This window comes from Cuculus canorus, chromosome 7 (genome assembly GCF_017976375.1).
Source record: "Cuculus canorus isolate bCucCan1 chromosome 7, bCucCan1.pri, whole genome shotgun sequence".
Classification (NCBI taxonomy): Eukaryota; Metazoa; Chordata; class Aves; order Cuculiformes; family Cuculidae; genus Cuculus; species Cuculus canorus.
The window spans coordinates 8,924,680-8,982,666 of record NC_071407.1 but is presented as its reverse complement, the minus strand read 5'-3'; the positions used below and the strand labels follow the sequence as shown (position 1 = coordinate 8,982,666).

The following is a 57,987-nucleotide window of genomic DNA, read 5'->3' as shown; positions in this document are numbered from 1 at the left end:
GCAATACTTGAACTGAAGATTCGAAGCACCAAAATCAGCAGGATTGAAAGAATTAGGGATGGTATGAATTGATTCACCCTCTGAAGACAATGGCCTAACCCTCTTCTCCTAGCTGAAGAGGCCAGAGGAATCGTCCTCTTGGAGTTCAGAAGCAACGCTCAGAGCCAGGTGCACGTTGGCAACAACAAAATAGAGCTGACACATTTAGGCTGGAGAAGTCCAGAAAAAAAAAAAAAGGCAAAACACCTCTAGGCTGAGCCCCAAGGAAAGAGGCTTTTTTTGGGGGGAAATCTACAGCAGGGAAAAGTCCCCCCCTTGCCATCTTTCATAGCCTCAGTGCAGCTTTGGCAGTGAATATGGTGACTGATCAACTTGGTTATGAGTATTTACAGCACAGGAAAAACATCCAGCCATCCCAACAGAGCAAAACCACTGACACTACATATGACCTGCTGGATTGATCCTCTTCCTACCTAAATTGCACACCAAACCCATCTTAATTACCTGAGCTCCCCTGAAAGGGGCAGCTTGGTCCTGCTGCAAAGGAGTGGGAACGGGAAGATAGAGGAAACAAGGCTGTTTTCTATCCTTTCAAGAAACAAGAAAAGCAATTTCCCTTATTTTGAAATCACAGCATCTTCCATCTTCTGCCATAATTGGAAAAATATTTATTGTGCTCTTGATATCTTGATATCTTCTATAGCTACATATCCTGCTTTAGCTGGGCATTTAATCACCTGAAAAGGCTGTCATGCATATCGCATATTAACAACATACTCTAAATTGTACAGATTGCTAAAAAGAGTACTTTTTCTCCTAAATATTTTCCATCCCACTTCCTTGAAAGTATATGCATTGGCCACTTGCAAAATTAGGGTCTACTGGAAGCTATTTCTAACTTTCAAGTTGAAGTGCAGGATGGGCTGTATTGGCAGTAATTGCACCTTCTGCGTACAGATAAATACTATGTTTAAAAATGGTTATTTCCACTCTGCAGGAAGGAAAATTGAGAGAGGAAAGCAAAACAACTTGTCACTCATAACCCTTAAACAGAATAAATGTTGAATTAGCTCTTCCTAAAGTCCTGTGCTTATACTTCTCTATTTTACCTTTCCTTGGGACAGAGCAAATATCAAGTTCCTCTGAATTCATGATTTCTCTGAAATTTTAGAAGTCACACAGGGTTCCGCATTAGAAAATAAAGAATCTATACTTAACAGCAACTTGCATCGTTTGGTTTAGAAGTTTCCCGACTCGAACATTCATAGCCAAGAGAAAAGCAGTTTTTCCTTAAGCATCAGTCATTTCTACTACAAAGTTAACTTTTGGTTTCCAACTGTCTTACTTTATCTTCTACATAAAGTCCAAGACTTTTCTTAATGCATCCTACCAAAAACACCTTCCTTGAAAACATAACTATTTGAGGGGTGAGGCAGTCCTTGAGCACTGAATGAGATCAGGGGGGAAAATATGGTTACTTGAAGACAGCTGCTTATTGGAAGTAAAAAGGCTGTATTAATCACCTGGGGGCGCAAAGATGCGTGACAGCAAGAGTTCAAGTTGGTAGATGGAAAGGTTCATGGCATTGAGAGCTGCAGTTCATGGGATTACCTCCCCAGCTCTACCACAAACATCCTTTATGGTGATTTGCTATACTATTACCTACACCACTGTCTACAGACAGGACAACTCCATCCAGGGCTGCTAACTGACAGCTCCTGATCTTTTCCTGTGTTTAGGCTTTCTCACTTGTAAAAAGGCTGCAAATTTACTGCTGTTTACACTGCAGATGAATGCAGCACCCCACCGTGCTCAGGTATTGCCTTCAGGACTTCCTCCATACCATCCTGGCTGTTGCCACAGCATACAAAGAAGGAAGATTTAAGTTTATTGCATTTGTGAATTTCTCTAGCCATATCTCTCATAGTTCACAGGGTGCCATCAATATTGACAACGGTAAGGAACACTACTAGGCCTCCATATGATGTTTCACAGTCAATTTGTAACCTAGAACAGATGAACATTCGCAGCATATTCCAATTCCAATATTTTTTCTATTCTAATTAATGAAGCATCACCAAAAGATGCCTAATTAAATTGTGACCTTCAATACATCTACTTTCTCACAACCTTGCTGACATCTTAAGATATTAGCCCATCCATGTTCTTCCCTTCCTTCTTGCCACCCTCAAATACTCACCATTGTCTCATTCAAACCAGCAAAACAGACCTCATAAGCATCATACACCTGCTTTAAATACAGAGTCAGCTCAGCCCAGTGAAGCTGTAGGGACAGGTTCTCTTGAATCCTGAGACTTCTGCCCTGCAGCTGCTGAGCTGTAGCCACCCCAACCTCTGCCTTGGGGCTGGCCACCTCCCTCCAGGTGGGGATGGCACCACTTCCTGCAGCATTTAGCTGCAACCGGAGGGCAGAGCATCATTAGACCAGCTGCAGACCTTGGTAAAAAATAGGCTTCTCACTCCTGATGAGTTTACCCCCTAGAGAGGTAAAAAGCAGAGTGTGGAGATAACGAGGCTCTCAGTCTTCATACCTACAGGCTTAATTCCTCAGGTGAAACATCAAGGCCCTGCTTTGGCCTTATCAGAGAATGTCCCCATCTAAAACAAGCTCTTTGAATTTACTTGGGGGATAATCTCAGCTTCTTCAAGCTAGACATGGTAGAGATCATTTCCTCAGCTAATGGTCAGTCAATGCAGTGCAAGCATTGAGGGTAAGGATGATGCACAGGCAGCTTTAGAATGAAATAACTTGGATGTTGGTATCACTTATGCTGACAGAACTGAAATGGGTGATGGTTTTGGTAAGCTTAGCATACTGCTACGTGATACACACCATAAAAATGTGATGGGATGCTTTGGCATCTGGGAAAGCTCTAAAGCTTTTAGGTGAGAGTAGGTAAGTTTAGCTATCATTAAACTATGCAGGGAAAGTTAAAAAAAAAAAAAAAAAAAAAGACCTAGAAAGAAAAGCTCACAGATAATCATTTATGATGTTCTTTAGGTTGCTTTTCTTTTTGTAAGGTTCCGAAATATCCTTTCTCCCCAACTTCTGTTTTACTTTCACTCTCCTACTGCTCTGTTATCCAAATTCCTTTGTATTTTCTTAATTTAACTGTAGTATTTTCCTTGTATCTGCATATCATTAAGCAGAATTGTTTGTTCGGTATCAGCCTTGTCTAGAACAGTAACTATGCCAAGATGTAAGTACCCTTTAAACTTTTTTGATTGTTCTCCTGTGTGATGCTAGTTATCCTGCAAACCTGGGTTAAACCAAACACACAAGTTTCTTTCTTGTATTCCAGCTGCCTGTCTTGATGAGTTTCTGCGTCAGGAAAGGCTGACAAATTAGTATTAATTGTCCTGCTCTTCAGTAATAGTTATTATTTAACAATATTTATCTCTTTGCTAACTAAAAATACTCTTAACATTTCATAGTTGAGCACAGCATGTAAACAAATGATGTTAACAATTCCATGCTGATCAAGTAACAGGACTTTCTTATTTTTCCTGCCACTGTTATCCCAATTAAAACTATCCCAAGTTTCTACTGAGCCAGTAACAACTTTGATTAATTTACTGTCCAAACCAGGGAGTTTTCTCTCTCCCTGAGGCAAGTCCTAAACACAGGTAAAGGTCTAAAACTTAAAGCGCATACTCTGTAGTTGAAGCATTGACTGACAGATAGCAGGACTGAATTGGGGAAAGCTTTCTTGGAAAGAAGGATTGGTGGAGAATAATGTCCCCAGTGGTTGCAGGTATCTGCATTGCTGCTGTTACTCCTAGAGTAACTGGCACTCGATCACACTTCTTTCTGTGATTATTTTCATGATGCATATGACTTCTGGATCTGAAATTTCTATGAATTCTAAGAAATCATTCTCTTTAAACTTCCTTCTGTACAGGGACTTATCTGGTCCTGTCCCATACCATCTTATAGGACAATATGCAGGAATCCTAAGGAAAAATCTGCTTTAGATTGTGCAGATTTCTAACATTCAAAAAATGCTCTTAATGCTAAATTTTCTTCAGCATGCACTGCGAGGTGTGTGCAGGTGGCTGCATGGAGGTCATGGACCCAAATACAGAGTGCACAGGTCTTCAGAAGACCTACCTCCTTTCTGAGAATGATCTGAAGGTGGGCTTGCTCTCACTATCAGGTCTTAAATCCAAGAGCTTAATGGGTGCCAGAGGGAGGACTGTGCTACCCTTTCTATATTTAGATAGATAGCGGTCATGCTTGAAGAGTAGTACTTGTTAGCTCTAATATTAGAAGTAGATGAAGGGAGGGAAAAGGAAGAATAGTAAGTGAAGGTATCTTTGTGTCTCGGTCCTCCTTTTTTGCCTCCTTATCATCTTTTTCCTTTTAATTAAAATGCTGTCTCCAGGACACTTTGCTCTGGCATTACTGAGTTGCAGCAGTAACTATATAGGAATACTCGTTATTCAAACAGACCTAAGGAAAGATGACTCCAAACCATAAAACATCAAGCTACAATTGTAACTGCAATGAGAGAATACAGTGTGCAGAAACTTACCAAGCACAAGCTTCTCTGTATCTAAAAGCGCTAGCTGTAACCTGGACTGTAGAAGAGGCCAGCGAGTAACTGCTGCTGGTGTTGTAATCCCAGTGATACTATTTACCTGAAGCAGACTTTAGGTGACCATGCAGAGCTCTACTTGAGGTGATTCAGAAAGGTCAAGGTCCAAGATGGGTGGTGAGCCAGCCTGTGTAGCTGTGCTGGTTTCCTGTACTAGAGGGTGACATTCCCTTTGCAGGAAGAGGCCTCAAATGCTGTTATTAAACTCATAATTTGAGACTCTCATATGCCTGGATGTTTTGCAAATCCATTGTCTTTCTCATCAGAAGCTAGCGACAACAGAAAGTAAAAAGGAAGTTAAAGGAAATAGTTTATTATAATAAACACTGCCTCAGAGCCTTGTGGTGACTCCATTTTTCTTAAATCTTGGTCTGCCTTGAACCCTCCAACTAAGTTATGTCCCATCAATTTAAAACTTGTTTTTCATGTTGGCTTGGAGAATTTTTTAAACAGAAATGAAGCTGAAAACATGTGTTTTGTGTTAATTGCTGATCCAGTTGAACACTGAAGTCCTTAGTACAAGAGATTTAGTGGTGGGTATAAGTTATGCAACTCATCCACAGGGAAATAAAGTGAGGAGAGGTATTAATATCTTCCCTCCAGCATTTTCATTAGCTCCAAGACTTGTTCTATGCCAAGGCTGATGGAACTTGGGTACTTGACTTGTATCTGAGAACCAAGTGATTCAAACATACAAGCTTTGTAGCCATTCAGAACATAAAGGTGACTTCATGTTTCTTAATTCAGCTGATCAACACACTTAAACGTTGAACATCCATCACTTGAAGTCAGTAGTCCTGAGTACCTCAGAGAAGCTGCTGAGGTTCTTCAGTTTTGGATTGCATTTTGGTTTTGTGTGTTAATTCATATATCTTGGTGACTTGCCTTTTAAACTTGGGAGAGAGGATGAAAAATGAGCATGTTGAAGAACTGTCCCCATACAAGAATATGACAGGAAGGGGGGTTATTACAAACCAGCTCCCAACTTCCATCTGGTCCAACAGTGACTTTGTGGGTTTTTTTAATGGCTAACGGTTTTTTTCTAGCAACTTTTGGGATACAAGGGGCACGCAAAACAGGGTAAAACTCTGTGGGAAGAAGTTTTGATTTGTCTAGACGGAGCTTCCTTGACATAATGTACACAATTGTTCCCTAGTCTCCTGCAGACTTCCAGCTCAGAGCAGCTAAAGCAACGTGTATTTATACCTGATAAACCAGAAGTTCTGCCTATTGTTTTTCCTGCCTGCATCACTTTCCACAGCTATGGTCCAGCTATGTTATACCAGGACATTGGACTTTGAGCACACAGAATGTCTAGACAGGCTGAAAGACTGTCTCTGCTCCTTTTTTGTTTTTTTCAGAGTCAACTTTCCTAAGAACTACGAGGCTACTCTGAAAGAGAAGGTGGCAGAGTTCCTAGTATGGGTCACATCTTCAGGCCACCTTCGGAAGCAAGTACAGAGTAACACAGCCAGGTAGGGATTTCCAGCAGTGCACAGAATTCCTGTGCAATCTTCCCCTGATTCTTAGAGAGATTTCAAGCCTTTGACAATTATTGCTATTGTCTTAAACAGCTTGCACTTGTATTCTAAGGGTACAAGTCTACATAGAAATGTACGCCATTTGCTGGCAATATCCTGTTAAAATAACAGAGAAAAGGACTAAAGGGCAACTTCCTTGCCACAGAGGATGGTAAAGATCTTTCTGAGGCCAATGGCTTCCATTTAAAGCATTGGACTGTGGATCAACAGATATACTTTGCTGTGCAGATCTGCTAGTTTTAGTAATGCTAAACAAGCAAGCAAATAAAGCCAAACTTTTTTTTTTATAATTTCCCATATAATCTTTCTTTCAGGGCTGACCTCGATCACTCTCTGTATAGGAAGAAGCAAGTACTTGTTTCCTGCAAGGTGGAAATGAATGTTGTCTCTAGAAGCTTTGTAAATGGTGCGAGTGGATGTTATACAAGGGCTGATGATCCTGTTGCTGTCAATCTACTGGCACACAGTGTATGATTGTGCTATATATCATAGAAACCTGAAGCTTTGATTTCAGGCAATGGGATAAGCCTGAGAGGCTTTATCAGTGGTGGGGATAAAGAGAGGTCAGTCAGTCCATCCAGTCGGGGCTGCTGAATGCTTGTCTTTTGCAGGAGTGAGGATGCAAGGGTGCTCCCATCCAGCGATGCCTTTGGGGTCTATTCCAGCTCCCTCTTTCCTGGTTGACTGAAGATTGCCTGGGGACCCTTATGCTAACTCTCTTAACTCCCAGTGAGGGGGAACAACATCCTTGTGTAAGTGCTTAATAACCTGGGCTCCTCAAAGCAAAGTAGACTTTGCTATATTAAACAAGTACATCAACAGAGCCTTCAGACTGGTAGCCAGGGGATTGAGAAGCAGCGCACAAAGACGCTGCTCAAAGAGGACAAACAACTGGTTGTGTGCACCCAACATGACAGAGTAGCTGAACGTATAATACTTTGTTACCTCTGTTAATGGCAATAAAAGATAGGTGGCAAATTTATTATCTTACACCACTGAAAGTCATATAGAGTTAACAGTGATCCAGTTACAATGTCAGCATATGAAAGTGCTGGGATAAAACTGGGGATAGAGCTAGGAATCTACCATGAGGTATTTAGGGACTAGAAAAAGTCATTTAAAGAAGCTTGCAGTTCAATTTGTCAAGAGGTTGAAAGGTGACTTAAGCATGCATAAATCCTCGTGGAGAGATAATGAGTGCGAAAGAGCTCTTTAATCTATCACTTAGAGCATAGCAAGAACCAGTGACTGGAAACTAAAGGCAAATTCCAAGTTTAAAAGCATGTGCCTAGTTTCATGCAGAGAAAAACAATTTGCTGATGAAAATTAAAAAGAAAAATCAATGTTCTGATGCCTTCAAATCAATAATCTTTGTTGGCAGTACCTCTTCCAGAAAACAAAGGTTATCTGACATAATGAATGAGTGATTTCTGTCTTGGGTTTAAGTAGATGAAATTACTTGATATTCCCTTCCAGTTTTAAAATCTATAGAAAGAGATCTCCAGTTCAGGGAAGAATGCAGATAGAAGGACAATTCTTGAGAGAAAAGAACAGAAAGCACTGCTCCAGGGAAAATAAATAGATCAGGATGTTATATAATAAAAAGCTTTCTTAAATGTATTTGGTGGTTAGCAGTTTTGACTATCCCTGTTTCAAGATGAACAGGGAAGGCATAATGAAGTCAACTGGTTGAAGACTAACTCTTAGTGGTATGTAGGAATTGCCCTTCTGGCTCACAGCAGTGGTTCAGCTGAGTTGCTCTTCCAGCTAATCGTGCTGTGCTGTCTGGGAAGGGTGGGAGAGAAGGAAAGGGAAACCTGATAGCTTGGTGTCCTTTGCTGGCAGCCTTTTGACTTGCTGGATAATGTATGATGCAGCCCTTCAGTTCTCAGTACTGATTAGGCCCCTCTGGAGCTGAGTGTGTGGGTTTAGGCTCTGCATTTCAATGAAGAGTTGGATGTGAGAACGGGAATCTAAAGGTCTAGAAAACGTGCTGTAAAATGGTCGAATAATTGAGATTCCTTCTTCAAGGGAAGATATAATAGTTTAAGTACTGGTTTCCTATTTTAAAGTTCCTGCAAAAGGAAATGAACAAATTTCCTATTGTGCTTGGGGGACAAAGGATAAAAAGTCCTGAATATCCCTTGCCTCATCTTAATTTTTATACTAGGAAAAGCTTCTGAGCAGGATAATGGAGGACTAGTAAATAAATAACCTAGAGAAGACGTGATCTATGTTGCTGAACGGTTTCAGGGACAGGTAGGACAAAATATCTGCCCAAGCATCGTGGGCTGAGCCTGGTTTTGTTATGCAGCAGATAAACTTGTGGTCCTTCCCCGGTTCTAAAATCTGTTTTTTTCCTGCCTTTCTTGGGCTGATGGCCATGGGCTGGCCTGTTTAGCTGGAGGCTATGACTTTCAGCAAATGGGTATTATGCTGAACAAGGTTCTAAGTATTGCCAAAGAATGTATATCTCCTTCACTTTAAGCAAAATCTATCAGCCAGTTCAAAAGGCAAACACTGTTCCCTGATAAAATGCAGCTGGTGTGCATATGAGCTTAGTCAGCCGACTATAAAATAGCATAAGCTTTCCATAGTGATCAGAAACATCAAAAGCAGAAAGTGAATTTAAAAAGAAAGAAAACACTCCAACAGATTGCTATAATTATTAAATGTGATGCATCATAAGTGGTGATGGAGTATAGTGAGATGGTATTACCCAGACAGGGAGGAATATTACGGCTTTGGTCTGTATCTCTGTACACAGACATCAAAACCCATAGAGAGGGTGGATCATCAGATACCAGAGTATGTGTAGCCCATCATTTAAAAGGAGTTTGCTCTCATGAGAGGTATAAATTCACTGCAACAGTCAGCTACAGCTTTTGAGCAAGTTAACAGCTTTAATGCCACTCTATTTTGGAACGGGGGGAAAATAATCTCTACAGATCCATGCAGTGGACTACCCTACTGTGATGCACAGCTATATAACCCTGCTGAGTGGTTACACTTATCTACAGAGTAATGTCTGCAGGTCTGTGTGCGATACATGTCAAAAACATTTCTGTCTATAGCTTCTCAATATAGAAATAGGGTAGCAATAGGTACAGCACTGCTGCTTTGAGAGTCTCTCGGGCACTCTTGATGATCAGGAAATCGGCTCCTCTTTTGCTGTTGCTGGCCTGTATGGGGCTGCGTCTCATGCCTTCAACTCCAAATGGAAGCAATAAGATAGGATGGACACAGGACTGCTGCCAGGAGACCAAATCTCAGATGGAGATGTTCTGAACTTTCCCCTTCCTCTTTAGATCACATTTCCTTCAAGGGAAAAATCCTAAGGGGTGCTCTTATGTTTCTGCTAAGAACCAAGGAACGAGAGCCATTTAACCTACTGCATCCAGTCTTTAAACACTGATAAAAAAATCAACAGTTGTGTGATAAGCCTTTCTGAGAACAGTGAATTTTGTTAAGGAAAGTAAGCAGAGTACATTTTTAGTATTCATGCCATTTACCAGATTATTTGGGTTCCACCCAAATTGCCTGGTTATATTCTACTACGCTGCACTCAAAACAAGCTGGGGTAATGAAAAGTCTTTGGCTTTATATTGGCAAGGGCTGTTCTGGATTTCTTTCAGTGTGCTCTTAGCCTTATCTGCTTTCCCTAACCTATAACTCACTGAATTAAGAGTGCTAGACATCACTGTTACATTCTTGGGGGGGAACTCTGCTTGCAAAGATTTCCTTCTAGTGTGCAGTTGGGTTATCCTTCACCTCCAGTTAGGTGCCTTTTTTAACTCTAAGTTTTGTATTGCTTAAAATTAATAACAGTTGAAGTTGTTAGGGCCCCAAAAGTTAGGAAACTGGCTTGAAGAACCCCCCAAACAATTAACACCATGTTGCTGTTTGAACTTTCGGGCTTTGCCTTTGTAGATATCTCTGCTAATGAAGGGGGAAGAAATAGGTCAAAACCTGAAAATCTTGAAGCAAGAGCTTAAAAGGAACATCGGACTGCGTAATAAAACTGAGAGCAACAGCAGTTAAACCTACCAGATTAAAGAAAGTGCAGAAATGCTGATTTTAAACTTTTTTTTTAAAATTAATTTGGATGTGTTGCACTCCTAATTTGAAGTGTTAGTAAATTTTGCATAAACATTTCTGAAAAAACTAAACTTATGGCCTCTTGGGATGTACTGACTGTCTCTATTGTAAAAATCACTTATGATGCAGCTGTACTAGACACCAACTGGCTTTGCCTTGCTCCCCAGAGAGAGGCTGTACCGAGAGGCTGAAGAACACACAGGGCGAGAAGTGGCATGAACAGACTTCTGTGTAAAATCTTCAGCTGCTTTGATTTCATTAAAAAGTTCTCGGTGTTGCCCAACAGTCATTCTTGGATGAAATCCCACTAGGGCAGCAGAACCACTGGCCTGTTCTGGTGATTGGAGTCTGCCCGTACTGTCACTTCAGGCATTGGAAAGATACATAAGAGTTCAATACCTGAAGGCAGCACAAACCATGAATTTCAACCATGTTAATTAACAGTCAGTTGTGAGAATGGCACCACAAAGTATTCTATGAAACAGTAGTTTTCACTCATTCTATGTTCTGGTCTTTCAACAAATATACTGGTATCTGTTCCATAGCCTGACTCCAAAATTGTGAACTCGTCAGATATGATTCAGTAACTGAAAACTGATTTTTCTTTAAAATGACTCTATATTTGAGGCTAACTTAGACTATATTCACATAAACCAGCAAAGTTAAGAAAAAAATCTAGCACTGTGAGTAACATACATGCATTTTTTTTTGGGAGCTGCATGCATGTGGTGCTGTCTTTTGGGAGCTCCTGCTCCTAGTCCTGGGGACCAAGTCCCCAAGTCAGCACCAAAAGCTCTGTGAGGAACTGGCATTTTCCTAACTGTTGCTTAATTGCTGACCTTTAAAGGAGGTTAAACACTAATGTTTGTATGCATACATTGTGTTATACCAAAGAAGCTCAAAGAAAATTGAGGGTGGGTGGCTTTTACAAGTAATTTTCCAAACACAGTTAAAACTATTTAAAGCAACTTTTAGCTACACTAAGTGTTTTTTGTAGGGGGCTTAGAAATAACCTATAATGAGATATCTCTAAGTCCCTTCCTTACATAAAAATAGACAGACATATGAGTAAGACACCCCATGTTTGAATAAGTACAAGGCATGGATTTAATTGCTATGTTTCTCCCTGTGTTTCTGCCGTGCAGGAGTGTGGATTATTGTTCTGTGTGAGCTGGAATATGGGGAAGTACATTTGGCAACCTTGTGTCTGTCTGCTGGGGGCCAGCAAACACCACCCTGTTTCTTGCACTGAATTGTCTCAAAACATGCTGTGAAAGAAACCATAATCATCTTAGCAAAATAAATTACTCTTAGGAGCCATCTGCCTTTACTTTTTAAAAAATGCATCTTTAAATGGAAATTTAGCTTTCTACCGGAGACAGTATTGCCATGGCAACAAACACAAGAAAAATAAATGTCTTTGTAAGTAGAGTGCTTTTTCTCTTATATTCCATACAAAATAAAATATGCAGCTATGGAATTAATGTACATGCTATCTTGGACAATAAAAAAGAGTGTCAGCCTTTTCCTGGAATGATTCTCTGATGGTATCAAATACACAATTGCTTGCAGTAAAGAAATCTATTGTATACTTATTAAATATGCTGTGACACAGAGCTCCCATCCTGCAGTTGGCTCTAGATGGACTGGAATGCTATGAACTTCGGTGGAGTTATGCAGGCAGCGGGATCTGCCTCTGCACAGGAGTGTACAGAGCTGGAGCCTAAAATGTAATCTCTCCCCAGTAATTTATATTGCAAATGCTTTGCTGTGCAAGTTTGCTTTGTACAGTCTACTACTGCAGAGGTTAGTTATTCAAGAGGCATATGGGTAGTGGCTCAGATTTCCCCTCTCATTGAATGCAACGAAGAATGCATTCAGGTTAAGCCTGTTTCAAAGATAAGATTGATGGGTGGTGTAGTACTTTAAATTGGCCACAAACAAATCCGTCTCTGCCTCTTCCATCAGTTACCCTCTATAGGGGTGAAGGCAAGGGGAGACCCAAGATGGCCAATACCATTATTTTCAGGACCCAAGTCCCTGCACGGTAGAAATAAAGCTAATTTTTTATGTTATTGTACATTTACCCATTTCAAGCTTCAAATGTCACAGTATTCAGCAACAGTGACAGTTTTCAAACGCTGTTATTGTTGAAACGTTCCGTGTTTATCTACCCTCTTCTTTCTTTCCTGAGTTGCTTTTAGCCTTTTGACTCCATGTGTTGTGTGTGAAGCCTGCAGAGTGAAGCCTGGGTTTTGCCGGTTCAAGTAGGTGAGGAATTCTAGCACTTACCCACAGAACAGAAACAATCCTGCATTCACCTCACACCTCTCATCTGAACAAGACAATGGCTTACAAAGTTTAAGCCGTTTCTCCTCACTGCAAGGCAGGCAGGAAAACTATGTGTTCTCCTCACTCAAAAACATGTTGAAGAACTTTTCTGCTACAGATTGTGATGCTGACCTTGGCAAGTCATTCACCATGAGAGTCAGCAGGAACGGTGCTGAAAACAGTGACCTTTTCTTTCTCTACCTTAACTGCTGAGTGGGTCATTCAGTAGCATCAGCATTTACCGCTTCAGGTATCGCTCCATTGCATTTGTTGATCCCACAAGAGCGTAGTCGAATGTTTCCAGCAAAGACATGTGCAGAACTTCCTACAGCCTCCTCTTCTGAGAAAAGATGAAGCAGGCTCTTTCAGCAAAATATTGTTCTTCTACGTGCACAAAGAGTTCTCCGTGAAGTGTAAAGCTGGTGTGCAGGGATGGATTGCAATGGACCAGCTAAGGCATCAGGAAGCAGTCAGCTGCTCCTGCATGCCTTGACATGCCAGACCACGAGCTTGTCCAGAGGATCTGAACTGGGTCACATCGTGGACTGCCTGGCCCAGCGTCCTGCTTTGGGCAGTGGCCGATAACAAGGTGCCTGGGGAAAGAACAAAGCCAACAGGACACACATACTAACCCTTCCCACACGTGTCCTCCTGCCTTCCCAGTCACCTTAAGTTTTGGATCAGCTGCATGCAGCAGTCTGTGTGGCCTGCGTGAGGCTGTGTCCTCAGACAGTCTTTGGCACAGAGTGCCTGTAAACAAGGACAGAGGAGATGCGGTGGTTCAGACAGGTGCTGGAGCTCCTGGAAGCCATCTGGCTCCGAAGGGAGGCGTGTGAGCTGAGTGCAGTGCGGGCCCTTATCAGCCCCCTCCAGCAGCACAAGTAGCTTGGCGCATGCTCTGTCCCACAGCAAGTAAGCGGTCTCCAGGCCAGCAAGGCCCATGTCAGTGACTTGAATGTGTGAAACCGATGTTTCGAGAGATCCTACAGCAAATAGGGTGTCAGCATATAGGGAACACAAGGAAAAGGTGAAGGCAAGGGGTGAGTCCCGATCTGCCTCCCGCTAGACCTGGTCACTGTGTTTTGAAGGGAAGAGATGGCAAAGGGAGCCTCGTTGTGTTCTAAATAAGTTGCATCCCTTCCTGTCTCCATCTCCCACTGGCTCGAGGGTGGTACTGAAAATCATAGAATCATAGAATAGTTTGGCTTGGAAAGGACCTTAAAGATCATCTAGTTCCAACCCCCCTGCCATGGGCAGAGATATCCCACTAAACCAGGCTGCCCAAGGCCCATCCAACCTGGCCTTGAACACCTCCAGGGATGGGGCAGCCACAGCTTCCCGGCAAACAAACTCTCTAAGGCTTGGAGTTTTAGAAAACGAGCATCCTTTATCAGGCCTGGGCAACAAGGAACGATCCCCACCAACGTGTGCAGCGAGGCAGGAGCTGGGGCAGGGCGCATCTCCCACGTCCGTGTGTGAAGTCTCCCAGAATTCTTCCATTCCTTTCCAAGGACTCATTTTGATGTTATTATGAACTTCACAAGGGTCAAATCTCTTGCTAATGTGGAGCTTTGGCTCCAGCTCTGTCTGACCTCGCATATGAGACAGGAGATATTGCAAACAGAGGGGATTGCAGAAGAGACACCCCAGCAGAACCCACCCCGCACAGCAGCCGTTCTCCCCTCCAAGGGCCCAGCGCCTGCCCCAGGCCCCCCCCGCCCCCCCCCGCCGTGGCCGCTCCGCGCGTGCGCTGGGCGAGGCGGGCGCTGGCGGCTGCGGCGCCGCGATGGTGTCGGGGATGATCTCGCGCGCCGTGGTGTGAGTGCGGGCGGGGGGGGCGCGAGCGAGGGGCTGCCCGCGGACTCCCTCTGCCTCCCTTTGCCCTTACGCCCCCCTCTTCCCCGCTTCCCTTCTAGTCTTTCCCCCCCCTTCCCCCGTCTTTCCCCCCCTTCCCCCGTCTTTCCCCCCTCTTTCCTCCCTCTTTCCCGTTCTCTCCTTCCTCCCTTTTCTCCCCACCCTTCCCCGGTCCTTTCCCCCCAACTTTTCCCCTACCTTCTCTCCCCTCTTCCCTCCCACCTTTCCCCCCTTTTCCTGCCTTTTCACTCCCTTCCCCCCCTTTCCCTCTCTCGCCCTTTGCCCCCCTCCCCCTCCCCCTTCTCCCCTTTTCCCTCCTTCCCCTCTTCCCCCCTTTTTCCCCCTTTTCCCCCTTTCCCCTTCCTCATTTTCCCCCCTTTCCCCCTTCCCTCTCTCGCCCTTTGCCCCCCCTTTCCCTTCTCCCTCTTCCCCCCCTCTTTCCCCCCTCTTCCCCGCCTTTCCCCCCCCTTTCCCCCTCTTTTTCCCCGTTTCCCCCCCCCCCCCTTCCCTTCCCTCCCTTTTCCTCTCTTGTCCCCCTTTTTCTCGCTTGCCCCCGACCTTCCCCCCCGTTGCCCCCCACCTTCCCCTCCCCCTTGCCTCCCACCTTTCCCCCTCTCCCCGGAGCGGGGAGTCCTGCCTATAGGAACTCAACCCTTTCTCGGCTCCCCCCGTTCCCGATAAGGATGAGGTAGCAGGAGCCGCGGCTCTGGGCTCGGGGGTGGCCCTGCCCTGGCAGAAACAGAGCTCTGGGGTCTCTTGGTGGCTGTGCTCCTGCCGGGCACAGGTTGCACATCTCGGTCGCACCGCCGTCCCCCTCTCTCAGTGTGTGTCTCCCAGGGCTGTCAAGCCAAGAAACTCTGGACAGTGGTGCCTGTCACACGCACCTTGTGAGCTTGCTCGTGCACTGATCCAGAGTAACCCATAAAGTCTATTTGGTGACTCTTTTCCTTTTTAAGTTGTGGAAGGGCTAGGAGAGCGCCTGAGAGAGTGGTCTGTGGTGAGTACAAGTCATCAGCTGATGGATAGACCGGCGTGTTGTTGTGTCCTGCTTTTTGTGAAGTTGAGTTTTTGGCAACCAAAGGGGCAAACTTACTTAGGTGAAAAGTATCCTCTTAGGTGTTGTCCAAGTTCTGTTTGAGAGAAGTAAACTCCAGTGCAACCTCTGGTCTTTTTCTCAGGCATTGTACTGTCCCTCCCTGAAACTGATGGGTTATTTTGCTCATTTGAATAGTATTCTGTAGTAAATGTTGAGTAATATTTGAGCATCTCAGTCTTCCTCCTGCTCCCTGCTGAGCAGCTCTGTCACTGTGGAGGTGCTTATTGTGTCACTCGGGCTGAGATTTGCTGCAGGTGACATTTGCCAGACAAATTAAGTGAATCTACTCACAAAGCAGTCCCTCAAACATCTGAATTAGTGTAAAGTATGTAGCAGGACTGTATGACCCAAAATAGAGTGTAATGGGATTTCCCTGTTTTGTTGGTGACAGGCTTTCCCTTCAAGCTGTCTGGTGTAATTTAATCTGAAAACTTTTATTTGTTGTCAGGAAACCTTCTCATACAGGCAGGTATATTTTCCTGCTGGGATCTGGTCACCGAGACCTCCTTCCTTCCTTCCTTCTTCCTCTCCCTGACACTTGTCAGATAATTGAAACTTGTGAAGTAAGCATTGTGTTCCAGGATTGGCAAAGGACAACGTTGGTTTGGAAGAGACAGTGTGGGAAGAGTTACTGTTGGTTGGCTCTGTCAATGCGGTCTTCCCATGGACAATACACAGCAGAGGGAAGAGGCATATGCTTACTTTTGGTACCTCAAATGTAGCTGCTGAACCTGTTTCTGCTTTGTCACATAAAAGCACCAACCAGAGAATTTTTATTTTGACAACAACTGAGACTGCGTTGGTTGTAAGGGTGGTATCAGTGGTGCTGAGCACCTCAATTTCTGATGACCAGATTCTTCTTAAGTCAGTTGTTTTTTCCATGAAATGAACTGCTAAGGGTTGAATTTGCATGTAGAGGATTAAGTCCTCTGTGGGCCTAACCAATAGCACAGGGAATGAAGAGAGTAGCTACTGCTATCCACAGATTTATTGCAAGAGGCAATAAAGGACAGTGTATTTTGCAGCTCTGTGTAGTTGGGTTTTCTGGTTGCTGTTTTGTGTGCCCTAATTACTTTTAAAAGACGGAGTCCTTAATATTATTTATAAATCCTCTTCACCTTCTTGTGTCCTTGTCTTCCAGCCATGGGACTTAACTAGTTCTCCAGGGTTCAGCTTTCCAGGAAGGAGGAAGTGCTCAGTGAGAGCTTGGACAGTTTCAAGACTATTGTTTAACTTTGCTCAATAGAGCAAAATTCACGTGGAAAAGGAAGGTTGGAAGTAACACAGAAGTCGATGTGATGTGTCATAAGAGGTCTTAATTTCAATGGTCTTGAGACTGTCCTCCTTATCCTCTTTTCTCAGTGTCCATTATGCTGTCTTTTTCTATTTGATCTGTTTTCTTTCCTGGTCTTTTTCCAGACATACCTGTTCCAGACATACCTGTTCGTGTGTTATGAATTTGGAAGGCGTATGCTACCTATTCTTGAAATCCCATAAGAAAGATGGAAATATTTTTAACCACCATGTAGCTGCTAAGACTTGAGGTTCTCTCTTACTTATGCAGTGCTTTAATTTTGGTGTGGTGACTGTCTGTTGTGTATGAAAGCTATGGATATCCTATGCTGTCTGAAGCAAGTCTGGGAAGCTCTTGTGTCGTGTTTGGACAGCCATAAGGAATACCTGTTGTCTTGGCTGGTGATTGGAAGGGGCAGCAGCTGTTTTAGCTGCAGCAGAATTCTCCTCTTCTCACTGACCTATTTTTCTGGGCCAAAAGAGCAGCAAAATATTAATTTGTAGGTGTGTCACAGTGCCCTCTGCTGACTTCTGACGTGTTCCGACATGCGTGTCCCAGGCAGACTGACTTCTAATTCAGTTTGAGACTTTTCAATTTGGAGTTAATCAGCTCCACAAAAATAGTTTGGTTAGAGCTTTAAGGAAATAGCAAATGGAGCTAGTAGAGAATTAGAATTTTTAATTGTGCATGAATTGTCTCAAAGAGTGATGCACAGGAAACGGGGAGTGGTTCCAATTCACTGCTCCCCATAATAATCTTTGGCAAAACTTAGCTTTAATGAAATCTTTTTGCTTTGGTCTATAAATGCTATTATGCTGAGGCATCCAAATGTGTGAAATACTTTGTACTAATTGCATGTCTGCTCCTTTCTGTCAAGAAGCAGAAGACTTGAAACACATAATTAAAACTTCTTTTAATTTTAGACTTTTGTGTCTATGGGGTGCTGCTGTAGTAAGTATAGGTAGTTACTGATTCTAAAATACACTGGCTGTTGCAACAGATTTCTGAATGATTACTGCAGAGTTGGGTTTTTTTCACTTCCAAAACCAAGAAGAAGATAGTTTTCTGAGACTCTAAAAGAAATAACTTCTCCAAATGGTACACTTAGTCAAGTTCTTGGTCATTAAGTGTGGGAGCAGCTTTTTAAATTTGTGGGTGCCCCTCTTGTTAGCTTCTAATACAGCCCGTGCCTGACTTTTAGTCTGCTTTGATTGCTCATTCTTCTAATTTGTGAGGTCTGAGCAAGTGTGTACACATCAGTTGCTGAGGCAGTGTATTTACTATTAAACATGCTGAGTACTTGTCAGTCACAGCCTGGTATGGATGAGATCAGACTATCCCCTTGTGCCAAGCAGAGATGTGAAGCATCCGAAATACAAAGTAGATGGCCATTTTGTTCTTGCAATCTGTTGAAGCAGACTGTCTGCTGTAATCTGTTAACTTTTTTCCCCCTCCTTGCTTAAAAATGAAAGTTCCCCATCTGTGTTGCTTTCCAACACTCTCTCCACCCTCATGTTTAAGGACATGGTTTGTTTTCAGTAAAGTTGGTCCGCAGTCATGATTGTTGGAAGGAAGAGCTGTAGTGGCCCACAGGAGGATGTGTTTGTCTTGGGTACTAGTAGTTACTTCTCTGTCTGTTTGTACTTATAATGCCTGCCTTCTCCACTCCCATGTTAGAGCCTTGCAAGGATAAAATATTTACAAGTAAAAGATTCAAGCGCTCCTTGGTTCTGATATTGAATTACAACCGTAACTACGTTAAACTGGACAAAGCCTGTTTGGGCACACAGTTGGTGACCTGAAGGTATGTAGTAGTGGTAGTCTCTTTCAGCTTTTGCTACTTTACAGATTAGAACTGTTTCTTTTGTGCTAGTTTCTAAGGCATTCTCTTACTCCACTTTTAATATTGTTGTTGTTCCACATTTCCAGACATCCACCTGCTCCTAGAATAACTGGACAGCTGAGATTGGGTGGCTGAAGCCATTTATTGGGCTGTGGTCAGGAATATCTGCCTTAGTGTGGTGTCAATACTTTGTGTAACTGTGTATGTTTCGTTCGTAAACTTGGATTTTGTCTTGCTTTTGGAACACAAATATTTTTATTAAAAGCAGTAGGTACAAAAATATTTACCCTCTTGTGTGCTAATCAAGATGCTGTCAAACGTGTTTTCTTGAAACAACCATGATTCATCAGATGGAATTAAGTAATGATACCACCACGTGCTGTGTGGCAGGAATAGCTATATACAACCTAATCACCAAGTCAGAAAGGCCATTTGTGGGAGAATTTCTTCCAATGTTTGCAGCCTGCTCTTCTCCTGGCAGCTGAAGTATGGAGGATGTTGAGTTCTATTGGATGCCGAATGCCTTCCGGTATCCTTCCAGTTTAAAGGCCTATAAATTGCTGCTGCACCTGTGGGGAAAAGGAGTTGCTGTCATAGAGTGAGCAACTCAAATGAAGACGTGCTGAAATGTCAGTCTCACCCTATGCAAAGATTGAGTCACCATATATCAGTTATCCTTCACACATCATGCTATGCCTAAAGAGATCTCGCTGACCTGTTGCTGAGAGGGACCATCCTGCCCTTCATCCTCTCCTCGTTCTCTGCTTTCCACAGGGTCCAAAACTTGTGTGGCCACAGGGTGACTCAGGTTGCTTTGTCAACCCATATGGAAACCAACATGCTTGAAAGAGGGTAATCTTATGTTAGTTGCAGCAAATGGCACCAGCTCACGCTGCTGTCATGTAGCTGCTAGGTAAGTGCTGTGTTGAGAGTGAAAAGCTGCAGGACAGAACCAGCGTTGTTTTTGGCATCAGCGTATTACCAGACTGGTTAAAGCGTACTCTGAAACTACATTCTTCACTGGCATGCAGCTGCTTATTCTTTCTTGTAGTCAAACTAGTTCCAGTAATAACGGCGCAGCTGCTCTAATCAAACAAGGTGCCAGAATTTTTTAAAGGGTCTTGAATTTTATAGGTTGAAATCTCTAAGCATATGTAAGTCTAGGGATTAAGTGTATTGTCTATGTGAAAGTTCAAAATCATTTACATAATTGAGCACTGAAATCATCAGAGCACTTCTCTCCTATAGTTCAGCTTCTCAGGCAATCCTGATATGTACAGCAAAAAGCGTCTGCTCACTGAACTCAACTTATAATACCTATGCTGTAAGTTAGCGTGATGCAAAATCACTAGCTCTGACAATTGGTTAGAAATAAGTGTCCCCACTGCCTGCCTGGCACGCCTTTCCTTAAATCAATGTTTGCTATGCAGTCTAGCTGCTATTTTCGCTCCCGTGTTTATGGCGTTGTGTAGATGCAGAGCATGCGTGCACAGTGTTCACAGCCTATAGCAAGCGAGTGGAATAAAGCTTGCTCCAAACAGATGGAGCACAACCAGAGGCGAACTGTGGAGTCTGATGTTCTTACTTAATGATCTTGGCATGTGCTCTGTTACAAAACGTGCCGAAATCAGCATCTGTGTCCTATACATTCCAGATAAAGAAATACCATGAACTGCGTGGTCTGGCACAAAAAGATGTTTCTAATTAAAACAAACAACCTCCACTCTTGCATGTTCCACAAAACAATGTCTGCTTTGACTGAGCTTATTTTAGGCTCTCGAGCATTTCTGCAACCTAGATGGATTGTCTTTCCTGGTTGTTTTGTATGTAGAGCCAATTCCTGATACACTCATATAAGGCTGAAGAAGATTCTAGGCCAAATTCTTGTACCTTAACAAAAAGTTGCTCTGGCTCAATAATTTTAACCCTTGATAGGCAATTATTGGAAAAATATATGTAAAAATGTCTGTTGAACAACCCTGTCCTGGTGCTTCATGTGTAAAGCAGCTTTCTCTAAGCTTTTTGATCGTTTTTATTCTGCTTTTGAAATGTTGGAATTTCAAGACCTGTACTATTATGTGAAAGTATTAGGTTTTTAGAGTGGAAAATATAGCTGAAAACAATACAACCTCTCTATTGTGAATCTTTCAGGTTTTAAAGACTTGTCTAACTAGACTGTATCAATTTACTACTGGACAAATGAAGTGATGTGTGTAGGAGTCTGTGTAGGAAAGGTTATTGCAGTCGTTTTGCTGACCTGTCTGACTTCAAACATGACTGGTCTTGGTGGCACTGAATGAGCCTGAGAGATACTTCTGGATATAGGGGGAAGTAAAACACCCCATAGTGGCTAACTGTATTGCGCCTTTTGTCAGCCATCGCTGTTACTTTCCACTTTGGTTTATCACTGGCAAAATGATAGGGCGTTACTTCTGTTTCTGTTGTTTTATAGCTAGCTTGCAAGCACTGACGTGGAAGCGGGTTTAACTGGATTAATATTTTCCTTGTGTTTATCTTGAAATGTTGTTCACGTATCCTGAAGACAGTTGGAACTTGCATTTGATGGTGTAAACTGAAGTGCAGTTTCTTTGTAAAGCACTTTAAATTGAAGGATTCCCAAAGCAGATTTTTTTCCCCTGCAGTGAGAACTCTGACATAATGCTTTGCTTTCTTCTACTAATAAAGCTGTTGGAACTTGCAGTACTTGAAGGGGAAAATCAGAAAACAGTTTGTGCTTGGGCCTTCCTACCACTCTCTGGTTTTGTTATTTCCTCCCCACACCCTGTTTTGTGATCAAATTTCTTCATTGATCAAAACGGTGGAAAGGAGAGTAAGGAAAATAGTCACTAGCTTGGAGATACGTTAATGATTTTTGACAATATAGTAACACTACCTTAAACAGTAACGTTAAAAAAAAACTTAATTCTTTGGCTTTGTGCTTTTGTTATTCACTTTTGTCTACTAATCTTTTTTCCAAAACTGAGGCTTTGTTCTAGAACACATGGTTTCCCTTATGTCTAAAAGCATATCTAGCATTACTCAAGTGAGTGTATTTACTATTAGACTGTTTTAGAAGCCAGAGAAGCGGCTGACCTATTCACATACGGGTCCAGAGGAGGGCTGCAAAGATGATCAGAGGGCTGGAGCACCTCCCTTACAAGGACAGGCTGAGAGAGTTGGGTTTGTTCAGACTGGAGAAGAGGAGACCTTAGAGCGACCTTTTAGTACCTGAAGGGGCTACAGGAAAGCTGGAGAGGGACTTTTTACAAGGACATGTAGTGATAGAACTAGTGGCAATGGGTTTACGTTGGAGGGGGGAAGATTTAGATTAGACATTAGGACGAAATTCTTCACCATGAGGGTGGTGAGGCAACTGGCACAGGTTGACCAGGGAAGTTGTGGATGTCCCCTCCCTGGAAGTGTTCAAGACCAGGCTGGATGGGGCCTTGAGCAGCCTGGTCTGGTGGGAGGTGTTGGAAGGGGTTTGGAACTAGATGGTCGTTAAGGTCCCTTCCAATGCAAACCATTCTATCATTCTATAAATTTTCAGCAGCAAACAGCTTCAAGTTTACTTGGAAGGAAACCCATCCACTGAAACATGAAGTACATGTTTTAAATGACTGCTTTGGCAGTGGCTAGTTTGCGGTAGATGCAATGTAAGCAGTGTTGGTTTTACTGTTCTACATATAGACCTTTGAGTAATAGTTTTTCTTAAACAAAATTTAACCTTGAATGCTTGAGATAACACAAATGCAAATTCCATTTTAAGAGGATAATGTTAATTGGGCAAATTACCTTTCATTTGCATTTGGCAACCGACTTTTCTGAAAAGGCACACTTGGATTCCCTCTGTATCCTCTGGTCTCTTACCCTGTTTATGCATTACCAATCAAGCATATTTCTGTTAACAGAATTCTTCTCTCAAAACCAAACTTTTGGTTAATTAGCATTGTGTGCCTTATCTGTTATTGAGAACAAATCCTACCCCTCAAACTACTTTGTGTCTCCAAACAAAAATCAAGAAATGGTTTGGGTTCAGAATGGAGGAAGTGGAAGTGTCTTTTAGCACGGTATTTTCAGTATTAAGTTACTAATACAACTACACAGATAGGTTTGGTAGAGATTCTGCATGTTATCAGTTTCTGACTTGGTGTCTTAACAGCATATTCATGGAGTTCTCTTAAATGCCTATTAGAATTCAGGAAATATATATACTTTGGAAGGACAAGACTACATGTTATCTTAACAGTCTCTGCCAAATACAAATTTTATAGAAGAAGTCTTTTCCTGTGTACAAGGGGGAGTTTTCATTTTTAAATGCCTCAGAAATACTTTTCGGGGTTATAGATTAAGAGAGTTGTTTGGAAATCCTGGACCTTAAGGCAAAAATTGAGATGTAAATAACTTCTGATGATCAACAGCAAAAAACCCAGCTGTATGGGGAAGAGGTAAGAGACTAATTTTTTGCTTCAAGAGTGGGTGTTGTGTGGTTGTGCTTTTTTCTTTGCTCAAATTCTTGTCTTTTTGTGGAGTTTTCTTGGGAGGGGCAGGACCTTGAGACTGGTGTGTGACAACACCCTTGGGTTCTAAGATGTCTAATGATTAAGTAAGAGCTTTCTATGGCTTTGGGTTATGAACTTCACTTTTATCTCTAAAACCAGCCAGTGAGATTCATATTCCACAGTGTAGCATATGGCAGTGTTGGACATACTTTTTTCATTTAAAAAAAATGCAACCCATATGATGAATGTATGGTTACATGCAGTGTGGTTTGTTGTTCACTTAAAAATGGCCCAAAAATAAAATGTAATTTTCTTTGGAAACAAGCAGAAGCAATTTTTGGTTGGGACCTCTCCCATTTTAAATTTTAGTTTTCTATAGTCAGTTATTATGTTGTTGGTAGTGCTCCAAAATGTTGAGAGAAGTTACTTTTGGAGCAGCCAGCAGCGGCGCGATTGTGGGTTTTAACTTGTGAGGTTCTTGAGACTCTCTAGCAGACCAATGTGAGGTGAAAAAGCAAAGCTGACAAGGTTAAGAATCCAAGTGGAAATAGACTTTTTTTTTTTTGTTAACTATATGGAATTCTGAGGTATTGGATGGAATAACTTGTTGGGGAGACACTTGCGAAACAGCAAATCGGCCATTCAAAATGAAGATTCATTCCAACCAAACTTAGTGCCCTGGCAAAGTAGACCACAAGTTCAGATGAAAGTCAGGAATGTTACGACACAACTGTTGTAAGAATTCCTAAGTTTCATGAACAGTCCTTTAGAAGGATGACCCAAAATGTGCACAATCACTGAAGAAAGGAAATCTCTCTCTCAGGAGTACCCAGAAGATAGAATCACTCACCCAAAGGGACGAGGGCTCACTCAAGGATATATCCAGATGAAATAATTCCTCACTGAAAGGAAAGTGAGGTCACTTAATCCCAGGAAGTTTCCTTGGGTGGTATCCCAGTCCTAAAGGGAGAGTCCTCACTGCCCACCCACAGCTCTGAGAGGAAACTGTCTCAAATCAGCTGTCCGATGGGAGGGACTCTGTTTGAGATCATAGTGGAATCTGATCTGTGGTCAGTTCTGATTGTCCGAGGGCCCACGTCTTCTGGGGCTGTGAGCCTGGTGACAGTTCTCTACTCCTCCCCACCAAGAACATGATGACCTCACTCCTTCTTGAAACCTGAAAAAAAGTAATGAGATTTCAACAGCCAGAAAGCCCTATGTCTTCGTATCTTTGGCCAGCCTGGTATTTCTCAGGTCCTTGTCATGGTGGTTGCTGCTCTTCAGCTCTGCTGGCTTACTGCTTCTGTCCGATTTTGTACTGGATAAAAGATTAGAATCTTATCGAAATCTGGTTCTTACCTGGTCACTTCACCAGGACTGGGATCTTTGAGATCTCAAAGAGCTGAAGTTTTACAGTTGTTAAATGTGTTTAAAAATGTGCAGGAGTCGGCAGTACTGAGATGATAGTATTTGCTTCATTCTTTTATGCTAGCATGGGCTCTCCAGACAACCGTCTGGTTTTGCTGGTTTCAAAACTTACTGTGGCACGGAGCAGAGAAACCTCTTACAATAAGCGGCCACTGACTTTACCTGAGTTGGTTGAAATTATTGTAAGGAACAATTTTTCAGTGTACCAGTTAGGTTAAAATAGAAGGTGTTTGCAAGGTCTCTCCTGGATTCATGTAAAGTATCCTTGATATGAAGGACTCCATATTCTTATACAGAAATTAAGACCTAATTAAATAACTGTAGGAGTTCCCAAAATTATCTTGAAGACACTAGACACGAAGCTAAGATTCGTAAGTAGGTAAATAAGAGAGCTGGCGATTTTTTGCTTCAGTTTATCAAAGCCAAGAGACTAATGATCAAATGCATATGTTACTTTAAACCTCGTGACAAAATGACACACTTAATTCTTGAATTTGTAATGCTTATGTTAATCTTCTTCAGCACTACATCTGCATTAAATTAGTTATGTCTTTTAGGAGCTCATCAGAAGTATCCTAAATTAAGAGGATAACGTCACTTGTGAAAACTGTTTGTGTAGGCTGCAGAACCTCTGAGAGTAGCAAATGTAAAAAAACGTTTTCAAGCATAAGGAAGCTATGTCAATCACCTTTATTGGAAGCTTGGAGAAGACTTTGAGGAAACCTTATTGTAGCCTTTCAATACTTAAAGCAGGGCTTATAAGAAAGATGGGGGAAAAACTGTTTAGAAGGGCATGTAGTAATAGGACAAGAGGTATTGGTTTTAAACTAAAAGAGGGGAAGTTTAGACGAGATATTAGGAAGATTTTTTTCGCTGAGGATGGTGCAACACTGGCACAGGTTGCCCAGAGAGATGGTAGGTTGGATGGGGCTCTGAGCAACCTGATCCAGTTGAAGATGTCCCTGCTCAGTGCAGGGGGGTTGGACTAGATGACCTTCATGATCCCTTCCAACCCAAACCATTCTATGCTTCTATGGTTATGTAAACTGTTGTAAAGCATAATCAGCTAAAATAGAGTTTATGCTGTGTGGCAGTTTCTTTGACCAGCCATGCAGGTACCAGATTTCATCTTTAAACTTAAAAATAATTGTGGTCTTAATTGTGTTCTTGCTCACCTATTCCATGGAGTGAGCTTATTCATGAAGGTGCTAAATAAAATTGGAAAATATCTGCTGATAAGTAGAGTTGGTTTGACCTTTGTTTAAAAAATGAAAAATAACTGAAAAAATAACAGAATAGTCAGTAGGTCTCTTCTTGCTGACATCTTTAATCCAGCTATCGGTTCTTGCTGATCTTAAAAGAAAAGCACATTTCCGTACAAGGACACATCTTTTTCATTGAACAAGGCCAAGCCAGGCTCTCTTAAGAGCTATGTGAGAAGTAGGTGCAGTCATTTCTAATCCTTGTCTGGTTCTAACTGTTGGGTTGTGCTCCTGCCTGATGCTGCACGGTGGCTGCCGTGAGTCCGCAACTACTTTGCTTCCAGTGGTAAGAAGACAGCAGCGAGTGAAATCGGGGACTATTTAAGGTAGGTTTGAAGGAAAGTCATTTATTTGAGATTTAAGTAAGTGTGAGCAGCTTTGGAAATGAATACTTCTCCAACAGGAATGAAATTCTGCTGTTGAGCTTGAGGTAAGGGCTGGGGAAAGATTTAAATTCTCTGGTAAGGGTTAGTCTGTATCGAAGGCCTTCAGCGTCTGGGCTTTGTCGGGTGGAAGTTTCATAGATGCAGATGCATCTTTTCTCGGTTCTGCGGTGTGGGTGTCGGAAGTGATGAGCTCACCTGCTGGCTGTTCTGCACACGTGGCAGAGCTCCATAAGCCTGTAAACAGGAAATGGGACAGGGGTGCTCAGGGCGTTGTTGCCGTAGTGGTCAGGCGCGTGCATAAAGTGGTGAATAAATAGGTGTGCAGAGAAGTGACGAAGAGCTTTATAGTGATTTCTATTCCTACTACTCTTTCTAGTTTGCTTTCCAGTACTAGCTTTTTGGAGTTTTCTGTACTGCTGGGCTTGCTGGGCCTTTTGACTGTGTGTTTTGAATAGGATTTGAGACCCTGGGGGGAGGGTGTGGCTGGTTTTGCTTTGTTTTTAATGACATGGTGATGGTATCTCTAGGCTTATCCCCTTTGGTTAACATATGCCTAGGCTATCCAGCAGCACAAGAAAAGTTGGTCTCTCCTGGACATGAGTTAGTTTATGGTTGGACTCCATGATCTATGAGGTCTTTTCCAACCCAGTGATTCGATGATTCTGGTGAGATTGATATGCAATAGCTTCTTCCCAAGTACTTCTGCACTGTACGTGACCTATACGTGAATAAGAGATGAGTTGTTTCACAGGGTTTGTGTACCAGTAATGCCCAGCTGGCTCTGAGAGTGACTGGGAGAGCTGTAGTGCTAGAGCACTGATGCAACTTGTCCATGTGAAAGACTTGTTTCCAGGCTGACTGATTAGAGAAAATAGCCTCTATATTGCTTCAGGAGTTGCTTTTAACTGCACGTTCCAGACAGCCTCAGGCCCTGAGCAAGGGCTGTTACAACACACATGCATTATCACAGAATAGTTTGGGTTGGAGGGGACTTTAAAGATCATCTAGTTCTAACCCCCCTGCCCTGGGCAGGGACACATCCCACATGTCCAGCTTCCCATCCACCAGCAATTATGTTTGTTGCTGGAAGGGTGGGACTCAAGGGGCTTGTGTTTGGGGTATATTGCTGGTTGACTGAACTGACCTAATGGGCTGCAAGCCGTATGTAGGCTGTGAGTTGGAAATTCCAAGTTAATTCTTGCTGAAGGAGATAGCAAAGCTTGTTTGTGTACAGGTATCAAGTTAATTGTTAATTAAGTCCACTCTCTGGTCTTTATTGTGTTACGTAGGGTTTTGAAGTAGGAAGTAGAATGAGTGAGAGGCAACCTAGAAAGAGCTATGAAAGTTTCCAGTGTTTTCAATGCTTTTTGAGCATATAGGGAAAACAAATGGTAATTCTTAGGAGGATGCATTTATAGGTGAATTATGCTTAAGGTAATGGCAGGAAAGGAGAATCCACGTTTTGGACTCAAATTTCTCTGCGGAGAAAATGAGTTAAAGGTTTGAATGTTCTCTTGGCATGTAAATCTTGTTTTCTGTGAGAGAAACCTGGTGAGCCTATGCAAATAAGTGATCCATCTTACTGATCTGTCATGCTTGTAAGTACGCCAGTACTTCCGCAGAGGTTCCAGTACAGAACATCCCTTCCAGAAGGATTTTTTTCTAAATGTTTTTTGTGTTCTCTTTTTGGACTTCTTTCAAGATTAGGCAGGGCTGTTTTCTGTGTTGGGAGAACTTGAAGAGAATCTGGCAAAAGGTTCCCTATTTTGGGGTAAGTCAGTAAAGTGATATTCCATGAACGTGAGTGGCTAGGATACACGTAACGGAGCCTGGAACTCTGCATTGGAATAAAGGCTTAATTGACTTCTGTCAGACTGCTTGCAATTACTGTACTTAGGATTCATTAAATAAATGTTCCTGACATGGAAACTCCCACATTCTAGTGGAATTGGTAGGGAGGTTGCTTTTCCCCTTAAAACTTTAAGGTGCTTTTCAACTGCTTGAGTAATTGCATTTCTCTTGGTTATGTAGTACTTTGGAAGAATCTGCCAGTTGCTTTGGAGAATTCCAGCTTCCTAAGCTGGAAGGTTAATGGCCTTCTTGCTCTGCTCAAGAACGTGCTATATTCAGATTTATCAGTGCTTCTGGGTATGTTCTTTAACTGTTAGGGCTTTTTTCCTATGGCTTTTGGGGATATTCTCTGTGTAAGAAAGCTAGGAAGATTTTAACAGTTCCGTTTCTGATTGTGTTTGTGCCTTTTGGTAACTGTAATCTGATAAAGATGCTGCTGAGTTTAAGGTTTGCTACTGTTGGCAGATACATCCTCTTAAAAGGGTTTATGTGATTTTGCCTGCTCCTTTCCCAAGGCGTGGGGGGGTGTGAGAGAAAAAGTAGGATACAGTTTGGTGTGAGGTTCAGGAGCTTATCCTCATGCTCCCCTGTTGCTGTGACAGACTAGCGTTTTGATCTGAGTGTGTTCTTTGTAGTTACTTGAATACATAGTCTTTTCATGTAGATTGTTATCGTTAGTGTTCTGTGCCTGAATGTTGTCTGGTATCAAAAGAGAACTAAATTCTCTCAGGTGCTGGAGAGAAAGACTTGGTTCAGTGTAGTGCCTTTCAAAAACATTAAGGACAAAAATGCCAGGGTGAGCTTTTGTTTGTCTGGAACACCTAAAAACTTAGGAGGTTGCTGGCTTAGTCTAGAATTTTCTACCCTATTGTAACCTTTGGGGGTGTTGACAGTCATGACTGAGTGTCTTGATTTTTCTGTTTAATTGCAGTTAGTTTTATTTTTTTCTTTTCCTGAATAGGATTCTTGCAGATACTACTTCTGCCTTTTTTGAGCTTGAGGGTACTACACAGATACATAGCAGTTCTAACTTAATGCATAACTGGTTAGACTTAGTGCTTTATAGCCAAAAAGGAAAGACAAAAATCCACACTGCTTATCCTGTGGGAGTGGCATACAAGTATATGAGTAGCATGCAGTCTCAGCACAAATGTGTATTATTTTCCAGCGTGTACTGATTGAAACCTCGTGGCTGCATTGTTAGAGAGTATGGCTATATCTTCCCTTTCTGAAGCCAAGAGTAGCAAGCCAGAGACTTGACCATTGTTCTTCAGACTGGATTTCTTTCTGCTATTCGATTTCCATTAGCAAACTTGCCTTTCAAGACAAATCTTGCTTCAACTAAACCTTTTAACTATAGCATGGAATAGCATTTATAGTTTATGTAGAAGCAAAGTAGGACTAAGAACATCAGACCGAGTTTCTGCATAGGTACCAGGGACAGTTAAGGCTTCATATCCCAAACAGAACTGGGAGTCATCTACGTTACTGCTGATCTTTCCACTGTGTCTGACCAGTTCTTAGGAAAGCTGGTATGTATATGGTGGGAGTGGAAGGTGCTCCTATCGTAACTTGCAAGTGAAGGTGAGTGTTAGGAAGCAGAACTAGGCATGGTCAGCAGTTGGGAAATATATCCGGTATTTATATTTGGTTCCATGGTTCTGTGGAGGTGAGGAGGATTCTTTTATTCTCCAACTTGCCAAGTGCTATCAAGTGATCCTTCAGGACATAGGTGCCTATTTACATTGTAGATGTACAGATGAACAAGGGCCTGGCTCCTTGTCAGGCTGTGCCAGGACGGTCAGTCTGTCAGTAGGGGGACAATCCTTGTCATCTCTGTTATCAGAGCTGCTAAGGAAAAGGAGCTTAGCAAATGGCATTGTCTCCCAAGTATCTCATACTGAATGGCTTTTTCTGTAAGGGAACACTTGTGGCCCTTGTCTTTCTGCATTTCAGAGCAACAAAGGAATAAAATGCCAAACATTATTCCTTGCTTCGGGCAATTTTTTGGCACTGTGAAGAGACTGAAGTCTTAAATGCTCTCTTGGTTTAATGGCTTAATGTTTTGGGAATCTGGATGCGAATAGAGTTGAGTGACGTGGTGGCTTTCATTGGTATTTTTTTATATTTTAAAAAATATTACCTTTAGGGCTATTTACGGTCCATGTTCAATACGGTCAGTGCCAGAGCACTGTGTGCACAGGCAGACTGATTGTTTTCAGTTATCAGTAAAATGCAAATTCAGTTGTTTTGCTTCAGAAATGAATTTTTCAAATAGCTGTGCGCTCTAAAGCTACTTAAACTGTAAGACTGTAGATTATGATAATAATAATACAGTTAGTAGGTTATGTTTGTTTTAATACAGCTACATGGCTACACAAATACATTATTTCATTCAGATTTCAAGGCATTTTGATACTTTTTTTTTCTTTGTCTTTTGATCTTAATCTCCGAGAGTATTTCAGATCCATTTCTCTTTGAAAGAGGAAAATGTCTGTAGAGGAAGTGGCTGTGCCAGAAAGGAATGTGCTGCATTAGGATCTGAGTGCAGCTGAAAAACTGAAATAGCCAGGCGTACAACTGGCAGTAGAATTACATTGGTAAGCAGGATTATCCATATATCTGCTAGTAAACTAAAGTAAATGACATCACACTCGGCTGAAATCTGTTTCCATTAGTGGAAACTGGCTTTGGTTTTGTCCACTACATTACTGCAGTGTGCTGATATCCAGTGTGAATACAAACTGAACTTAAAAAACCCCCAACACTTAAGCTTTTAAAATTGCAAGGCCTTGGAATAGTTGGGCACATCCTTGCAGTATGTGGTATGGTTACCGTAGAAACACCAGAGGAGGGATGCACTCAGTGTAGCTGTAGATGCTGTTAACAACTTTGAGATTTTGGGAGGTATCAATCCAAACAAGAAAACCATTAGAAAATGCTCGGCTGTTGTAGCCATCTATGTTAATGATAATGATTGTGCCCAGGCTCCCTGTGCTGCTCCTGTTCTATGTATTTCTGCTTCAGTCAGCTGCAGCCATCTCTCTTCTACAATCTGTCGTGTAGAGATTGAAGGTAGCAGTGAGCTTGCTGACCTTCAGCTACACTCAGGGGTGACAAGTTGGCTTTTTTACTGTTAAATTGCCCAGTACCTTTCACTAAGATTAGATAACTCTGCCTGTGTGAAGGAGGTAGTGATGCTGGAGTTGGCAGAAACATCATGCCACACTTCAAATGTCAGCTCTGGCCAGGAGGACATAAAAACTTCGCAGTACTGGTTCCTATTATTATTGGCTAAATGTGTGGGTTTTTAATTCTTAGTCCTATCTACCTACTTTTGGGGGACAGCTGGCAGGTTTTTTATCACTTCTATGTTATAATGGTATTGAACGCTAATAAGTAATAATATATTATGGTGTTAAGCTTCTTGGTTTTTGGTTTTGAACGTAAGTTCTAGAAGAGTTATTTAAAAGAAAAAAGTGAATAATAAACCAGGGATTTTTTCTGGCTCTTGATTTGACCAGTATTGATTAGCATAAAGATTGGCTAGATGGGGAAAACTAGCTACCTTAATTGTGTTTGTCTTGTGCTAGTGTTCTTGTTCAACTTGAGGTTTTCTTTAGCCTAGCTTTATGGTCTTCTTATTGCTTTCTACTTGAAGATCAGTTTCTTTGAAAGCAGTATTCTCAAAAAGTTCTGTTCTGTCCCAATTCTCATTTCTGCCAGATTTTAGAAGATGACATATTGAAAGGTTAAATTGCTGTTTAAATTTAAAAATATTACTGTTTTAAAATAGAAGTGATGTTAGTGTAAAAGGTACATTACTTATTAGGACTAACAAGACTTTCCTTATCTCTGATACTTAATAGTTATAATTTCAGTCAGAAGAATAAGGAAGAGATGAAATCCATTAGAGCTGATGATTTGCTGAACGGAGTATTCCACAGGGACAAAAATAAGAGGAAGAGCTGTTGTCTACAGAATTTCATCAAAATGAAGGGAGTTTGGTCTCATGTTCCTTCTGTTTCCAGATCTCCTGTTATTTGGGTGAAGTGAGTTTTTTGACTTGTATCGTCAGGCTTTTCTCCTAGTTGGATAGAAAACCTTTCAGGGATTTTTGACTGTTGCTTTACTTGGCCTTAGGATGAAAGGTCTTTGTATTGTAGCACAGCTGTATTTGGATAGGATCCTACAGATTAGTATGCTGAACTGGAATTCAAGTACCCTGGACTCTTTCAAAAGGCATTTCAACATGTGAAATGTGTAGGTAAGCTTTGCTGCAGTGGGGTAGCAGCTTAGCCTGTACGTATTAAAGAGCTTCAGGATCCATTTTCCATTAATTCCATTTTTAGCACAGATTGTGAAATTGGGAGCATCCAGATCCAGGTTTTAAGTTGCTGCTATGGTACACCAGGTATACTTTTTCATATCAGTGTTGTTCTAAGTGATCTGCAGTGCACCATCCCTTCCCATGACAGAGGATCTCATGGAGACCTCTTGAAATGCCCTTTAGCTCCCCTGCTGCGCTTGGCCATTAACAACTGTTGTATTGGTAAAGGCCCGATGTGCGCAATGGTTGCGGATGTGCCCCAGAAGACTTATTCAGGTGTACTCTTGTGTTGTGGAAGTGAAAGCGTCCTAGAAAAGAGCTATACATGATTAACAAGCTTGAACTCTTACTTATAATTGGATAATAATTATTTCTATTGTCCTAAATTCAGTTAAAACCAGTTATTTTTCCTTAGAGCCTTCTGTGTTGTTTCAAGGTAAGAAAATGTATGGTTCAGTGTTTGAGGATTTCTCTTGAGTTTTACAATTTTTTTTTTTAATTCAACAATGAGGAAACTATTAGGAAAATACAATATTACACATTCAGCAGAGGATAGGGATGTAGATTTGAGATTTATACATTTAACTGTGACTGGCTTTGGGATTCTTAGTGCAAAAAAGATATTATTTATTTGAGAAAGTTCAGTGTAAGCCACCAAGACAGTCAAATGACTTGTGAGGAGAGTCGTAATGAAGTGGGCTTGTTCAAGCCAGAGAAGAGAAGGCTATGGAGAGGCTTAGTAGCAATCTTGGGTAACTATTTGGAGGTTACCAGAGGCAGGCCCATTCTCTTGCTCTGCTACTCAAGTCAAGAGAGGCAATGAGAGACAATAAACTTGTGGTTCTGACCGGACATAAGTGAAACTTTGCAGTATGAGACTCCTTAAGCGTAGGAACAGGCTTTCCAGAGGGGATGTGAAATCTCTCTGTGGACGTCCCGAAGACCTGACTGACTGAAGGCATAAGTAGCTTTGTCCTAATCTGATGTTGACCTTGGTTTGAGCAGGAGATTGGACTAGGTGACTTGAACAGGCCCTTTCAAATATTAAGGACTCTGCAATTATGCTTTCATAATTTATCCTCCCCCCTCACTTGTGGCATTTATAGCTTAACGCTAGCAGCTCTGCCCATATCTCTCTTCCTCTGCAACAGGGTTCCTTCAATGGGTAACAGCATGTTTGTCTTGCACTAAAGGCACAGAAACCCTCTATTCTCTGCTATCTGTGATCTTGAGGAAAGTATTCCACCCTTGCTGTTAATAATTCCATATTTTTTCACTTAAATACTGCATGTTGGAGGTGACTTTAGTACTCTAACTTGGCTTCCTACCAAGCAGAAGACTTCTGCCTACATCTCAGAGTGGTGTGTGGAACATGGCATATATCAAACTGACTGAATTCAAACTTAGATCTTGTATACTAGGAAAGTTCTGTGGTAGTCTTTGCAAATAGCATGAATGCTTTTGGAGTAGTTGCTTAAAAAGTAAATTGGGCTGCAAGTTCTTGCAATTCTTTCATTGGTATAATGGTAAAGTGATTTTTTGTAGCATCAGGCAGTCTTCTGCAGTGGCTGTGTTGATAGAACTGCTTAAAGCTACCTGACACAACTATAACCCCTTAAGTTTTAGTTGATTATTTACTTTAGTAAACTTCATCCATTTGAGTTGAATTCTTACGTGCCGGATCTGTCTTGGGTAGACTGTAAAAAACACGTGATGCATCTTCTTCCACCTAATTGTGAGATGTTAAATTAATGAAGAGTTCTGAACTTCCTCAGAAGATCTCTGAATATCTGTACAAGTGTAAATTTCTCTCACGTAATGGTCCCGAGCAAGTTGTAAGTGATGCTGCAGAGATGGAACCAGACTTCTCTCCAATTGCTGCTTTAGGCCAGCAGGAATGAAGGGTGGGCAATTACTTGACTTTACAAACCATAACAAGCTGGTGCAATAGAAGTATGTAGCTCTTCTGTTTATCGAGGATATGGCAACTACAGCTGTTCAATTTCTTTTATACAACTGTGTACTAGTCTGTGGTGAAGACTCTTACTACAAAATACTGTATTGTAAACAAACTTGTCTTAGAGCAGATCTCTTTTCTGATCTTGCTCTCTGCAGGGGTTGCTTGACACCCTTTTACCGTGCTCTGCACTTTAATTTCATGAATTCTAGCAGCAATTGGCAGTCTTAAGTAAATCTGGTTTAATTTCCATTTGCTCCCATTTCCATGGGTTGCTGTAGTAGAGTTCTACGAGAAATGATGTAACTCAATCTTGTTGTATGAAAATTGCTTTTAAAGAATGTTCTGGAAATCCGATAAAAGTAGATGATTTTGATTACCTCCCCTTTCGCTGTTAGAGGCTCTTTAAGTGGAGTGGCCCTGTCAGTGTGGAAACAGCCTTTTGGTATGGTCAGACCACAGGACTGGTTTTGCTTGTAGCTGAACCAGCAGAGCTACGAGTTTTACATTATCTATCAGAGGTAGTCTTGCAAAACTGTGATCTTCAGGGCATGCAGCCTTTTCTATTCATGTTGCTCTATTTTTGTGTATTGCTAAACTTCCTCCAAGCAGCCTGTAACATCATGGAATTTTTTCAAGATGGAGAAGGGAATTTCTCTATTAAGTTGGCTGAATTGTTCTAATGATGTATTGTTACTGTTTTGTCCGATACAGTATAACAGATTCTGAAACCTCTTTTTATTTCCCAATAGGCTGGTGTTTGGGATGCTGTATCCTGCATATTACTCTTACAAAGCTGTGAAGACAAAAAATGTGAAGGAATATGTAAGTTACATTCCTTTTAATTGCTTAATTAAATGTCTCTGACATACAACTGTGAAATTTTCATTACGCACTGCAATAAATCGCATGAAAGCTTGAACATCTTCGTATTGGATATAATACCTGTGTGAATCTAATGGTAACCTTATGATTTTGTTTGGAGAACTAGAGTTAAAGTTTCTCACATTGCTGAAATGTGTCCAATACACTGTGCTGTATCCATATAGTTTTAGGAGGATTTTTAAACATAAACTTGAAAATGCTGATTGCATTTCAAGCAAAGTGCCTAAAATAATCCACTTTTGGGCAGGGTGTAGAAAAAAGGTTTCCTAATTCTGTCAACGCCTGTTAGTATAAGCAATGGCAAACTGATTCTCAGTGGCCACTTGAATTCAGCAGCAGCTGAATTGTCATTGTTTGGAGCTCAACAATGGATTCAAAATCTACCTGAGAAGAGAGTAGCTCTCAATCATCTGTCTTTCCTCAAAGAAAGGGAAAAAAACTTAACCAGGGAAGGAGAAGATTCGGTTAAGGTGATGTGGAGGAAAGAAGCAGAACAGACAGAAGCGTAAGTTGGAGGAAAACGCAGTTACTGTAGTTGGAATCATAGAATCATAGAATAGTCAGGGTTGGAAGGGTCCTTAAAGATCTAGTTTCACCCCCTCCCGTGGGCAGGGACGTCCCACTAGACCAGGCTGCCCAAGGCGCCATCCAACCTGGCCTTGAACACCTCCAGAGATGGGGCAGCCATAACTTACCTGGGCAACCTGTGCCAGTGTCTCACCACTCTCATAGTGAAGAAGTTCTTCCTAATGTTTAGTCTATATCTGCCCCTCTCCAGTTCGTACCCGTTCCCCCTGGTCCTATCCCCACAAGCCTTTATGAATAGTCCCTCTCCATCTTTCCTGTAGGCCCCGTTCAGGTACTGGAAGTTCGCTATAAGGTCTCCTCGGAGCCTTCTTTTCTCCAGGCTGAACAAGCCCAACTCTGTCAGCCTGTCCTCATAGGGAAGGTGCTTCAGCCCTCCGATCATCTTTGTAGCTCTCCTCTGGACCCATTCTAACAGCTCCCTGTCCTTCTTATGTTGAAGATTCCAGAACTGGACGCGGTATTCCAGATGAGGTCTCACAAGAGAGGAATAGAAGGGCAGAATCCCCTCCCTCACCCTGCTGGCCACTCTTCTTTTGATGCAGCCCAGGATATGGTTGGCCTTCTGGGCTGCGAGTGCACAGTGCCGCCTCATGTCAAGCTTCTCATCGACCGGCACCCCCAAATCCTTCTCTGCAGGGCTGCTCTCAATCGTGTCATCCCCCATTGTGTACTGAAAATAGAGATTGCCCTGACCCAGGTGCAGGAATTAACAGTTACTGCAGTTTAGAATTAATCTGTTCAATTATTTACTTTTCAGTGTGAGCAATGATGATTACCACAAGAATGTTACCCAGTTGCAATCACAAGGGGCTTTGGTCACTGAGTTACTTCCCTGTTTTAAGTGCCAGCCTGACTTGATTTCAACAACTAACCTATATTCTCTCCCGAACCTTGTTCTTAACTTGGCTGCCTAACTCAGGATGGAGTCAGTGCCTGCCAGAGCTAAGCTTCTGGGAGAAAAAGTCATCAAAAATAAGAGGAGAATTTCCTCTGCTTTATGCCTTCTTTACCCTGTAATGAAAGTACATAATGCAAAGAATTTATAATCCATTTTTCTGCCCTGCTCTCTCAAAAGGCTAAGTACAAGATAGCAGTTTCAAACTCTTAATACAAGAAATCACTTCAAGTTACCATTGCCTCTTGTGATATGTTTTCTAGAAAAAGAAAAGTAATGTTTGCAGACTACTGAGATTTTGACTGTTACCTCAGTTATTGAGTTGGCTGTGACTTAGCTGTCTTTCTTGGGCATCCTTTTATAGAGATGCCTGTTACTTAGACAAGACCTTTAGTAGGGTCTGAATCTTATTTTTCCAACTATATGTTTTCATTTACTGTGAAAACACTGCTTTTCAGTCATCTGTGGTCTTTGAGCAGTCCTTGAACTTGCAGTTGCATACAAAATATTCATGGGGCTGAGATGAAGACTCATCATGGTGACTTTTTCATGAACAGGGAATGACACTGATTCATCAGTGAATTATCACTCCATTGCTGGTTGGGTTGAGTATCCAGATAGATCTTAGGGATGATCCATGGCTTTCATCTTCTTAGCAGAGTCATTTTCTTTCAGGAAGAGTGTGTAGATTTAACCACAGCCTTCCATATAGCACAGCTCTGGTGGCATTCATGTTATAGTGGAGCACAACTTCCTTCCAGGGTTATGTGTGGCTTAGGAGCCATCTGGTTTAGTTCACTGAATTGCAGGAGCTTTATAACAGTGGAATTCTTTACTTGAAGGTACTGCTTCCACAAGTAAAAAAAAAACAAACAAAAAGTACAGACATCTTGACTTGGTGTGTAGGTTGTGATGCAGCAAATTGGTCAAAGATATTTTTTGAGGAAAAAAAGAAATGTTGCTGTGGGTTTTGGTGATTTAAAAGACTTATGGACTTCAGTTGTAGAAATGAGGATCTGTGCCTTTGAGGAGATTTATTTGTTCTTGTAATTACTCTGATTTAATGGAGTTGACTAAGGTCTTTGAGGAGCTTTTTCACTGTTACACCAAACTGCTTGTAATAAGCATCTGAAGCTTAGTTTAGAAATCTGAACGACCAGTTTTCTCAAATCCTGGCCTCAAAATCCTGACTTGAAAGGATGTGCTTCAGCCAAAGCCAACAAAGATGAGCTTAACAATTGGATGGCTGAAAAAAAGCTCAACAAAACAAATCTATAATTACTCTTTTAACATAAAAAGCAAAACTCAATCAAAGCCTCTTTAACTTAGTCTTTAAAAGTTAAGTAGACGATAGTTGTCTGTGCAGTGTCAAATAGGACCTTCTGGTATTCCTTTTTTCTGGTATGAGAGCCACTGTAAGTCACTCAGGTTCATTTTTTAGGGATACTTCTGGTACCTAATGCATATTAGTTGTACTAGAATATGATTTGACTTGTGCTTTTGAGAGTCCCTGCCCAGACCTCAAAAAGACTGCTGGCAGATGTCACGTGTCCTTCTGCAGAACATTTCTTAGTGTCCTAGTAGCCCACAAGAAACTCCACTTCTGCTGTTCTTAATTGGATAAATAGAAGTTGATTAAAGAATGAATAGCCTGGATAAAATATATTGGAACAAAATTCAGTCTTGCATGGCCTCTTAAAAATTGCATTGCGTCACGCTTAGGCTGATGGGGCAGGGTGGATGTGAATGTTTTTGTTCAGGTGTTGACTCCGGTTCATGGAAGGGTCACCAGTCTTAAGTGTCACATGGCCTGTCAAGATGACTTCATCTGTTATGTACATTTGTCTTAGCTTATTCAAGCCTGAAATATCTAAATCCTCTGAGAGACTGAAGTGAAGAACGTCATCACATGACTGAGTTTCTTTTCAAAGTGAAATGCAGAAAAGCATTTGCGATAAAGTAGGTCTCAAGTTATGGCAGAGGAAGTCATTTTAAAACATAACGCAGGCTATGAAGTAGGTAGCAGTGTAGCATTAGGTTTTGAGTACTTATTTAAGTCCATTTCAAAACCAGATTGCTGTAAAGATTAAATCTGGGTCATGTCCTCTGTTTGAAAGTGTATATATTTTTCCTTTTGAAAGAGGGTGCCATGAATCCACAACTTGAACTAGTATCTAACAAATGTGGTGTTTAATGCTTTGTGGGTAAACCAGAGGAGTTAGCAGCTTGTATATCACAAATGAAATGACTCTGCTTCATCTGGGTGGAGGTGATGCTTTCCTTTTCTTTCTTTTCTCTTTTAAACAGTTTTATTTTTTTCCTAGCATAGGTAGTGTTGGAATTTGAGGAACGTGTGGGTGTTCAGTTATAGAATGAATAACTAGTGGTGGTGTGCACTGACCTATTTTGGAAATAGCAGTGGCCAAATGCAATATATTTTAGAGAAGACAGATGCATGGAACTACTTCTACAATATTTATTCTGAAAGATGTAATCGATTTAGACAGCCAGATCTGAGCAAATATTCAAGGTAAATGTGAGATTTAATTAACAATTAGAAAACAAAACTAAAACTTGTATTTTAAGATCATTGTCTGATTTCAAAACAATGATGTGTCCTGTGAATCTTAGAATTATATTGATACAAACCTCTGAGGCATTAAGATGCTTACATGTAAACTTCTATTAAGAGGAATTTTTTAGTTCTTGGCATATGAATATAATTAAATTTCCATGAAAATGCTTTTATCCTGCCTTGCCGCGGTGTTAATGCCATAATACTAAGCACACACGTAGAACTTCAATGCGAAGTATAGCTGAGTAACATATATTGTGAAACGAAAGCAAGGACCGCCTGGCTTGCTAATGCTGACTTTTGTTTTTACGGTATAACCATATGGATCAGTGTGGAAGAGAGTCAATTGTCCTTTAGTGCTGTAGTGGAAATTGCATTTCATACTTACAGTAATCTACTGACTCCTTGCAGTAATTTTTTTTTTGCCACTAAAGCTTTCTAGAGGCAGAATCAAACCTGCGAAGCCAATCTAGGTGAGGTTATGACCACGGTGATCCAGCCATTTCACTTAGCTTGGTGGATCTGCCACCAGTTCTATTTATGAATAGAAACTCCTTTGGACCTTCATATAACTTCACTTGAAACCCAGTTGATGCAAACCGAGATGCTGTTGAAAGTCTGGCTTTGACAGCTCTGAACTGACTGTGTGGTGTACGGTATACTCTGTTAAAGGTGAAATCAAAATTCTTACTGAAGGTGGTGTTTTAATTTTCAGGTTCGCTGGATGATGTATTGGATTGTGTTTGCTCTTTATACAGTCACTGAAACAGTAACTGACCTAACGGTCTCTTGGTAAGAGCCTGCTTTTTAACAAAAACTGTATGAAATTGTGCTTGTTTCTGATGTTCTTTGATTTGTAATGACTTAATTTTTATAAAGAAGTTGTGCTTGTTGATAGCCCTGTTTTCCAGGAAAAGATCTCTTTTCAAGCTTGCTGTGCACCGTTACTCAAAGTAGGGACTATGAAACTCCTCCTTTGCTGTAGAAACTGAGTAGGGGAATGGAACTCTTGAGTGGATGGGCTATAATTTCTATGTGCAGCAGTCCATAATGCAAAGCAACTGTATTAACTTTCCATTTCTTAAATGACAATAGGGTCAATTAAAAATTAAAAAATTAAATCCATAGGTCTAACTTGTTTAATTTGTCTAATATAACTTCTTGTATGTGGCAGATCATATACGCTAATAATATGCGATTGTGTTTTTTGAAGAGGTGTCTTTGTGGTGATTAATTACTATACATTTTCTTACTGCAGTTGTTGATTTCATGCAACCTTTAACTTGTCTGTAGGTTTCCACTGTACTATGAATTGAAGATAGCTTTTGTTATTTGGCTCCTTTCCCCGTATACCAGAGGGGCGAGTTTAATCTACAGAAAATTTCTTCACCCGCTTCTTTCTTCTAAAGAAAAGGTAAGAAATAACTCTCATACTCTTAATGCCTAATATGGGAATACTGTGTGCTGAAATGCTGACTGTTGCTAGACAGATGATAAAAACAGATCGATGTGTTACTGGTTTGCCAGGCAGCGTGAACATGGACTAGAAGAGGCAAGTGCATATGACTGTCTGCATATATGCTTCTGTTTAACTTGTATGAGCAGACAATGCTCTACTTTCTGTTGACATGAGATAGCCTGGTGTTCTCTGATCTACTCGGTGCACTTTGGGGAGCCCAGTTGAGTGGAAGTGATGCAATTTGACTTCCTACTGGAAGAACATGTGCAGTACTCTGTGCAGAAGCATGAATGCAGTTTTAGCAACAGCTCTTACTGTTACAGATTTTTTTCTTCCTAGCATATTCTAGTAATAAAATAACAAACGACATCAACTTTTCTGGTGTGCACTGAACATAGCTAGAGGATGTTCAGCTTTAGCCACAGTATGGCAGAGCCACAGATCTGCTTAGCTCGTTTTCTGTTTTCTGTTTGTATTTGTGGAAAGAGTGATTAGTGAAGGTGAGAAGACTATCACTGAAAAATCTAGTGGTACAGAAAATAGCATTCATGAAGATCAGCACTGTGCTTGGCCTTTATTAAGCAAACCAGGTAGCTGACATGATCGCTACTGGTATCAACAATAAGATCATCCTGACCTTCTGAAGGCTGAACTATAAACAGTTTGCAACTTCATAAGCTAAAGGGATTTTTCCCTGTAGTCCGCTAGCTGTTGTGAACTACCCTGAAGCCTTTATCTCCAGCTCCAGGCATTTACCACCACTGGGGATAAATGTCATGACTGTGTTGTCCTTGGTACTTAACTGTGTCAAAGCTCTGGCTTCAGAAGTTCTTTGTGAGCTGACTCTACCTTTCTAAGAAGCTCCCTGATTTGATCTTAAGCATGTTATTTCTTGAACAGCTTTTGTCTGACAAGCTAAGCTTACTCTGTGTAAAGAACTTGATATGTAGCTGCAATGTTTCTGTGCTGGACATAAGTGATCTATTTTATCTTCTTGTTTGACCAGACCTAATCCTGTTTTAAATGAGAGAGTATAAGTGAATGAAATATCAGTATACAAAGGCAAGAGTAATTGTCTCATTAAGTATTTTCTTAAAGATTTCTTCTATGCTCCTTTATTGAAAGAAAAATAATACTGTGGGGTAACATGACTCTTGTGTGCAGCCTTCTAAAACTTAAGTGTGTTTTGCTTTTAGGAGATTGATGACTACATTGTACAGGCCAAGGAAAGAGGCTACGAGACCATGGTGAATTTTGGAAGGCAAGGGTTGAATTTGGCAGCAACTGCTGCAGTGACAGCAGCTGTAAAGGTAAGTTTCTCCTTGCATTAGTTGCTTTTGTCCTTGTTATAGAACAGTGTAATTGTACTGAAGATTTGCCATTCCTAAATAGAAGAAAAGAGAATTCTGCAAATGTATTGAAAACGTGGGACACAATTTAAGGGTTGCAACACTGTAGTCCTTCTCATACTGTGTTTAAGATGGCTTGTAGTTATTTCTTGGCTGATGGGTATCAGTTTACTGTGATTCAAAAGATGCCATGCAGTTTTCTGTGCTGGCTTTTGGTAAAGATGACCATTGTTTCTTTTCTGTCTCTGCTTTCTTGTTGGTAAACAAACTATTTAAAGGATTTCTGGCTTTTCTGCTGTTTTTCTCCAATCAACTTGAGGTAACTCCACATTTGAAGTAAGGCATGAAAGATAACTACCGCAGATAAAAGTTATCTTGACACGATTAACTTGTTTGCAATTTGGTGACTGAATTATTAGATTAATACACTAAGCATAAGTTTGCATATCGCTTTTTAGCATATTCTTGCTTTGTCATGTAATTTACATTAAATCGTGAAGTAACCTGTGATGTTCTCAATTGGCATTCCTACAAAACTCATAACCTTCAGCTGAATTTTAGAGGATTCTATGTCTAGGAAACAATACAGGCTTGTAAGTAAGATTCTAAGCAACTTGTGGCCCCCCAAAAGGAGTTTAACTTTAGGCAATGTGTATCCTAACTAATAGTCATTTAAACCAAAACACAATAAAAAAAAAGCGTGGAAGGGTGTGTGTCCTAGTTAAATGACAGTTTTAAGGCTATTGGGATTCTTCATGGGAATAAATGTATCTGCTGTGTTCATAGAAATAGGACTGAAAACCTGAACACTGTTAGCAGATAACAGAAAGCAATGTAGAGATCTCTGGCTGTCAAAGTTAAGTAGGCACAGCTCGCATTTAACTTAAATTTCTGTGCCTGTATGTGAACTTCTTACTTTCTAAATCAAAGATATTTCTAAAAACTGCATCTTCAAAAGTTATCTCAAAGAGGTTTTGAAAATCTCATGCATCTTGTTTGTTCATTTTCTCTCTTTTTAAAGATACATGTGGGTAGTAGTTTAGAAAATATAATTTTTTCTTTTAAAATATGGACGTAGAGAACCGAAAATACTGAGAATGTGATTCAATTTGATTGCAGGTTCTTTTTTTGTTTTTCAAATTCTTAGCGTTACCTGGAGGCATGAAATAATTTAGAATGAAATGGAGGACATCTCTAATGGGATGAAATTACTCAGAGTGAAAATAAGTTATTTAGGAAAAAAATAATTAAAAAAAAGGACCAAAACCAAACCTCAAAGTACTCTATGGGTAAAAAGGTTAAGAACTATGCTAAAAGCCAAAACACAAATTCCTTGCCAAACAGCAAATAATAATTTATTACAACATGCACCTGTAGTGATGCTTACACTCTGTGGTTTCCTTATGTCTGGCTAAGGTGGGATAGTTCCTTGTTAATCCTTACGGTGTTACAGAAATACCGTAAAATAAAGAACACAATATCTCTTCCCGCTTTCTTCCGAAATAATAACTATTCCTACATGTCTGTGTTTAGATTTGATTGCTGTTCAGCTGTGACTGGCGAGATGCCTGCTCCATTTGTTACAACTTGTTAAACGTGCTCACGAATATTTGTACGGAATTAGTTCAGTGCAGATGAGATGCTTGGGCAAAACAGCCACCACAATGCTGAAGACCTAAAATAGACATGATTTTTAAACAGTATTAAAGAGGAGACTCTGAAAAATCTCTATTTTGGCATGTTAAACATCTCTCTGGTTTGTCATTCCAAAAAGCTGAGCGTGACTGCTCCATGCAAGCAAATGGAGACAATGCATGTGTTCTTGATTTTATTCCCTGTTTTTCAAGAGCTGACTGCTGCCTCCAGCAGGTGAAAAGATTATCCCTTCAGCGTGAGCTGGTGGAGCACGCTATAGGATTTCAGGAGTGGAATCCTATTAGTGGGATCACTTTTGACAGCAAGGAGAGACACTTTCATCACTTCTTTTTTTTTGAGGAGCAGGCATGCTTATTCTGACATCTGATCTCAAATTAGGAGTAGAGAATGTGGGAGGTTATACACAAGAGGAGGTCCAAACAAAGCTTCTGTTCACTAAAGTGTCCAAGCAAAAGGTACTATGATGTTTGTTTATGCTGACTTTAGGAAGGTGGTAAAATTGCTTGAACACTCTGGAATATTTACAAGATTTAGTGTGGGGAAAAAGCTGTTTTCTCCAAGGAATATGGAATTAGTATGAAAAGGCCAGCTGGCTGTGGAGGGGAGGCTGGAGCAGCCAGCCAAGTCAGTCTACCTAAATTTGTTGTAGATTTGAACCTGCTCCGCTGTAGTTAAATTGTAATTGGCAGGAATCATGGCTTATGGCTTGCATTCCTATATGGATATTTTTAGCTGGTACTAATTAGGCACTGTACATATAAAACTTAGTGTTTCAAAACTCTCTACACAGCATGCATTAGAAAAATTACTGTCATGTAAATGTAAGAAAACAAATCTTTGTAAAATCCTGATTTCAGGGGACTTAGAGATGAAATATTGTCTAGGCTGACTTTTACAGTTGACTAATAAAATTTTTCTTTGGAGTATAAAAGAATCTTTAACAAGGTTGTGCTAAGCTTATGGTTGGAATTGATGATCTTAAAGGTCTTTTCCAACCTAAATGATTATGTGGAATTGCTTTTAATGATAGGAAAGTCGTTGGAGCTCTTTCAGCTCACTAGTGTATGGATTTGTGGAAGTTAATCCACAACACTAAGTTCCACTGATTGTATCTTGTATTTTGACACATGTGCTTTCCAGATCTGAGATACCAGTTACCTGTACGTTCCAGTTTTTGCCAACATATAAATTTTGACTTCTCGGGCTACTATCGAAAACTGCGTTCTGTATCACCACGGGCAGGATGGCTGCCAATTTAACTGTCCTTCTTTATGAGGTCACACTAGGATTGTTTATTTGCAAGGTATTATTTTGTTAGGAAACAAATAATCAGAATACACGGAGGGCTGTGTTTCTGCATGTCTCTTAGTCATCCTGGATCTGCTGCCTCTTTGCTGGTTGACTATTATTCAAATAGCCTTACTTAGACCTCCCCTTCTTCCCACTCAAGGCATGGCAGAGGAAGGAGGGATCTTGCAGCCAGCTCTGGCGTGCAGCCAGCATCACTATGAGCAGCTCGGCTTACCGGCAATATTGCTTTCATCCCTCCTCCCTGATGGGACTGCCTGGCACGCTGCAGAGGTCATTCACAGGACAGCAGTCCCTTTCCAGGTTGAGAGGGAACAGAAGTCATTCCCCGTCAGCCTGGATCAGATCAGGGAGAGAACAGCTGGGAATGTGGGTGCTGCGCGCTGCAGCCCTGCGGCCACAAAGCTCCACGCAGCTCTGTAGATGCAGAGTCCATTGAGAACTTGTCCAGCGAAGGCAAGCTGCTTTGTTCAGTGATCCTGATCACTGAGAGGATGCAAGTCGAATTTAAACAGCAAAAAAGAGAAGAGTCCGTGAGGCAGATGTACTGTGTGGTGTCTGATTACAGCAGCTTCCCTGGCTTAAGTTTATAGACTATAAAAATACATGCTCAATAGCAAAATGGAGAAGGGCATTTCATAGATGAGGATCAGCTGCTGAGATGACATACTCATAGCTTACTAGAGGCTCAGAAGGAGTCCTTTAAATAAGCTGTATTTATAAAAAACTACATTTAGAAACCTGTTAAATTAGTGCTTCAGGTTGGTCATTGGTGATGAATGTGGTCTCTGAAAACCCTTTAATATGGTTTAGGCAATACTATTGAATAAATAAGTAGACTCATTGTTCCAGACTTGTGTTTTGTTTAAGACAATACAAATTTCTTAGTTCATCTCTCTTCAGGCTTTGTTTACATAGAAATAGGGGCACTGAAGTTCTCTGATTTTTTCCCTACATTGTAATTGTAAATGTGTGCATCTCAGTCTTTCATGATGTAATTTAGTTGGCAGCCTCTGGGCTGGATGCAGCCCACACTATTTCTTCGTTACTGATAGGAACTGTTGAAATAATGGGACACCAGTGCAGGTGTGGTGACTGTTCTGCCATCTTCCGTGAGCCCTGTCCTGGGGCTGTGTGTGGGGCTGGGAGAGGCAATGGCTGCTGCCATACCTCTGGCACAAGTGTGGAAGCAGGACATTCCCTGAGCTCCACCTGCAACGGGATTATGCTACCTTCTGTTTTGTGGGCAAACGTCTTGCTTTCAAGCTCTGACTCATAACTCTCTGAACTGTCAAACAAGATAGCGAAGCTCTTAATGTGTTCGTATTCCAAACGTGAACGTTCTCTCATTTCCTGCAGTAGAGGGTATTTAATGTTTTCCAGCTAGACTTTCATCCTGAGCTGATAGTAATCTAGATCCTCGCAAAAAGCTTTGTTTTGGCAGAAAGCAATTGTCTGCTTCTTTTGGGCATGGAAAGTGGAAGAATTTTCGTAAAGCTCCAGTGCTGTATGAGCACAGTGGTGTGTGGGGGTGTTTTTATAATTGAAAAACCTCACACCCATATGAAACTCCTTGACGTTTGTCCTCTGATTAGTCAATGCAGTGGTGTGAAGTGGAAATGAATCTTGATTTGTCTAGACTGGATCTTCCTAGGGGTGGGATGGAGACTGTGTTCAGGCAGGAGGAGACTGGGGGGCTATAGGGAGTACTTGTGTAGGATTAGTATAATGTTTGACCATGACTGGGCAGTGCAGCAGCGGTTGTGCAGCTTCTATTCCTACTGTGACTCTTGGGCATGTGTCCTGCATCTTTTACTTGTATAGGTATCCTTTCAAACTTCTTAATATTTGGTGGGTGTAACTTGAGTAAAACTTTCCATATTGGCAAGTACTTCTGGAGCGAAGGGGCCATTATATGAGTCTGTGATGTCCTCGCTGAACGAGGCCGTGCTCCACAGGAGCTCTAGTCTCATCCAGGGTGCAGTTTGGTTAAGGGCACAATGTTACATTATGGCACATAGTTTGACTTTTTTCCCCATTGAAAAACAAAATTCTGTATCCAAAAGCAGCACTGAAAAAATAGGCTGAAGGTTCCCACCTTGGATCTAGTCCTCTGTATGTACAGTGGAGTAGGAAATGCAAGCTTGTAATGTGAATTCTTCTTAGCATGTTAGATATTATAATCTTAATTACATTATCTTGTACAATTCCCAAATGTCTTTTTGTAGTACATCACATGATGAATCTACTTGCTCTGCAACTGTTATGCAAGTGTGTCATCCTATACTTTTGTTTCTGGCCAAATCCAGCGTCTGTCACGATTATATAGTAGATTCTATCCACACTTAGTAAGTGAACTTCTGCTGAATTTATATGGATTCTGCTGAGAACCAACTGGGTCCATTTTATTCATTTGTTGGTGTTCAGTGGTTGAGAGTTGAGCCCAGTTGCATTTCTTTAGGCAGTGGATGCAGACTGATCAACAGTCTTTGGTGTTACAAGAGATACTGTAAGCTGTTCCTTGCTGTCAAAAGAAGCAGTCCTGTCTCTCCGGTTCTCTTTTCTAGTGTCCTAACAGCTAACTGTTAGTTCTCAGGCATAGCTGGTTCCTGATTTGATTTACTATTCAAATGCTTTTCAAAGCAAGAACTGGAGTAGTGGAAGGCCAGGATTCTTGCTTTAAGGCAGGACAGACCTGCCTTAAATAAGCCATTTTAGGGAATAAAATTTGCTTTAGAATTTCTACAATAGTTTATACACAGACTGTACAGTGTCAGTAGCACATTTTCACTCAAAAGCTACTTGCAGTTGTGTTCTTGAGAACTGTCAGTCATCCTACATGTATGTAGGAAGAATTAGAAAAGTAAAGGCTTCTGCTTCTCTCATAGGAAACTCTTTCTTTATTGTTTAGTGGCAATGTATGAATGGTGGTATAAGAATTAAAGTAGTTTTTTCTGCCTGTGTAGCACACTGTCTTACTTTTTATAAGCTGTACTAATGACTAGTCACTAGAAAATGGATACTGGGTTTCAGCCATTCCCCCTCCCCCCTGCCTTTGGTGACCGTGCGAGCCTAAGGCGTATCATTCTACTGTCTCTTAGTTTTACATGGCTATTTTTAACATGGAATTAATTTAGTGTGCTGGTCTACCATCTGCTAACAGTTGTTGCCATGAGAGTGGGAACAAATGCTGTGGTCGGTGGTATAAGAACTGCCTTACACTGGTCGTCTTGCAGAGAACGGTGTGTGAAATTGTACCCAGATTTCTGTTACAGCCAGCTAACAGTGTTCAAATGAGAAATCTTGCCCAAAAGCTTCATTTATAAGAATGAAACAGAATCCTTAACTACTCATGCACGAAGCAGGATTCATGCACGGGCTTATAAACTTTCCTCTAAAATGGTTATTTTTTGCCTCATATGCCACCAAGAAAGAATTGATTGTTATTTTAACATGACATTGAGTAATGTGCTTGTCCTTTTAGTTGCCTATACAATAAATTAAGCTTTCATGCTTTAGTAATAACATCATCTGGTGTAAGATGAAAGAGTTGCTCGATGACCCCTTTTTCTAAAGGGAAACTTTCTGTATGTCCCGTATAGAAAAGATATAAGGACAACCAGAGAAGGAATACTAATGTTCAAATGTGATTGACTTTTCCTGTATGTAGTGTTAGATTTTGGGTTGGTATTACATCAGTTAAAACTACATCAGTAAGAGAACCTGTTAGCCTTCCTTGTTGTCCAGGCAGGACATCTTTGGTTTGTGGTTTCACCTTTCTGTCAACTAGAGAAATAGTTGTAGTGCAGCCAGTTTCTTGGTTACTTGAGTTAATGCTAGAGTATATTTATAATGCTTCTTTTCCTTTCTTATGCATATTTGAAATTGATAGCTTATCCGTAACCTTTTTTGTCCAGGACCAATATACAGTTAATCTTGGGTAAGAGCTTATGTAAGTCTACTGCATGCTTATGTTCAATGAATCCTGTAGTGCAACAAGGAAGCATGGGCTTAAACATCTTAACCCACCTTGAACAGCAAAATTAAACCTCTGCTTTGTTTTTAAAGATTCTGCTGTTGTATTTCAGAGTCAAGGTGCGATAACTGAGAAACTGAGAAGTTTCAGTATGCACGATTTGACTACTATACAAGGAGATGAGCCAGTAGGACAGGGACCCTATCAGATATTACCAGAAGCAAAAAAGAAAACCAGAGCCTCTGGCAGTGAATCTTCAGGTAAGTATTTATCTTTTTTTTATTAACTAAAAGAACAGTTCACCAAAGACAGAAGTGGGAAAGCAGAAATACATCTACCCAATCTACAAATTTAAAAGCCCCCGAAGAATTTCTGTGTGCTTGATCAGGGTTGACTTAGACAAGATACATTATGACAGTTGAGAAATGCTCCCTGAATTGTTTTCTTGTCACAGCCACTAGCAGTGTAGTCATATGGTACTCATTACTTCTATCTTTGCCAATTAGCAACAAGATTTCCTTGCCAAAGTAGAGCTTAATTGGAAGTTTAAAAAAAAAAGTGATTAAGTGGTGTTTCTATGGCAAACGTACAAAAAGTTAAACATGAAAATTTATGGAAACTCAATAACTAGGAAGAGAAAATTAATGGAAATGAGTTCAGTAGATCTGTAATGCTAATTCAAAATGTAAAATGACTTGTGGAGATAGGAATAATGAAGGCATTTAGTTTTCATAATCCACTGATGCACTCAAAAGATGAACACTCAAAAGATGGTGTGTGGTGACCAATATATGTGTCGACAGAGATATTTTATTAGTAGTCTTCTTATTTTATAGTATGTAACATTATTAATGGTTATAATCACTTTGCTCTTGAGCCTATGATGCTTGAAGGAGGGTTTCAGTGGAAGGCTGTCAGTTACACCTTTTTAAGTGGTTAGGTTACAATGTAAAGTGATTAATACTTCACACAAAAGAAATAACTGGTATATTTCTTGTCTTTTCACTGCTCATCCTTCCATTTTGTGGAGGGATGGTGCCTGTAGAGTACAAGGAATTCCACGTATCCCATGGTAGTCTATTGTGTTTCTGAGGAGTAAGTGGCCACCTGAATGGCCCTAAGCTGAATTGCTAATTGAGCCCAGAAGGTGTCCTGTGCCTGTGGGCTTAAAGACAGGGGATCCTGGCCAGCAAAAAAGCTCGAGTTCATCAAGAGTTGCATCAGGGATGATGTCCCTGCAGCTGTTGTGCAGGGGCTCAGTAAGACACTGTTAGTTACCTATCAGAAATAGCTTGAAAATGCTTAAAATTCCATTTAAAAAAAAATTTACTCTGGTATAGATTATACTGTGCAAATTGCTGATGGTGAGATTCAATCTCACATGTCAAAATGCTTCCTTAGAAGTTATTTCTACGTCTAGACCCAAATCCAGTGTACACCCTCCCGTATTCTTTGAAGTTTCTTCTGCATTAGAGATTTAAGAAAAGGACAAACCACTGATAGTCAGGAACACTGCATAGCAATATTTTGTTGCACTTAGCAGAATGTTGTGTTCTATGATCTGAGGTGGAGGGAGGTTCTGTGCAAATCGTTGAAGAGACTTGATTAAGGACATTCATCTTCAGGTGACTGAGCTGCCAGTGTGCTTGCTGTGAAACAGGCAAATGGGACTTTGATGCATCAGAAGAGGTGTTACAAATAGAGACAAGGAAGCCTCGGTGTCACTGCAAACATCCCTGGTCAGGGACTGTATGAGTAACAGTTGTGGTTTAGATCTTCCATATTGAAAAAGACGAATTGAAATTGTCTTGGAGGTAGAGACACAGGGCCTCAAGAATGACCGAAGAGGCAAGTTTGCCTTAAGTACCTGTGGAGTAGCTGAGTGTGACGCTAGTTTTGGGAAAACAGGTGAAATAATCAAAAGAGAAGAATCTACTTTAGACTAAATGAAGTATTAGTTTAAGATGAAGCATACATTGATTATGAGTAAAGTTGGGTTTGGAGTCTAAAAGGTGTCTCCAAGTGCTAGAGCTTGTAGGTTCTGCAATGGCCTTATGATAGGAGAGCCTGGAGGAGGGAAAGAACCAGTCAGTGTTCGGGGCTGTGGTGGGACCCCAGGGCGCTCCGCAGTGCGGGTTCTTAAGCGGTTTGCGCCCTCTAGTGGGGATCGTTGGTGGTGATCTTGGTCCTAGTTTTGCTGCATGTAAACAACCCATAGCAGTACTTCGATATTGTATCTATCTGAAAGGAAGACTAGTATTAAACAGGCAGATTGGTACGCAGGTATGAAGAAAGGTCCTATGAGTCATAGAATGCTTTGGGTTGGAAGGGATCTTTAAAAATCATCCTGTCCAAACCCCCTTCCATGTTTTTTGCAGGTCTGTGTAAAGCAGAAGATGGTGGCAGATTGATGGTTTAACTTTTGACAATTAATGGACCATTTCGTTTATGGAATGAAATAGCTGGTTAATTAAAAATGGCAGAATTATAAGAAAGGAGCTCCTGGCAGGCTGGATGTTTTGCTGTTTTGAAACACCTGGCGGACTGACCATATAATAGAAAAGAATGAAGGATGTATGCTAAAAGTGAAATTTTCTTAGAAATCTAAAAGTTACAGCTATTTCTTATTAAACATTTTTATAAAACTGTTTTTTTTAAAGGCTACAGAACTTCACTAGAAAAAAATCCTGGAGATGATAAAACAGATGAAGAGATGGAGGGGACACATTCAGAGGATGAAGCGTTTGCTCAGAGAGGCCTTCGAAGAACCCAGAGCATGAAATCTGTGAAAAGCATTAAAGGCCGTAAAGAGGCAAGTATAATCTTAGTTAACTATTCGGTTTGTTTTTACAATGTACCTTGTCACTTTAATAATGGAAAATGTATTTATTTTTTAATCTTAGAGTGGTTATCAACAATAACTAGGTTGTGGGATGCTAAATGGAAAAGGTAATATGTGATAACAATATCTAAGCTTGGAGCTTTTGTAATCTGGGGTGTTAAAGAGAAATACATGAATGCAACTAAGCAACGAAAAAGGGTAAGGAAATAGTCTGTGCTTGTAATGCTAATTATGGCACCACCAAGCCCAAATTCCAGGAACTGCTCACCTTGAAACGGCTGTAGGTAGCCGTATTGTCATCTGCATTTGCATGTCTCTGTTGTGCACACTTAAACATCTGCTATTTAATGGATTAAAGACGATTTGGAATTTTTTTGTTCCCGTAGACATATGGCCTGCTTTGATTTAAAACACACAAAGATTGTATGTGGGATTAAAAGTGCTTTAGATTTGCATGTATAACAAAATTTAAAAGATACTTAAATGTCTGTGGAATCCTATAAAAGTTTGTGAGTGATTCTGGGAAAACAGTCGAGACTTGCCCCTCTTGCCCCATTCTGAAACTGTATCTTGTTCAGTCAGAGGCAGATTCCCTTACTGAACCTGTGGACTGTTCAAAGCACATTTAAAGATGTTTACTAGATTGGATTAGTGGAAAGGTAAACAACACTTCTTTCTGAAATGGTCTCAACTCTTTGTTAAGTTAAATCTTTTTTTTGTTCCCCTCAGATACGATATGGATCGCTGAAGTACAGAACAAAGAAGAGAGCTGCTGTATACTTCTAAGTGCATTGCACAGTGCCTGCAAGACAAACTGCTGTATTATAATAACTTGAATTTAGTGCGTCAAATGTTAAAGATCTGTGTATGATTCATATAATGAGTATGTATGAATAGAGATGGTAGGACTTGGTTTTATGAACCTAAATGGTTGGATAAAATATTACTCTGCTTTCTTTTAATTGCTTGTTGTTTAGACTTACACCTGGGCAAGTTTTAGTATGAATGTCAGGACTCCTTAAATAGGAGTTAAGTGAGTAACAGGAAACAGCTTTTTTCCAGAGATATTGAACAGATAGAGATAATTACAACTCCAACTGAATTATCAGAATTTGTAAGTATTTTGAACTTGTGAAAATTGAACCCATGGTATCCCCAGGTTTACATGGAAGCGGGTGTACTTGAAACGTTCTTCTGAGCGGCCTTCCTGAAAAGGCCTTTGTGTAATATAAAAATGTACAGTTCAAAGGGCAGTGGATGATGGTGGGAAACGAAGAGACAAGATAGATATGGTACATCCTTGAGATCATTATTTTGCATCATATTGCCAAGCTTAAACAACTTATGTAATACTAACAGGGGCAGACTAGGGGGGTGTTTAGCACTTTATGCAAAACTGTTTAGTTTTGCACAGTCTTACTGATTTACAGCTGCAGATGTCATTTTAGTAGCTTCATCAGTAGCTTGGACATCTTTTGAATGCCAGCAGTTCTTGTATTTCGTAATCTTTTTTAGTTTATCTAGATTGCTTAACTACACTTAGGATGCTGTTGGTAATTGCTACTAGCACTTAATATTATCAGGTGCCTTTCTATGTATTACAAGGCTGCGTGTTTTTTTTGTTTGTATGGGGTTTTGTTTTGTTTGGTTTGGGGGTTTTGTTGTTTTGTTTGTGTTTTTATTCTGCTTTTACCTAGAGAGATGTAAAATGATTTAAGTTGTTTTTTGGTTAAAATTGTGGTAAGTACAACTTGTAGCAATTCCAGTGATAGATCTCAGGGATCTGATCAGCCCATCAGCTGTGTGTTAGAAGTCATGCCAACATGAAGGCATGTGTGATAGATTTTTCAGGCCCTGGTTTGGTTTTGCTCTGCATTGCTTTTAAGAATGACTATATATATATAAGAGAACATGTATGTGTGTGTATTTCATATCATATGTGAATTCTAAAATTGGCTGTATAGTACTTTCTTTTATTTCTGAAGTTATTACTAAACCATTTAAATACAAATAGGTTTTTCTCAAAGTCTCACTGATTTTGTCAGCCGTTTTATAACCCAGAGTCTCATGGCATAACTGTTTGCACAGAGATTAATTTTGCAATATCATTCAAGGCAGGGACTTGTCACAAAGAGTTTTTGAGGTCCCTTTGGTTCTGTTTTCTGCAATTCTGAGAACTAGGCTGATTTTAGTTTTCTGTGTGACTATGTTTCTTCTGTGGATTCAAGGAGAAAACACACACTTTTTGTAGCTAGTATTTTATTACTCGGCACGAGGAGAGACGGTGTTACTTTTCTTAAAGTGAATATGGTGTATGATCCCACTTAGCCTTGAATCTCAGACTTCAATCCTTAGACCTTCCTCCAAGTATATCCGGGGGGGAGAAAGTTATCTGTAAGTCTGCTGCAGCTCTTTCAGACATATTCTTAAGGCTTGGGCCTGCTGCAGTTTTTTCTGTTTACGTTACAGCTACAACAGGTTCACTACTGGTGGGTACTTAATGGCTTGTGAATATATGCTGGCATTTGAAGTAGTCTTCTGTGGAGTTTGGGCCAGGGTTCGAACTGTATGGATAAAAAAGCAGCTGGTCTGTATTGGCATTGTATTACCCACTTGGTATTGTAGGCATTTGTGCAAGTGCAAAGCCTCAGTCAAATATAACAATAGTGATGGTGCAGTGCTTCTCTGAGGAAGAGAAATGCTTTAGTAAGAACTTGCATCAGTCCATGTGATTAAAAGGCTTAGCCTTGTATTAATTTTCTCGGAGACACAGTTTTGTAACAGAAGGAAGGCAAGCTGCTCTCTCCCAAATGAGTATAGTGCAAAAATCCCATCCTCTAATTAAACCTGCAACTTGTGACCTGGCTTTTGTAAAGAGCTGTTGTCTGAGAGGCAGTGACCAGAAAGGCAGCCTCCCTGTGGCCTGGTTCATCACCTGTGGCCCAGGAATGTTTGTGCTTCTTATCTATTTCCTTTACTGCAAGAAAGCTGTCTGTGTGTTAAGGTATGTGAGACATTACAGGAAACTGAGGCTTTTGTTTGCATCTTGCTCCTAACCTCGGCGTTGGGTGGAATCTCTAATTCGTAACTCTCCAGCTGAGCGTTCCCCTTCAGCGCCTGCTGCCACATCTTGCGTTAACTCATCATGTTTGTTTTATTGGCAAGCATGGCAAGAAAACTGACATCTTTCTACAAATCAGAATCCCACATGAAGGAGTAGCACGAGCCCTTCTTTCAGAATTACAGCTGCTGTTACGGATTCATGTAGATCCTGTTTCTTTTCACATTTGCAGGGCTAGAGATCACTGAATAGTTCAGGCTCCACTACATTCCTGGTCAGCAAGTTGCTCTATGTCTCGTTTTGTACTTGAGGCTGTAACTTCTGGCAAACTTAATTTTCGGATTAAGTAGTAACAGAGGCTAAAAATGACTCCTTTTTCTGCACTATGCATGGAACAAGGAAGCTAGCAGCATTATTCATATTTGTTGCTGATTGCATATAAATGTACTTGCATTCTCTCAGATACTGTCTTAAATGATAAAACTTCCAGTGTTTTCCTAGCTGTTTTTTTAATCTAGTATCCTACTGTAAAATTATTTTCTTGATAGCTCAATTTTGCTCTTTGAATTCATCCTGAAACTTGTTCATTGTATTTTCTTTTTGCCCTTGTTGTCGATTGTCAGCTGATGCTTGGCAAGGCGCGGTGGCACGGTTAGTGAGTGACATGTATTTCTCTCTGCTTGTTGGATTTAGTTTAGTTTGGTTTTGAAATATTACTTAACCTTTTAAACTTTGTGTACAGGGAATTTTCAAACTCTCTTGCCTTAGCAGCTGCAAAAATGATCTGTGTAGCTCCTGCTAGTAAGCTTTTTGGAAAAATGTTAAACAAAAATAAAAATTTAGCTTAACATTCTGTTTGGTTTTAGAATATAAAATGTAGTTCATGTAACATTAGATGATCTTATGAACAAAGCAGACTGCCACCAAGAGGACTGCTAGTATAATTCAAGAAAAACTTCGGTAGTCGTTAAGGGCACTAAACAAGAAATACATATTATCTTTTAAAATCATATAAAGGTTTTAAGCCTTTCCAAAATATATCTGAAGGGATTCAGATTTCCTAACAAGAGCCTATTGTACATATTAAAATACACAGTTTGAGGATGAGGATTAAATTGATGCAAATGAACTCAGGCCAAACTCTGATTACAGGGTAATTGCCAATATTGGCTACTTAACACTAGTGGCTTTGCTATGTGAAAGTAACTGAGTATTATCCAAGATACTTTTTGCAAGCTATAGTGAATTTTAAAATGAACAGAAGATAATTTGGCTAAACAGAATGGTGGAGTGAATGCTAGGTGCGTTTAACACACTGTTCAGGACAAAAGATATTTTATTTTTGGAGTTGCTTTTATTAATGGCAAGTTGGTATTTTACAGTATTTTTATACAGAAAAATGTGTATGTGCAAAGGCAATACTTTAACATTTTTCAAGAAATTGTATTTTTAAATGCCACAGACCAGAGACTGTCTACATTGAGACTGAAGTTAGCAGCTTTAAAAAAATTCAATGTAAGCTTTAATTTTTATATTGTAATAATAACTTGCTGTCAACTTGTTTACATATTTGTAGGAGGGAAAGCTTCATTATGCATTGACTTATCTTGACACTATCTTAAATAAAAGCTGCTTTGAGATGATTGCAGTGGTTATTTTATTACCTGAATTGTGATTAACAAACCAGTCACCATTTAATCTGTATTCTATTACTTATTAATGATTCCAGTATTGAAACAACCTGTCTCAAGTTTCTTCAAACCTGTGTGTTTTTGAACCACAACTAAACCATCATTGATTTTTTGCTATGGAGCCTGTTGCAGATTTAGACTTAAATGAAACTTGCCCTGCTAAAGGTAACTTGAAAATGTTATCGTGTTACGTACTTCTATTAAATGTTCAGTTCGGAGTAAACTCAAAAGAAGGTGCTTAGTCTCTGGGGGAACTGTTGGGTGGTTTTTTTTTTTTAATTAAACCATTTCTAGTGCTAGCTTTTGTTTTTATTGATGCAGCTTTACTGTTGCTTGTGCCAACAAACAGATTTTGGTTTGTATTTCCCAGTCAAACAAGGTGGTTCTGCTAACCCAGAGAACGAGATGCATAGGTGAACTTAGGCTTTTCCTTTTTCAAACCTCACTTCAAGTAAGCTGTTGACACCCTAGTAAGCCCAAGCAAAAAACCTCAGTAACCATGTTTTCTGGACCTTTTTTGCAAGGTTTTCTGATCTATTGCTTCAAAGGACAGAATTTCTTGGTATGGTTAATTGAGGAGAAAGAAACTACTATTTACTGCTATTGTCTTCCCAAGCATTATAGAAATTAGATTCCAGAGCACAGACTGACTGTAAGGGACCTTGCAGTGATTCAATTCCTAATGTCAGAACAGTTCAGAGAGTACAAAACCCCTACAGAAGAAATTACAGATGTCAGAAAAGAATTCTGATTTTTTTTTCCCCTTTATTTCTTCAACTAATGTTGAGTAGGTAGCAGGAACATCTGTGAATGAGGGCTGTCTTCCTGCTGTTTAACATTGATGCTGGTAAGGCCTGCTCAGGAGATGATGGTCTGGTGATTCTAAAACAGTGCTGGTACCGATGTCCTAGGCTAAAACATTAAAGATAAAGCAAGATAAACGTTAAAGATAAAGCCATGGTGACAGTTTTCAGGGGCTCTTTTTATTTTAAGGGACCTTAAGTGTTATGTATCTTCTGCACTAACATGGGAAAACAGATGATTGAACATGAGGGGGAACCTAACGGGTCTTATAAAATCAGCAGACTTCCAAAATTATTTTCATCCTTTTTGTAGATCTGTTCAGGAACAAAATGAGAACCTGTCTTGTTTACGTCTGCCTGCCTTTGCCAAGGTTCACCAACATATTGCTCAGTTTGAATTGGGGTAGGAATCATGAAAGCAGCTGGAGCAAAGACCCTACAGGCTTCAAATAAAACATACAGTTTCACTACTGCCTGCTAATGTACAGTGACGACAGGGATGAGGAA

The 57,987-nt window shown here is 40.7% G+C and overlaps 1 protein-coding gene across 1 annotated transcript; it reads left to right on the top strand.

Annotated features, from left to right (window-relative positions):
- Positions 1-14,324: 14,324 nt before the first annotated feature.
- Positions 14,325-56,629, top strand: REEP3 (receptor accessory protein 3). The gene is made up of 8 exons (XM_054071996.1): positions 14,325-14,407; positions 35,145-35,217; positions 40,051-40,127; positions 40,629-40,749; positions 41,991-42,104; positions 49,196-49,343; positions 51,744-51,895; positions 52,655-56,629. The coding sequence occupies exons 1-8, from the start codon at positions 14,376-14,378 to the stop codon at positions 52,709-52,711; spliced, it is 774 nt and encodes a 257-aa protein (XP_053927971.1). The 5' UTR covers positions 14,325-14,375; the 3' UTR covers positions 52,712-56,629.
- Positions 56,630-57,987: the final 1,358 nt, after the last annotated feature.

Coding starts and splice junctions, on each gene's coding strand:
- REEP3 (XM_054071996.1), top strand. CDS start 14,376: ATGGTGTCGGGGATGATCTCGCGCGCCGTGGT. Junction 14,408..35,144: donor ATGATCTCGCGCGCCGTGGT/GTGAGTGCGGGC, acceptor ATTTCCCAATAG/GCTGGTGTTTGGGATGCTGT. Junction 51,896..52,654: donor GCATTAAAGGCCGTAAAGAG/GCAAGTATAATC, acceptor TGTTCCCCTCAG/ATACGATATGGATCGCTGAA.